The sequence below is a fragment of the Euphorbia lathyris genome, chromosome 2 (genome assembly GCF_963576675.1).
Source record: "Euphorbia lathyris chromosome 2, ddEupLath1.1, whole genome shotgun sequence".
Lineage (NCBI taxonomy): Eukaryota > Viridiplantae > Streptophyta > Magnoliopsida > Malpighiales > Euphorbiaceae > Euphorbia > Euphorbia lathyris.
Window position 1 is genome coordinate 70,808,265 of NC_088911.1, and position 72,089 is coordinate 70,880,353.

Genomic DNA, 72,089 nt, shown 5'->3' on the forward strand with positions numbered 1-72,089 from the left:
TCGATCGTGGCATCGTGGGTCCGGGAATAAGTCTTCTGACTGATTCCCGCAGTGCAGCTCACCGAGCTGGGCGAGCCAGCTCGACGCAAGTTGGCCTCCAGCTCGCCCGAGCTGGCATGGCCAGCTCGCCGAGCTGGTAGTGCCAGCTCACCGATCTGGCTCCAAAAAGGCCATTTCGACGAGCAGGAATGCCCAGAACGCCTTGCACGACTGCTGGATGTCCCGAAATGCAATTTTCGTCCGAACTCGTTCCTGTTTTAACCTGCACACGCACGTAAACTCCAAATAACATTAGTTCTGAGGCTAAATTGACCCGCCAATCACTCATTTTGAGTAAACACTCCGTTTGGTGCGACTTTTGTCGGACCAATTAACTATAAAAGATAATGGAAATTTAACTTACATGCTAATTTGGCCATATTTGCCTAAAATAATCAGAAAACGAGCCTAAACAACGAAAAGTAAATAGAACATATACAATTTCTAACTAACTCATACAAAAACATATAAATGCGAGAATTGCTCGCTTATTCATAAAATAACGACCGTACCCAATGATAGGGGTTTTTTACCCCTATCAACCATCGTCCTCAACTTCATCATCTATTAAAGGTATAGTTAATCTTGACCCTATAGCGATGTTAGAAGCACAATTTTCTGCACTTTCGCATAAAATTGACAAGTTTATGACACTGTGTGATGTTAATGGAAACCCCATCCAAGATGATATGGATTGTAGTGGTACGGATAAGGTAGAACATGTAAATTTTGTCCAATGATAGAATCAGATTAATAACCCGTATTCGAATACCTATAATCCCGGATGGAGAAATAACCCTAATTTTAGTTGGAAAGAGAATAACAATACTAGTGTCAATCAATGTAGAACTAATAATTATCAAAATCAATCAAGAGATTCTATTGGCACACTATCTTCTAAAATTGATAAGTTTATAGATGCTATTGGTGATAAGATGAACAATCATGATGACAGTTTTAAACGTATTCAAAATAAGTTTGATCAATTGTTTAAGAACCAATCGTCTAGCATCCATAATTTGGAAGTACAAATTGGACAAATTGCCAAGTCAATTCCATCCCGCAATACGGAAGAAAATCCTAAAGAGCAAGTTAATGCTATAACTTTTAGATCGGAAAAACATTATTTAGGTACGGAAATGCCCGAAAATGCTACTAACATTTTGCAGGAAAATGATTTGACGACAAAGTCCAAAGAAGTGAATGAAAATTCGAAGAGTTCGCCCAAAGAAGCTATGCAAGTGCATTTTCACCAAAACCTCCTTTTCCACAAAAAGTCTGAAACAAGGACTATGATAAACAACTTTTGACATTTTTAGATAAACTTAAAAATTTACATATTAATTTAACGTTTATGGATGCAATAACCCAAATTCCTAACTATGGTAAGTTTTTGAAAGATTTGATCTCTAAGAAAATAAGTTGGGAAGGTATTTCGTCCGTAGTTTTAACGGAAGATTGTAGTTCAATCGTGTCAAGTCATTTGCCGACTAAGTTGAAAGACCCAGGATGTTTTACCATTCCTTGTAAATTGGGAGATATTGAATTCCCAAGTTGTCTTTGCGACTTAGGTGCGAGCATTAACTTAATGCCATTGTCAATATTTAAAAAGTTAGGTCTAGAAGAAGATATTAAACGCACTAATATGGTTTTGCAATTAGCGGATCAAAACACTAAGAAGCCATATGGTATAATTGAAGATGTTTTAGTAAAGTAGATAAATTTATTTTTCCTACCGACTTTGTAATACTCGACTTTGCATATGGCGTTAATTGTCCACTTATTTTTGGTAGACCGTTTATGAATACGGGACGTGCATTAGTCGATGTGTCCGAATGAAAAGTAATTTTGAGAATAGGAGAAGACGAAATTGAGTTTAATATGAATAGAGCTATGAAATGGAAGAGTTCGTTTGTATGAAACTTGATTTGGTTAACGAATGTGTTAGTGATATTGCTAAAGAAGAAAATGTAATAGAAGCAATAATTGAAGAAGAAATGGAAGATAAGGCTCCAGAGCCTTTGATTCGTGATGATGGACCAATACCACCCTCAGTTTTAAGACCACTGAAATTAGAGTTAAAAGAATTGCCCAGCCATTTGAGATACGCTTTTCTAGGAGAAGGCGATACTCTACCTATTATTATCTCTAACAAACTGACTAATGAACAAGAAATAAGTTTAAAAGAAGTTGTTAGAAATAGGATACGAAGTATAGGTTGGCAAATTTCAGACCTTAAGGGAATGAATCCCAATATTGGAATGCATAGGATTCATTTAGAAGAAGGAAAACCTCCTAAAGCGGATAGGCAAAGACGCCTAAATCCGAATATGAAAGAAGTAGTTAAAAATGAAATCACAAAACTTTTGGATAACGGAATTATCTATCCCATTTCGGATAGTGAATGGGTTAGTCTGATCTATTGTGTACCACACAAAAGAGGTATGACTGTAGTAAAAAATGATGAAGGAGAGTTAATACCTACATGAACCACCACATGTTGGAGGGTTTGTATAGATTATAGGAACCTAAACACGGCAAGTAGGAAAGATCATTTTCCTATTCCTTTCATTGATCAAATAATCGAAATGATAGCCGGTCATGCATTTTATTGTTTCCTAGATGGGTATTCCGGATTCTTTCAAATTTATATTTACCCGGATGACCAAGATAAAACTACCTTCACATGTCCCTATGGAACTTTTTCTTATAGAAGAATGCCCTTTGGTCTATGTAATGCACCCGCAACGTTTCAACGTTGTATGACTGCCATTTTTAATGATTTCATTGAAGATATCATGGAAGTATTCATGGATGATTTTTCCGGATATGGAGATCCTTTTGATGCATGTTTACAAAACTTAGATAAAGTATTATCTAGATATGAAGAGACGAACCTAGTACTTAATTGGGAAAAATGTCATTTCATGGTAGATGAAGGAATAGTTTTAGGACATAAAATTTCTGAAAAAGGATTGGAAGTGGATAGAGCGAAAACTTTAGTAATTGAAAATTTACCCCCACCAACCACGGTTAAGGGAGTAAGGTCATTTTTAGGACACGCAGGTTTTTACATAAGGTTTATAAAGAACTTTTCTGTAATTATCAAACCACTTACTAATTTACTTATGAAAGATGCTCCTTTTGATTTTAACAAGGATTGTTTGCAAGCCTTTAATACATTGAAAACCGTTTTAGTCAGTGCACCCATAATTGCTAAACCCGATTGGGATTTACCTTTCGAAATTATGTGCGATGCAAGTGATTTAGCCGTAGGATGTGTATTAGGTCAAAGGAAAGATAAGAAACTTCATGTCATATATTATGCAAGTCATACTTTATCCAGTGCTCAATTAAATTATACAACAATCGAAAAGGAAATGCTAGCGGTAGTTTTTGCATGTGATAAGTTTAGATCATACTTATTAGGGTCTAAAGTCATCATTTACACCGATCATGCTGCTTTGAGGTATTTGTTTGCTAAAAAAGATGTAAAACCACATCTTATTAGGTGGGTCTTATTGTTGCAAGAGTTTGACATTGAAATTAAAGATAAAAAGAGAGTCGAGAATCTTTTCGCCGATCATCTATCAAGACTTGAAGATGAAAATGGTCCCATTGGTGAGACCGTGGGCATACGAGATGATTTGCCTGATGAACATCTCATGCAAGTAAAAAGTTTAATAGCACCATGGTATGCGGATATCGCTAATTACCTTGCTGCAAATATTATCCCTGATGGGTTGAATTTCCAGCAAAAGAAGAAATTCTTTTCAGATGTTAAAAAATACTTTTGGGAAGATCCATTCTTGTTCAAAACATGTGGTGATGGAATGCTTAGGAGATTTGTTAGTGAGTCAAAGTATAACTCTATTATGTTTGAATGTCATGCAAGCCCTTATGGAGGTCATAACGGTGTAAGTAAAACAGTTGCAAAGGTATTAGAATGTGGATTCTTTTGGCCTACTTTGTTTAAAGACGTTCGTCCATTTATTAACCGTTGTGAATAGTGTCAAAGAACAGGAAATTTAGGTAAGAAAGATGAAATTCCCCTTACGAGCATGTTGGAGGTTGAAATCTTCGATGTGTGGGGAATCGACTTTATGGGTCCTTTTCCTCCTTTTTTTCGCAACAATTACATTTTAGTGGCCGTAGACTATGTTTCAAAGTGGGTTGAAGCAATTGCAAGCCCGACTAATGATGCTAAGGTAGTTGTTAAGTTTTTAAATGAAATATTTTATCGATTTGGAGTTCCTAGAGCAATGATAAGCGATGGAGGTACTCATTTCATTAATAGAAGGTTTGAATCGCTTATGAAGAAATACGGAGTACATCACCGTGTATCTACTCCATACCATCCTCAAATGAATGGTCAAGTAGAAATCTCAAATAGAGAACTCAAATGGATATTAGAGAAAACAGTTTCATCTTCTAGGAGAAACTGGTCTCACAAACTTAACGGTGCACTATGGGCATACCGTACCACATTCAAAACACTTATAGGAATGACACCATATAGATTAGTCTATGGTAAAGCTTGTCATTCACCGGTACAATTAGAACATAAGGCGTTTTGGGCAATTAAAACCCTTAATTATGATTTACAAAGCGCAGGTAAAAAGCGTTTCTTCGACTTAAATGAATTAGATGAGTTACGTTACTTGTCCTATGAAAATGCTAAGGTGTATAAAGAGAAAGTGAAAAAATGGCATAATGCTAGAATTACGGTCAAAACTTTCAAAATAGGGGATGGAGTTTTACTTTTCAATTCTTTATTGAGGTTATTTCCAGGTAAGCTTAAGTTTAGATGGACGGGACCATATTTAGTTACTAATACATTTGATTATGGAGCTTTGGAATTAGAAAATTCTAAGGGAGAACGATTCAAGGTTAACGGTAATCTTTGTAAAATTTATTATGATGGAGCTCCAGTCCAGGTAATTGAATTTGTGGAAATTCTAAATACCCTTTGAGGTTTCTTAAGAGATTATTTTTAAGAATTTCGTTCTTAGTTCGTAGTTTTTAGTTTTTAGCTTTTAGCATTTCATTTTATTTTAGTTTAAGTTTATTTCATTAGAAATTAATAGTTAGATTAGAAAAAAAAAATTGATCATTGAAAAAGATATTAAGAAAATATGTTTTGTATCTTACTTAAAAATGTGTTTTTAAGTCTCAAATGAAATTTTATTAAAATCTCTACATGGATTTTTTAAAATCTCAACTGAGATTCTTATTTTTCAGCCTTTAGGAAGTTTCTGCTCGTGTAATCTCTACCGCGACTTGGGGAGGTTCGGCACGCCATTCTTTGCTCATTAGCAAAGTGTGTCGCGATCGAGATTCCAGGAATATCGATCTCGACACGGTCTTTTCCTGCGCTGGTGAAGTCATTTCTTCTCCTTCCTATTTTTCATATACATTAATTTGAATTTTTAAATTAAATTTTCACCAAAAGGTACCATTTGGCACCTTTTCAATTTTAAAAGTCATAATTTTTGGATTAGAAACCTACAAATTTAAGTTTTCTACAGAATTTGAATATCTTTTCATCTCATTTCAGAAATTCTGAATTCTCTGTTTTAAATTTCTTAAGTTTACAGACACCAAAAATTACCTTAAACATGACTTCTTCTCCAAAACAAATGAAGAAACGTAATTCCGCTCGCGAAAAACGTGTTGACATATCAGCACGTTATGGTGCGTGGTTCCCTATTTTTAATGAAGATAAGGGACGGAGATATTTGCACTTCCGCTACGTCATGTTCTGTGGCATGATGTACATGGACGAGTTCTTAAATAATGAACTCGGTATCAGCGGAGATATAAATCGTTACCTTAACAACTTAGGATGGGCTAAATTTTCATCCATGTGATTCCCAATTATGGGAAATTGGGAAGTGGAATTCTTTTCAACAGTTCGATTCGTCAACAAGCGGTGAGTTCGTCTCAGTTTCCGCAACAATGGAAAGGAATTTACATTCAGTTATCCCGAATTGCATGCATGGTTTGGATTTCCACCACGAGATACATCACAAAACCATCCTGGTAGAGATATGACGTCTAGAGATATCTGGAGGATGTTGACAGGATTCTGGAGATTTAATCCATGTCTTGCATTCAATAAGTCTTTTAATTCCAACTCCATATTATATCTCCATAAATATCTCTGGTACAGTTTATTTGGTCGTGTTTATGGTAGTATAGTCCATGACACGGATTTATATGTTTTAGGAGACGTACTTCAAGGAAGTATTGTGGATTCATCGAAGATTTTGATGGAAGGTTTGATATCTGCCTCATGTTCGAAGAACGAGAAGGTTGGGTATGGGAATATAGTCTGTAGAATTATTCTAGGTGCCAATGGCACAATTTCCATTCCTTAGAGCCAGAATGAACCGTTTCCCATCCTTGACTTCGAATTCTTAGAAAGCGAAGGACTTGTCAAACGAGAGTTTCGTCTTGGTCCGCGATTTCTTTATTCACAAGAAAGACAAGTAATAGTACAAGCAAAAATAAACCGGGCTCAAGCACGAAGAATTACCATCAATATGGATGTAGATTAAATTATTTTTTTATTATGCTAAGTATGTTTATGCATAATTATTTGTAAATAGGTTTTGATGTTTTTATAATTAATGTATATATGTTTCAGAATTAATGAAATATTCAATTCAATTATTTCTTATTAATTTTTAGTTTAAGGAAAGCCCTTAAGGCTAACCTTTAATTTAATTTTTCAGTTTTTCAGGGATTAAATATCATTAATGGAACATAAGAAATTAATTTATCAAAGTTGAAATTGTCAAAAAATGCAGATTTTTGTATACAGGTCAAAAATCTCGGTAGAGATTTTGAAAATCTCTAGAGGAACAGCGAACAGGCAATTCAGGAAGAAAATTTCTTCCTTGGAATTTGTCTGTCGCAACCGAAATTCCAGGAATCTCGATCGCGACACGCGAATTTCATTCCGAAAATTGACTGAATTCTGCACTCTTTTCCTATTCCAACTTATAATTACAAACCTTTTCTTCTTCCACATTCATTATCCATCAATCACATTTATATTCACCTCAACCTTTCACCAATTAAAACACTTTTTCTCTTCTCCAAAATAATCTTTTTTTCTTCCCCATATATTTTTCCCTATTCACCTTCTTCTCCAAACACAAACCCTAACTCAAACACTTCATTGTTCAAGTTTTTCTCTCATCTTTCTCTATTTTCTCACACCAAATTTCAAACACCATGCCTAGACAAAAGAGAGTTGCACACAAAACTCCAGAAACTTCAGCTAACAGATTACGGGCTCAGTATGGAGCGCCTTTTGATATCGAGACGGATGTGGAAGGACAACGGTATAGACACTTTTCCGGTTCCAATGCCTTTCTTGGATTTTCAAATGGTGAGTGATTTTTCCTTTTCCGAACGGATTAATGAATTTTTAAGCGTTCTTGGTTGGGAGCAATTTGGTAGTATGCGTTTCCCATATAGTGAGACGGATATTATCGAGCTTTTAGTGACTTTGGCCTATGATAAGAGAAATGGTAGAATTTCCTTTCGAAATTCGGGTAGGAGTTTTGATGTTGGGTATGAAGAAATGGGTAGTTAGTTTGGATTCCCTACTCAAAAAAATTATGCTAAGCCCAAAAAATTTCAAACCAACCCGGTTTGGCAATCTTTGACGGATTTGGATATTTTTTGTCCAAAAAACACTTCAAGTAAATTAATCAAGGATAATTGTGTTTTCTATTTTCACAAGTTTTTATCCTATTCGCTTTTTGGAAGAGTCGAAGGGTCAAAGGTCCAAAGTCGGGATTTGTTCGTGTTAGATTGTATTTTTAAGGGTTTGAGGATTGATAGTATTGGGATGATTTTCGACAATTTGCACCGAGCTTCTGTTTCCACCAATAGGCAAGTTCTTATGGGTAATTTAATTACCAGCATTATTTTGGGAGCAAAGGGTGATTTGGCAGATTTTCAAAACCTTCCTAATAATTATGGTTTTCCTCTATTGGATATTGCCGCACTTCAAAGGGCCAATTTAGTGCTTAAGCAAGGACCACCTATATTTAGGTCGTATGAGGCTAGAACTAGAAGTTTATTTGCTAGTTTGGATGGTGGTGCATCGAGTTCACATGGTTTAGGTACCCAAGCGGAGGAAGAGGAGGAAGATGAAGAAGAAGAGGAGGAAGAAGAGAATGTTGGCGGGCAAGAAGAGAGGCACGAAGAGGAGGCACCACGTGCGAACATCGGGCCTAATGCTGATGAGACGGTGGGTTGGCAACGTGTTTTAGACCAAGTGAATGCCAACAATCGCCAAATGAATTTGAGAATGGATGAAGTCGTTGCCGATAATCGCCAAATGAGTTCAAGGATAAACGTGGTGGATGCAAACATCAATAGTTTGAGGAGGAAGCACACATATACTAGACGTCGGTTATTGTCCTATTTCCGCCGTCAAGGAGTCGTGTTGACACTATCTCCACCGGGTTCACCTTCACGTTGATAGGTTTTATCTTTTCTCATTTCAAGTTTATTTCTATTTTATGCTTGTTTTGTTTCGTACAATTATATCACTTTTATTTCGGTTTATATTATTCGTACTCTATTTTATTTATGAAATTATCAATTTTAGCACCAATGAGGACATGGTCCAATTTAAGTGTGGGAGGCGATATTTCATTTACCTATTTTTTCGAGTACGAATGAATGTTTATTTAAGTACGAATGCATGTTTATATTATGCCTACATAAATAATTCATATATGATATATGCTAAATTTTTTAAAATTTTTAAATTTTATCATAATGATAAATAATAGCATATGCTTGGTTTAAGGTAATCAATATGGTAGAAATAGTTAATATTTCTATACAGGCAATCAAATATTGAATATTTTTACAAATCTCCGAAACGATTTTATAAAGAAAAACGTCTCGAGTGAATGTATATAAGTTATAAATTCTTTATTTCGATCTTTGCTTTTATATTATGCCAATGCATGGTAAATATAATTGTTATTTCTATTTTTCAGTTAGGTTAATAGGCATTAATCAAACTAACATTTTTAGCTTTTTGCTCGATTTGATTTCGTCTTACTTTAAAAACTCAATTGAAGTTTTTAGGGAAATTATAGCCATAATACATGTTAGAATGATTTTACGTTTGTATTTGTTTCTATTGTACAATGTGCTAAATTATTTGGAAAAATCCAAATAGGAGCTAAAATGGAGTAAAAACGAGAGAGAAATCAAGTTTAAAAGTAAAAGATGCGTACGAGATTCAGAGGCCACGCCGGAGACTAAGCAATCAACTCAAGAAAGAGAATCAAAGTCTCTGTCGTGACCGAGATTTCCATAATCTCGGTCGCAACACGTGTTTTTCTGCTTCAGAAACGCGAAGTTCAGCCACCTTCTCCCTTGCTCCAAAGCCGCGACATAGATTCCTAAAATCTGTACAGAAACATCAACTTATTCAGACACATTTTACATGTTTTAAATCCGAAATGACGCATCATTTCATCCGGATAGAGACGGCTCTTCACCTACAGACACGCCCCTTCAACACAACTCTTCAACAACTATAAATAAAGGATATATTTCAGCATTCAAGAGAGTTCGAGATTTTTAGTTTCAATTTTGTAAAAAGCATACTTGTTGTACAAGTTGTTCAAATAGTTAGATACAAGATATAGTTATTATAGTTTACGTTAGAGTTTTGTTCAAAGACAAGTTTACACTCTGTAGTGACCGAGTAGGTTCTATTCCGAGGATTCAGCGAGAGGAACTAGTGTAGGAGACACCCCAGGGTCTGACAAACCTACGAAGTTGAGGAAAGGATTGACAACTCGGAACTCAATTAGTTAAAATGCTATCCAAGCTTCTTCTTCTCTATTAACTTGTGACGTTTCAAATCAAACTAATGAATTATCTTTTCAATACAATTCTTTCTTTACTGTTGTTATTTTAAGTCTGATCTAGCGATATTCTTAAAGTAATTTATTTGGTGTTTTCATAAAAACCTTTTTAAACAAATCTTATATTTTCTATGAAAACTTTGTTGAACATTTAAGCAAATTCGGATTTATATTTGGTCATTGCGAGAGATCGATTAATCGGATATAAACACCGAATTTGATTAAGGTTTTCAGTCTTAGGCCGAAAGAAAAGATTGACTACAGTTCAAAGCCTATTAAATTGAATTAACTGATAAATTGTTACATCTTAATAATCAGATCAAAGTTATAAGTTGTTTTATTGATTAGTGTAAATAAGCTTTGAATACTACTTTAATCTAAACATAATTTGTCATGTTCGTGTCCTTATTTTTTTATTTATTATACCCCGAACCCTAAGTTATATTATATTCGTTCTAGGATTGGTCGATTAATTGGATGTTACGGGTATAGTTTAGAGGGTAATTGCATAGTTTTAGAAGTAATTATAAGTTTAGAGTGAATTTTAAAAGAAATTGGATTTTGAGGGACCAAAAATGACATTTTACAATTAATATATTGGGCTATATAAAGTATTATTTTCAGAATTTGGATCATTTTAGATCACAAGTGTAAGCTTCTACATCTTTATCCTCCATTCTCTCTCCACCTTCCACCACCCACCAAAACAGGGCAGCTCCACCGTTTTGGGTGTTGCTGGAGATCTAACCGTCCAAATCACCTCAAATTTTAACTGGAAACTCTAGACATGTAGAAGCAACTTTTGACTAGAGGGATTTGGATTTGGAGGTGTGTGTAGAGAATACGGGCTAGGCAGATTGTGAGGCAGATTTAGGGTTTTGTGGTGTTATTCTCAAATTTAGGCTAAGGTAAGTAACTATCAACTAGTTTTTGGTTTGCATATATAAATATATGTATATTGAGCTATAAATCTCCATGAATTTATCTCCTAAGGTTTTTCTTAGAAATGATTGAGTATTGGTTGTTGATTTGAGTTTGTGTTCAAGTTTGAAGGAAATGAGATCACAATGGTAATTTTGGACTATTTTAATTCATACCTCGATGTTGAATTGATTTTCTTAAGATTTTGATTATTATTTAGTTGAATTGATGTTGAATTGATTTTATTAAGGGATATTTAGTTCAATTGATGTTGAATTGGTTTTCTTAAGGGTTTAAGTGCTATTTGGGTTCAATTGATGTTGATTTGAACTTCTTTAAGGGTTTTAATGTTATTTTGGTTCAATTGGATTTCTTTAGGGGTTTAATTACTATTTTGGTTCAGTTAAGTTCAATTGATGTTGAATTGAATTTCTTTAAGGGTTTAGTGATATTTTGGTTCAATTGGTGTTAAATTGGATTTCTTCAGGGGTTCAATTGCTATTTTGGTTCAGTTAATGTTGGATTTTGATTTATGGATGATTGTAGAAAAGTTTGATCTATTTGATGAGAAAGTGTATACAATTGAAATTTGGTTGGATTTTGGGTAAAGTTTGTATCCATCAGGAGTAGTCCGGACGAGTGGTTTGATATTTGAAGACCATGTTCAGTGAGGAACATGGCCTGTGTACACAGTCTAAAGACCTAGTCGAGTATTGGCAGCGAAGTGTTGGGTAAGACCAATACGGGATTAGGCATGGTTAAAGAGACGTCTTGATTATGTTTGTGTGTTGTGGATTGATTTACGAGGGGATACTCAGTGATGGATACGATGTTAAATTTGATTCCAACTTTGGTTTTTAGTAAATGTTTATATAAAAATCATTACGTTTTGGTTAAGTTTGATTTGAGGTTATTGATTATAAATCTGTTTTAGTTGGATGTTGTTTATAAGTTAATAAGTTTAAGGTTTGTTTTGGGCTAAATGTTTTCACAAAGGTATACATATAGCTATTTTGAGTAAAAACTAGTTTCTATAGTTGATAGTTGCTTACTGAGATTTTTGTCTCATATTTTCAAATGTTTTAATGTTTTTAGGTGAAGAAGTACGAGGTATTGAGGGAAGTGTTCGGCACTAGGGCGAGGATTAGATATGGCCACGATTGTCCAAGTCGTCTTCTAGGGTATTGCATACCATTTTGTACATGTAGATATAGGTTTGTTTTGTGCTTGTGAATGTCTAGGCACCCGAGTTGCCAATTTTGAAAGGATAAAGAAGTTGTGGTATGTTATTTTGGTTTAAATGTCCAATTATGGTGTTAATTTGTGAGGTTAGGCAAATTAAAAGTTAACATGTTAGAATTGGAGTAATTTTCTAAGTTTCAAACTCATTTTGGTAAAACGCACGAGAAAAGGATTCGTAATTGGAAATTATAAGTGATTTTCGACCTTTTACAAATGTAAAAGTATATTATGAAAATGTTTTTAAGTTCAAATAAGATTTGTATTTCTTAACATTTGATTGTGAGATGTTACTTCCGACTCGTTCACGTCTGTGGTAATGTCTCACTATCATATACGATTCTATTTTGGATCGGGTTTGACATAATTTCTATAAATTGTAATCTAAACTATTAGCAAAATTAGAATCAGAATCCATATCATTTAAACCATTTAACGATTTTTTTATTAACCTCGAGAAAACGAATTTAATCAAAATTATAAGTTTTTATTTATCCAAACGTTCCATGTGGGATCGATATCTTTTTATTACTACAAGCGAAAGCCATGCACTTGAGGAAATCGCTCAACATAGATTCTGATGGTTTTTTCATATTTTCAAAAATTCATCTCTCTCTTAATATGACTTCGTTTGAGCTCCAAGAGTAGTCTCTAGCTTCATTTCGATCTGTACTTACAGGATTCCACATTGTATTATCCTAATTCTTTCATCTTGTGCTCCAAAAAAAATAGGACTTTGAGAGGTGTTGGGATGCTAAAAAATAGGAAGTGGTTTTTCAATTGTAAATAATCACTTTCCACTTTCCATAACTCTATTAGTACGAGTCCGTTTGGGATCCACAAATATTCTATAGCTTCGTTTTGATATGTAGATGCAGAATTCCATGAAGTTACAACAAGATCTTTTCGATCTGAACTCCGAAAAATAGGTTTTTGATGCTCATTGATAGATATTAGGTATTGATTTTGTAAATCATTGTTATTATCTATACTACATGTAATAGCGGAAGCAGAGAGTTTAGAAGAATTGCTCTAGAGGCTTTTAAGATGAGTTGGCACCCTAAGGTTAAAGAGAATAAATGAGTTAATGAGTTTTAATTATCTCTATATCATAAGTAATATATTAATACTTTATTTATTGTCAATTACTAACCCATTAATTAATTAAAATAATAAAGAAAAGTAAGAGTTACAGGAAGATGAAAAAACACAAAGCGAAGAAAATCGAAAAGTCACAAATAAATCTAGGGTAATTAATTTATTAGTGCCTATATTTTGACAAAACACACTGCTTAGTCCCTGTATTTTCAAAAACAGATGGTAAGGTCCCTAACCTTTTTCTCAGTGAACTGCTTAGTCCTTTCGTCTGTTTGTTAGATTTTTTACCGTTTATGAATTCGAAAATGACTAAATTACCCTTTACTATTTACCTTCAAATTTCAGAAGAGGAAATCCAATTTAGAAGAAGAAGCTATTTGTATGGAGAACAAGAAAAAGAACAGACTCAATGCTTACGAATTTGAACGATTAAGAAGAAAATCAAGAAGAAGAACACTCAAAGTTGATTTCAGATGCAGTAGAGTTTAAAGGAAAGGAAAATAAAGGAAAAGAAGAACGCAAGTCCAAATTGACTAACAAAATCTTCATGAGAGTCTAACGACAAGGACTAAACAGTTCACCGAGAAAAACGTTAGGGATTAAATAGTTCATCAAGAAAAAGGTTAGGGAATTTACCGTGTGTTTTTTAAAATATAGGGACTAAACAGTGTGTTTTGTCAAAATATGGGGACTAATAAATTAATTACCCATAAATCTATATATAAAGCATGATAGATAGTAATCCATCATTATATTCATTGGCCGCCGAAAATCAAAGTCATCTTCGACTTTTAATTTTGATTATTTATTAGTTTTTTTCTTTATACTCTCATAATTTTGTTCCTATTTCAAATAATATAATCTCATAATTTTGTTCTTATTTTTTAAGAGATTCAGATTTATTTAGGAGCGATTTCCATTGATAAACTGTATTAATGGCATTTTCTTTAAGAATTGGAAGAATTTAGACTTTGATATCTCCAATTGAAGAAATCTGATGGAAATATAAGAGGCAAGGACAAGTGAAATCAAGAAAAGTAAGGGTGTAAAAAATGACAGGAAATCGTTATGTTGCCGAAGGTAATTATTCGATTTTTTTTTCATATGTAGTAATTATTTTGTTTTCAATTCTGTTGTTACAAACCTCTCGATGTCCTATCTATTTTTCTTTTTTATTTTTTTGCTTAAATGACCAAAATAAAGATTTTGTATATTTGCATTCTTTTTTAGTATAGGTTGCTAAGTGTAATCGTTTCGATTGTTAACTCTAACTAAAATTTGGATTTTCAGCTTTATATTAACTCAATTGTTAGGTTTAATTATAGTTAGACGTCACATGGACATGTGAAATTGGGAAAACCAAAGGTGTCAAAAATTATAGAAAATCGTTATGTTTCCGAATGTAATTATTCGATTTTTTTCAAATGTAGTAGTTATTTTGTTCTCAATTATGTTGTTCTGCACCTCTCACTACCTTATCTATGTTTTCTTTTTTATCTGTGTTTTTTCAAAATGACTAAAATAAAGATTTTGTATATTTGCATTCTTTTTTAGTATAGTTTGATAGGTGTAATCGTTTCGATGGTTAACTCTATCTAAAATTGGATTTACAGCTTTATATGAACTCAATTGTTAGGTTTAATTGGAGTTAGATTAATTTTCAAATTCAGAACCTGGTGAAGTTTACTAATGTTTTTAATTTGGGTTTATCTAACTCATATGGATTGAATTTTTTTATTTTTATGTATTTTGGTACGAATAGATATAAAGTTTCACACAATAGTTGTTCATTGAAGTTGGAGACATATTGAAGAAAATAATTAAAGAGGTATTAAAACATTATACTTTCAATGAAGTTTATTTCAATTATAAATCATGTTTTTCATGACTACCATTCTAAGGCTCTGTTTGATAACCCCTTTCAGCACTTAAAATTAATACATTAAGTGCTTATTGGATTTAAGTTTGTTTGATAACACAACTTAAATATTTCAATTAAGTCATCGGATCACTTATTCTGATAAGTCAAAAGATTTAACTTAAAATTTTAAGTTGAACATTATTAACTAATATTTTTAAATTCAATACTTATTTTTAGTATTTATCAAATAATTATATCATTTAATACTTTCAGCATTTATAATATTCAGCACTTAAAATTCAATATTTATTTTTTCAGCACTTAATTTTAAGTTTTATCAAACGCCACCTAAGTTCATTTCTCAGTTTTTAACTCATGGATTCTATATTATTATTATTATTATTATTATTATTATTATCAAGAAGTCAAGTTTTTTTTTTGCCGAATCCTTTTGACAAAGAGATTGTAATCATCCAATACACTTGACAAGAAGTTTATTCTTGAACTAATTTGGATTATGTTGAATATGAACTAAAAATGAAGGTAAATAAAAATAATTTTTGATGCTCAAAATCCTAAAATGTACATTAATTATGGGATATTGATATAATTGTTTTTGCAACACTAGCTTTTATAGTTATTAACCATTATATTGTGGTTTGTACAAAATTGTTAGTATTTCAAGAGTTTTTATTCGTCATCTTTATGTAAAAAAATTATCTCTTGAACCAATGTATCAAGATGATATTTTTTGAAGGAAAACAAAAACAACTTCATACATTAGTAAATTAGTGGTTTAGTAATTAAGTTTTTACAACAGTTATAAGTGTACCATAAATTATAATAAATTAAACAATTTCGTACATTAGATAATTGTTGCAAAAAAGATGAATAAAAAAATTACAACTTGAATCAAATTTTAAAAAAAAAACTAGTAGAGAATAAAAGATCAAGAGTATTGGTGGGGTCTAAAGGAAGCTCTCAATGAAAAAAAAATAAGGGTTAATTACAAAAATAGGTCAAATGGGAGGCTCATTTACTCAACCTACTACATATCTAGACTGATTTTGTATGACTTTCCCATAATACCCTCAATATTTACGCGCATCTCGCCCCCTCCCGTCTGACTTCAAAGATTTCATATTATACGAAGCCTGCGAAGCAAATATTTGGGTTTACTTGATGAATTTAATTAGCATATGTGAAGCCTGCGAAGCTAATGTTTGGTTTACTTGATGAATTTAATTAGCATATGCGAAGCCTGCGAAGCTAAAATTTGGTTTACTTGATGAATTTAATTCGCATATGCGAAGCCTGGATGTGTTTTGTAGCTAATTCGTGAAGTGGTATATAACAAAAAATGGCAAACAACAACAGATTCTAACATTAAAATCATAACATTATCAAAATTTACAACAAGATTGCCACAGTAAACTCCTAACAAAGCACTTCAAAGTGAACCTAACTAATCCGGTACCAATTTTGAAGCGGATGAGTAATCTTGGTGTGCACCATGAGACACATCCATCCCAAAAGGTCTAGACTTCCTTCCTGTAGAGAAGTCCAGACCTTTTGGGATGAGAAATGGAAGTCCAGACCTTTTGGGATGGATGTGTCACATGGTGCACACCAAGATTGGCACAATCTCTCGTAACCAACCATTTTAGGAGTGAATGTGATCTTGAGGGAAATTTCTCCCTGTACAGGAAGGAAAGTTATCTCCCCTGCATCTGAGGACGCCGCCTTCTAGAAAGGGATGTTATGTAATCAACCACCTTCAGAAAAAATTAATCGTGTTAGGCAGGGAAAAAGATGATTTTGGCTTCGCGAAATGAGGATTAGTGAAGCATGTGAATGTAAATGTGCAGGAAAAGAGGTGATTTTACTTCGCTAATCGATGTTTTCGCGAGGTATGTGAGGTCTGAAACGTGACGATCTACATCGCATATCGATGCTTTCGCGAAGTCTACGAGGGAAATCATGAACTTTTCTACTCGCAGATTTCGCGAAGTAGATCCACACGTTTCAGGCACTTTCTCTTCGCGTGAAATCATCGATTCACGAAGTAGATCGTCATGTTTCAGGCTCTTTCTCTTCGCAAATCTTCACGAAATCATTGACTACGCGAAGTGTATTCATGAAAAAACGCAGAAAAAACAACAGATACTTACATTTTTCGCGTCTTCCACCCTTAAAAGCGACAATAACAATATGATAAACTGGGAAAAATGAAGGAAATAATGTAGAATAACCATTTCTTTGATGGTAACAAGAAGAAAGAAATCAAGTAACGAGCAAGAACAGGAAGATGAAGAACTATGGCTTCATTTTCTAGGATTACGAAGTTGCAAAATCAAGAGAGGAAAAAGAGAAATTCATTGTGATTTGGCGAAATGGTGCAGATTTCGTGCAATTTAAAGGAAGATAGGAAGATCAAAAGTCTTCAAATCATTAATGGAGGAGCAACTTTTTGCGTAACCAAGGAGAAGGGGGGAGCGGCGTTCGCGTAAGGGGGAAGGGGAAAGGTTAGGGGTATTATAGGAAAGTCACACAAAATCAGTCTAGATATGTAGTAGGTTGAGTAAATGGGTTAAATATGTAAATGGGCCTCTCATTTGACCTAGTTTTGTAATTTTCCCAAAAAATAAACATAAAACCAACCATAGAAAGACAAGTACAACTAATTTTAAAATGATGGGATATTAACACCATCAATTTGAAAACTATTTTTAATTTTAAATAAATGAGTTGTCATACCAAAAAGACAAAATTGTTTAATGTAGGTTTATTTAAACTATTGTAAACTACTTTAAAACGATATAAGTAAACAATTATATTATTTATAATGGAAACTCACTACTCTACTATTCTTTGATGCATGAATTTATAAATGTTATATCCGATGAAGCAAAATGTTATATGAAGCGAAATTTTGTTTGATTCATTAATGCTCAGTTATTTTAATAAAATAAAATATTTTATACATACTTTACTTTATAATCTGATTAATAAAGAATATATATTTTTAATACAATTACTACATATACATTAAACATAAATGAGGTTTAAATTTATGATAAAATATTAATATTATATGTAAATGATATATTTTTTTTTTTTGGTAAGAAAGGAAAGGAAAAAAACAAAACCAACAAAAAACCTACACCAGGATCAGTCTAGGAAGGCTGACTCCAATCCTATCCTCTAGGAGAGAAGGCAAAAGAAAAGAAGGAGGAACAGATAGGGTAGAAACACCTAACATTCTCCCATGCCCAGCAGCTGCTAAGCGATCCGCCACGCGGTTTTGCTCCCTAAAAATATAGGAGAAATTAAGATACTCAAAGGTAGGACGAAGCCTCAAAATAGCTTTGATGAGATTCTGGCTCTTCAGACAAACAGCCTGGCTATCTGAAATCCTGTTAATAGCCTCCAGATTATCAGATTCCACCGAGAGCTTTTTAACACCCATGCGAATGGCGAGTTTAATACCTGACAAGATACCCCAGAGCTCCGCAGAAAAGGAGGAGCCCGTCCCCAAGTTATGGGTAAACCCCGCCATCCAATTGCCACCAGCATCCCGAAGAACTCCTCCAGCAGCAATTCTGCCATTGCTAAGGCAGGAGCCATCAGTATTCAACTTAGCAAACCCTTCTCTAGGCTTACTCCAGCCAACTAGCAGGATCTCTTTATCCGGGGAGGGGCGAACAAGGGAATCTCTTTCAAAGCTTTTAGTAATAACAAAGAGCTTCTTCGAGAAGAAAAACAGTAAATCAGGAATAAGGACAGCCTTACCCGCAAATAATTCTTCATTCCTCCACTTCCAGATTTGGTGACAAGTAATAGCAAAGAGGATGGCACCGTGCTCCATGTTGGCCAGCAAGTTCCCCTTGGCTCCTTGAGAGAACCAGTCCCCTTCAGAAAAGGCCATGAAGGAAGGGAGGATGTGATGAGGGAGGATCCCTTCCCAGATCTTCTTACTATTTGGGCAATCCCTCAAGGCATGGCACAAGGTTTCCACATTGCCTCTGCATCTACTACAGGCACTAGACTCAGTCAAGTGCCTTCTGTGCCTATCCGCATTCGTAAGGAGCCTGTCTTTGATACCCAGCCAAAGAAAGCTCCTGATACGGTAAGGGATCTTGAGGGACCATATGGACTTCCAAATCTCCAAGGGAGGATCAGCCCTATTAGGGGTAAAAGCTTCATAGGCCGATTTACAAGAATAAGTACCATTATTCGTCAAGGCCCAACAATGTCTATCCTTATCCTCCTCTTGATTGCTAATCTTCACTCCTCTAATGTTAAGAAGGGTCTCCAGACTAAAGAAAGAGTCGAACTTTGACCAGATCCAGTCTCCCTCCGAGTCCACCACATCAGCAATTTTCCAGGAAAGGAGATCAGCCGACGGAGGGGCATTACACACATCAATCAGCGGTTTATCACCAATCCAGGTGTCATACCAGAAGCTAATAGATCTACCATTACCCACCTCCAGGCCAATCCCCGTACAGAATTCAGCAAACACGGCACTGAGCCCTTTCCAGAGGAAGGAACAGCTAACAACCCTCTCCTTCGGGCCACCAAAGATTCTATCTTTCCGATACTTCCCGCACAAGAGACGGACCCAAAGAGAGGAGGGGCATTGCCACATTCTCCAAAGAAGTTTCATTAACAGGACTTTATTATTGTCCTTTGCCTGCCTAATACCAAGACCCCCCTGTTTTTAGGCTGGCAAGCTTCCTTCCACGGGACCAGGTGAACCTTTCTCCCATCTCCAGACTCACCCCACAGGAAACGCCGATTTATCTTATCCAGGTCACTAAGGACAGGCTCAGAAAGCTTACAGGCCTGCATGATGTGGTTCGGAGCAGCGCAGTTAACTGATTGGATCAAGGTAAGGCGACCTGCAAGGGAAAGAGAATTAGCTTTCCAGCTAGCACACAAACCATTAGTTTTGTCCAAAATATCCTTGAAAGAGGCTTTGGAAACCCTGTCACTGTGAAGAGGAACCCCAAGATACTTCCCCAAAGAGTTCGTCAGAGGTATGCCAGAGAGCTCACTCAGTCTTCTGCACAAGCTATTGTCCATATTTTTGGAACAAAGCATACGGGACTTTTGGATGTTAACCTTCTGGCCAGAAGCCTCGCAAAAACAATCAAGGATATCCATAACTGTTTTAATTTGCTCCTCATTACCCTCAACGAAAAGCATGACGTCATCAGCAAAGAGTAAATGGGTAATAGGGGGGCAATGTCTGTTGATAGAAACAGGGTGGAGAGTCCCTTTGCACACCGCCTCTTGGATCAGGTGAGACAGTCTTTCCATGGCAATAACAAAGAGGAAGGGACTCATAGGATCTCCTTGACGAATTCCTCTGGAAGGAGAAAACTCATCCGACATGTCCCCATTGATCATGACCTGGAAAACAGGAGAGGAGATACACTTCTCAATCAAAATCCTCCAGTTCTCCGGGATGCCAGCTTTGGCTAAACTATCCAGAAGAAAGCTCCAGTTTAATCTATCATAGGCTTTCTCCAGATCCAGTTTGAGGGCCACAATCCCTTTCTTACCTTTCTTAATCTTCATAGAATGGACAACCTCCTGGGCAATAACAACGTTATCCATCAATTGTCTACCAGGAACAAAGCTCCCTTGGTTCTGGCTAATTATATCCGGAAGGATCTTCCGGATTCTATTAGCCACAATCTTAGTAATAGCTTTATACAAAACATTACAAAGACTGATGGGTCTCATCTGGAGGAAGGAGGAAGGCTTAACAACCTTAGGAATCAAGACAATGAGGGTTTTATTAACCGACCTGATATCGTTAGAGCCACCAAAAACACCTAACACAAAACTGTATATGCCCTCCTTAACAGTATCCCAGTGTTTATGATAGAAACTAACGGGGATACCATCAATCCCAGGAGCCTTAGTGGACCCTATGCTAGAGAAGGCCAGATCAATCTCTTTAAGGTCAATAGGATGGAAAGCATCTTTAATAGCCTCCTCCCCCAAACGAGGAAAGGAAATACCAGAGTGGCCACTCTCCAAGTCCACAGCTTCCTCTCTAAACAGGTCCTTGTAGAAATCAAGGGCTGAGCGACGAAAGTCTTCCTCCTCAAAAATCCACTCGCCACTAGCGTCCTTGATAGCATCAATCATATTCCTCTGTCTCCTAATGATCGTAGAGAGATGAAAAAACCTGGTATTCTGATCCCCGTCTTGAATCCAGGCCTTCCTAGACTTCTGGAACCAAAGAAGCTCTTCCTGTCTAAGCACAGCTTCCAACTCGTTCTGGAGAGCTCTAAGGTGACCATTTAAGCTATAGTCGAAACGAGCCTCCAAGCAACGCTGAACGCCTTCCATCCTCCTCAAGAGTTTATTCTTCCTCTTGATAATATGGCCAAAGATGTCTTTATTCCAAACAACCACCTTCCTTCTGAATTCCTCAGCAGCGAGGAGAACATCAGAGTGGGGATGCCAATTGGTTTTCACGAAATTCCTAAAGTCGGGATGAGAATCCCAAGCCACAAGATATCTAAAGGGTCTGTTACCTTTCAGCCGGTTACCTTTGACCAAATTAATGAGGATAGGGCAATGGTCAGAGTGACGGAAGGGGAGATTCAGCACCTTGACCTCAGGAAACCTACAGATAGCCGCAACATTAGCATACACCTTATCCAACCTCACAAACAAGCTATTTCTTTTCCAGGTAAATTTGTGGCCAGCAACACCCAGGTCTGAAAGCCCACACAGATCCATACTACGCTTGTGGTTAAGGCACCGGTTCATATAATGATTACCCCCTCCTCTCTGATCACTTAAAAGGGCAATATCATTAAAATCCCCAGCCACCAACCAAGCCTCCACCATGTTAGAGCTAATAGAATGAAGGATCTCCCACAACCTTGTACGATTAGAAAGAACAGGATCGGCATAAACAAAGGTAACAAAGAAATGTTTATTACCAGGGTAGCACACCTTACTATGAATGAACTGACAGTCCATACTAACAATATCAATATTAACAAGACCTGGCTTCCAAAAGAGCCAAATCCCCCCAGCCCGGCCAGTAGCCTCCGATCTGACACAATTCCAATTCTTAAACTTTCTAACCACCTCGTCTGCTTTGGCTCCACTGACCTTGGTCTCTAGAAGAACAAAACAGGAGGGGTTAAACTGTTTAATAAGATCATTAACATGAATGCGGGTTGCCTTGCTCGCCGCACCTCTAACATTCCAAATAAAGAAATCCATCAGAAAGGAAGACTACTAACACAAGCCCAAACCCTAGATCAGGTATTTATTCGGGGCTCCTGAGAGCCTAGAGGAAGTCCCAGAAGGTCCCCTTTTAGCCCAAGAGTCTAACCCATTAAGGTTCTTCTTAGGTTTCACTTTAAGTTTCTTCATGTTCATCTTACTCACTCCTATAGCTTTTCCAATAGGAGCATCCACAGGAGGATTCAGAGAAACAGCCTTACTACTCGACCCTTCCCCTGTAGAAAGGTGAGACTGGGAGCTCCCTTTATCCTTAGCATCAGAGACAAAGAGGGGATTAATAGATTTACCCCGACTAGAAACAGGCTCGACCGATTCCAGACCAGGCATGCTCAAATCAATCTGTTCATTGGAAGGGTCCGATTCCCGACCTTCCTCCAGGGACAAGACACCGAACCTAGACCCCGAGCCAAAAGCTGAGACCACACCAGCCTCACTCCTCTTCTTGATATCCGGGGGTCTGACCTTGATCTCAGGGGCAATCTGGAGCGTAGTCATCTTCCGACTAATATCTGACGGATGAATAGAACTAACATTAGCACTTGGCTTCCTTCTCACTAACCTCTTGGCCAGCATCCATGGCCCAAAACTCCTTTCTTCCCCCTGACTTTTCTCAGCTCCACCTATGATAGGTTGCATCAACTCCTCCGCCTCCTTCCTCTTCTTAGGACATCCCTCAAATGTATGGCCAAACATACCACATTCAAAACAGATATTATGTATACCTTCATATTCAATATGAAAAACCTTATTCTGAATACAGAATTGAGAAAGAAGAGGCTTAGCAAGATCAATATCAATACAGACCCTGGCAAACTTGCCTCTTACTGCCCCAATGGTAGTCTTATCGATATGGTGGACCTTACCAACCAGGCTACCAATCTTGTTCAGGAATCTATCACTATAGTATTCAAGAGGAATGCCTGGGAACCTAACCCAAGTAAGGATTCTGTTAACAGAGCAGTCATGGGGGTCAAAATTTGGGACCCAAGGTCTCAGAGCCAAAACATGATTGGAGATAATATACGGTCCACCATTGACCACCGCATTGTAATCCTCAGCCCTTGTGAATCTAATGACATAATAGTCATTATCAAGGTCAGTGATGGTAACCTTCCCTTTCTTAGCCCATTGAGCCTGAATCCTCTGGGCAAAGTAGTTGAAACTGATTCTTTTCCCCAAAACAGTGACAATTAATGCCAATTTCCACTTGGATCTCATGACCCGCTTGTCTTCTGAGGAAAGACGGATCCTAGGACACAAAGGGTTCTCAGGCTGACCATCCTCAGAATCGGAATCGGAGAGAAAATCCCCATCATCGTTCTCAAAAGTATCCTCCTCCATCATGGGTTCCTCCTCCACCACCCCTAACAACTTATCCCTCCAGGAAGGAGCTCCCCCATCCTTTTGATAACCTTGGGCATGCTGGCCCTGAGTAACCCGAGTGCCTGGGGATGAAACACCTTCCATAGTTTGTCCCGGAAGTAAAAGACTTAAGTCCCCCGGCACAAATGCCTGCGCGGCTTGCGCGGCCTGCGCTGCCTGCATGGCCTGCGCGGCAAGCACGGCCTGCGCAAGCTGCAAAGAATACCCTGCTTGCGCGGCCGGCACTCCCAGAGCACCAAGCGCAGGATGCGTCCCCCCCATCACAACGTTCTGCTCAACCCCACGGTCCACAGCCGAAAACATCGGACCTTCTCCTTCCCCAACGCCAGACGCGGCAGCCGCAGAACCCTCCCTTCCTTGATCCAGATCGGCCACCCCAACCACCGAAACAGGCACCGAATTAACCAGATCCGCCTCCCCACCATCAGCCCACTCCGATCTACTACGATCCCTGGACCGATCCCTCGGTCTTTCGTTACTCCGCCGTCTACCCCGAGGAGATCCTTCCGATCTCCCATCATCAGCCGCCCAAGCCTCCTCCTGTACCAGATCTGCACCCAGCCCGCGCCCCGCAACCGGACTCGCCAGATCCAACACCTGCCTTCCGCCCGCCTTCACCGACCAATCCACCCTTCCCTTCGCAGTCGCCTTCGTCATCGCCACAGAGAGAGAGAGAGAGAGAGAGAAGGAAAAAGACTCGTATTTGGAGGAGTCTATTTTATTAGATATAACTAATTGAGAGAGAGAGAAAAAAAAAATTGAGTTATAAAATTGATCCTGTGTTTTAGAGAGAGAAGAGAGATCTGAAAGAGAGGAGATAGATCTAAAAGAGAGAAAAAGATCTAAAAGAGAGAAATAGATCTGAGAGAGAGAATATAGATCTCAAAATTCTCCATCTTCATAAAAATTCTTCACCATGACAACAGATCTGAGAGAGAGAAGATAGATCTGAAAAAAAGAGAGAAAGATCTAAAAGAGAAGAGATAGATCTCAAAACTCTCAATCTTCATAAAAATTCTTCACCATGACAACAGATCTGAGAGATCTGAAAGAGAGGAGATAGATCTAAAAGAGAGAAAAAGATCTAAGAAGTAAAAATATACAAAATTATGAAAAAAAAATATATGTAAATGATATATAATTAAAAATATAATAATATTAAATTTTTGTACAAAAATTATATTGACCCGCATAATGCACGGACAATACTAATTATTATTATATATTCAATTGCCTAAATAATAAATTTAGTGTAAACAATTGCCTAAATCATAGCTTGTAATCTATTATATATAATTGAGAATTAATAGCTGTAATTTAAACTAGGGTTAATATACATATTTGCCCTTGTATTATTACAGAAAAACAGATATACCCTTATATCAAATAAACCCATAAAACTATCCCTAAATTTTTCATAAACCTGCAATTATACTCTAATCTAACAGATCTCTAATGTGGCATAAACGGTAAAAGTCTAAATGAGTAATTTATTATTTTTTTATTTTTTTATCCAATCAATATATTACACCTCACTCTTTCACCATCCTCTCTCTACCTCTCTCTCTCCCTCACATACATTCTTTAATCCATTTCTCTATTTTTCTTACAGTTCTTCCATGAAATAGTAAAGAGATTTCTCATCTTAGATCCCATAAATCCATTACTCATGACTCTCTTTACACACTCTACGCCATGGCCTTCTCTTCTTCCGCTTCCCCTTCTCGCGCCCACCACCACCGAGTTGCCATCGGTAGCTTCATCGAAGACTACAGCAACCGTCTCGACCATCCTTACCCTGCCACTAAGCTTATGTTCCACCCCGCCGCTTCCTCTTCACTCCGTAAGTCCTCCGACCTCCTTGCTTCTTCCAGCGACTTTCTTCATCTTTGGGAAGAAAACTCTGTCGAACCTATTTCTGTCCTGAATAATTGTAAGACAAGTGAATTTTATGCTCAGTTGACATCTTTTGATTGGAATGAAATTGAGCCCAATAAAATTGGGACTAGCAGTATTGATACAACTTTGCACTGTTTGGGATATTGAAAAAGGTGTGGTTGAAACTCGGTTAATTGCTCATGATAAAGAGGTTTATGATATTGCTTGGGGTGAAGCAAGGGTGTTTGCTTCAATTTCTGCAGATGGTTCGGTTAGAATTTTCGATTTGAGGGATAAAGAACATTCCACAATCATATACGAAAGCCTCCAACCTAATATGTCATTGCTTGGAACAAACTGAATCTAATACATGATTGTTCATAGAAATTTGGATTAAAGAACTAATGAGAGAGAGAGAGAGGGGTAAAGAGGGAGGATGGTGAAAGAGTGAGGTGATAAAATAAATAAATAAAAAATAAATTATTTATTTAGAACTTTACCGTTTATGACACATAACAGATCTGTTAGATTATGGTATAATTATAGGTTTATGGAAAATTTAAGGATAGTTTTATGAGTTTATTTGATATAAGGGCATATCTGTTTTTCCACAAAAACATATGGGCAAATATATGTATTAACCCTTTAAACTATTGTTTAAGTGAATATATAATAATAATAATTTTAAAAAATGAATATGAAAATATCTATCACTCCCTAATAGAAGCAGATTTCATTTTGTTTTTATTATATGAAAACTTGATCCTATATTTTTATACTAAACTTTTGATTTATTTTCATTATATAAACTTTATCCCATATTTACAAAAATGAGGTTTACCTTCTCTTCAAGAAAAAACCTAAAATCTAAATTAATCTAGACCGTACTTGTAATATCTGACGGTGAGAAAAAGAAAGCGAGATAAAGAAATTGGGTGTTTATTAGTATCAAATCAATAATCGATTGGAAGCAGTCATCTTCATCATGTGTCGGCCCCACATCAGCATCATTATAATGTTATTAGTTTTTTTTTTTGGTAGGCATTATAATGTTATTAGTTTAATTAAACTCCAAATAAAACATTCTCTCTCTATCTATCTCTCTCTCTCTCTAGTTCTCGCTTTGCTGGAGACCTTCGATCTCTGTTCTGTCCCTTCTCTCTCTATCTCGAGGTGAGAGTTGTTTCTTTTTGTTGGATTCTTCTGTTTGTTTCCTCACAAACTTGAAACTATTGTCTCAGCAATCTAATTTTTTGAAGATTTTACAAGCAGATCATTATAACACCTTACTTCCAATAAATATTCTGCTGCTACTCCCCGTCCGACCGGATCGTTGAGCTCTTTGAATTTTTTTCCCATTTCAAGGTTGATTGCTGTCATGTTGATAGATCTACTATGCTGCTACCTGCTTCCATGTTTGAGATTTTACAGTTTGTGTTATATTTTTTTTATTAGGTTTATGTTGCTCTCCTATTGGATCTTTACTTACACTTGCTGTTCCCTAGTATAGTTCTGATTTCAATTTAAAATTGCTGTTATGATTCTACTTTATGCTTTTTCCTTTTCTGGCTTTTCCCAATTTTGTGCATGGAGTAGCGATTTTCTTTAGGGAGATGGGTTATGTGTTATTCTGCCATGTCAGGAAATTTCTTAGAACTAGAAAGAATATGTTGATTGTGAAAACCTGCTTAGAGAACTAACTAATCACTGCCGGATATCATCTAGGGGCTTTCTAAGTGTGGCTAGGGTATTGATTTTTGGACTGAACGCATATAATAGAACACTAGTTTGGCTGGTGGAAGTTGTCATCATTGCTAGGAAACATTTCACATCTTCAGATTGAGGGTCATTATAAATCTATGAGTATTTTAACATGATAATTCAGCAGACTTACATTGACAGAAATTAAAAAAAAAAAAAAGTTAGTAATTCAAATTTGGTTGCTGAAAAGGAAGGAAATGGAACATTTATTTTCGTGGATGCAGTTATTTGCTAGGACATTTTGCTTTTTCAGTATGGCATTCTTATTGGATATATTTTATGTGAACAAGATTTCAAAATTTCAGTTATGGAGCTTGTTTTACCTGGTCCTAGGCATGTGTTTTGGAATTTTTGTTGGAATACCGTTGAGAGATGTTTAGTTGGCGTTGCAAAGAAACTTAGCCAAGTGCATAGTACGTGCACTATGTATGTTTGCCTAGGAATAGTATAGGATTTACCCCTTTCTCAATGCTAGAAGGTTTTTTATTATTATTATTATTATTATTATCCTTTGTTCTTTACTGATGACTTGATTCATCATCAAACTGAGATAATGCTTTCTTTCATGTCTTGAGCATTTAAATTTTCTTCTTTGGTGAAGAATATGCTTCATTAGATACTGACAATCATATCTTCATTTTATTTCTAAAGTCAGATATACTATCGGGTGATTCTTGTTTACAAGTCTTTGGACTTTGTTGTTGGAGCAGAAGTGGGAAATGGTTAACAGGTTCATTCTATTTAATGTTGGCATAGGATTGTATGTTCAAATATACTCCCTCCATTCTTTTTTATATGTCGTTTAAGGTTTTTCATCAAGACCAATGCAATATTAATGAGACTATTAAAATAACTAATGTACCCTTAATACTTTTCTCCTGGATCTCTACTTTCTATGCAAAATTTCTCTCTCTTATTAATTTTTATGACTTAATTAAGATAATTTGCATTAATAACTATATCTCTCTCTTACAATAAATAGGGGCAAATTAGAGAAAGTATTGTAAAAAGTGCATTGGTAATACAAAACGACATATAAAAATGAACAAATTCAAAAGTCCAAAACGTCATATAATAAAAAACGGAGGGAGTAATGAACTTGTGAACTCAAGAGAATATCTTAAGCTTTTCTCTGTTTACACAGGTATGGAGTGTTTTGATTTGCATAGCATATCATGTTGCAGTGCATAGAAGGAGTATTTACTTTTCTACTGAAGTGTTGTGATCTTGATATATACAAGCAATCAAGAGGTCTTGAAGATCCTGAACGTCTTGCTAGGGAGACTGTGTGTATGCCACCATCCCATTGTTTCTTATAACACTGTCAATCTGTAGCTTATTCAATTTTTGACTTGTTCTATCTGTATTTTTTTTTATTACATGCCGAGTGTTTGTAAATACATGAATATTACTGAATTCAGTTTATCTTACAAGTGTCTACTCATTGCTGTTGTCATTTTTACCAGTTGACATTTGCTATAATTGTCTTTAGCTCTTACTGTAATTCCATTGAGGATTTTGTTTTGCTTTTTTTCGTGGTGCAGTCAGTGTGAGTGAAATAGAAGCACTATATGAACTATTTAAGAAGATCAGTAGCGCCGTGATTGATGATGGCCTCATCAACAAGGTTGGTCTGTTATTTATGGCACCTTAAATTTTTACCTTGGCAACATACATGCTAGTTTTCCACTGTTTAGATTGAACTGAATTGCATGGCCATGTAATTGTTTTATTAATTTAATTATTTTGGTTAAATTTGCCTTGTGATTATTATTATTTTTTAGAAACTTTTTTTATTTTTGCATGGCAGGAGGAGTTTCAGCTGGCGTTGTTTAAGACAAACAAAAAAGAGAGCTTATTCGCCGACAGGGTACTTTTTGCTATGCATATTTAGTAGAATTATGGTTCCAATATTAGAGTGCCATAATCCATTTGTTAATCATCTTGCATTGGCTGTCTCCCCTTTATTGTTCATTGCCTACAGGTCTTTGACTTGTTTGATACAAAACATAATGGGATCCTAGGTTTTGAAGAGTTTGCCCGGGCCCTCTCTGTTTTTCATCCAAATGCTCCCATTGACGATAAGATTGAATGTAAGTTGTATAAGATAATTACTTTTCCAGATAGCAGTCCTTTAAATGCTTCTATTGGATATGGCTATGGTTGTTTTTATAATCAGTTTAGTGTTTGACAATGATTATAGACGTGCTACATTTTATCATAGCTCTAGAATGACCAAATTAGGTTTTGATTCTTCGTGCTTTATAATTTATTCATTTGATTTGATTTGATTTGATTTGATACCGCAGTTTCCTTTCAACTGTATGATCTCAAACAGCAAGGTTTCATTGAAAGGCAGGAGGTGAGTACACTCCTGCATTTTATAATCACACTGCTGTTTATTTAATTTTAACAATTCAGATTTATTTGAGTTTAGAAATTCAGTTTTATTCTACTTTTGTATAGGTAAAACAAATGGTTGTCGCTACTCTTGCTGAATCTGGTATGAACCTTTCGGATGATGTCATTGAAAGCATAATAGACAAGGTGCTTCCCTGGGCTAATTAATTTAATACAAACTTATTCTTTTACATTGAGTATGCTGTGGTTAGACAGATATTTTCTTAGGGATTTCAATGGTTATTTTTTATCGGTTGTGATATTGGAGTCTTGTTTCAGACCTTTGAGGAAGCTGATACAAAACATGACGGGAAGATTGACAAGGAAGAGTGGAGAAGCCTTGTTCTACGCCATCCATCTCTTCTGAAGAACATGACCCTTCAGTATCTCAAGTGAGTTGTAAATATCTTTATTAAGCTGTTTTTCTGTTTATTGTTCCCACCAAGTCGCTAACTATAGAAACCTATCTGAAATTTAGCGTGCAAGAAAAAGTTAATAGGCGTGTTTTGTTATGATGAGTAAAGTCACAAGTGACAAATCTGTGATTGTTTTGTTTTGAAAATGAGCAGGGACATTACTACTACATTCCCAAGCTTTGTGTTTCACTCACAAGTCGATGATACGTGACCTCTTGGAGTTAAATAAAAATATTTGTTGATTATGGTTTGTTGTTTCAGAGACAAAATTGTCCTTGCACGTTTAGAGGCCGGGATAGGGGGTATTGGTATTGGTATTGGTTGTTTCTTTGACAGTTTTTGGCTCTGTATATTTAAATTTCTATTTAACGACCGATTTTTTGGTTCATCTTTTGGTTACTAATGGTTTTATAGCTATTGCTGAATGAATGAATGTTAGATTCTATTTCCCTGTTCCTGAAATTGTTAGGAAAATATTGGAGTTTCTACACATAGAAGTCAAGGAAGAGGCTGCTATGTATGCTAGCCTATGAGCCCTTTCTTGGCACTGTAAACAACTCTTTTGACCCATGAATGCATGCCATTGCCAACTATTTCAAGTTACAATATCATATCCATTTTTAAAAATAAATAAATAAAGCAGAGGTGAAAATAACATGTTGCCAATTGTATTTTATTTGCAATTACAACTTTTTAAATGGTCTGATTTATTCGCACCGCCGGTGGTTGCAGTTTCATTTTTTATGTCTTAGAATTTCAGTTTGATTATGTTAAGGCCTGTTCTTTATCACTTAATTTCAGTAACAATCAGTTCAGCATTCAGTATTCAGTAATTTATCATTATTTATTATTATATTATTATTATTTATCTATAATTTATCATAATTTATTATTATATATTATTATTTATACTTTATCATTATCTATAAATTAGATAAAAGTCAAGAAATGATAGTTTATTAAAGTATATATCGTTTAATAAAAAAATTAAAGGGTTAATACACATATTTGTCCTTGTATTTTCGCGGAAAAACAGATTTGCCCTTAAATCAAATAAACCCACAAAACTATCCCTGAATTTTTCATAAACCTGCAATTATATCCTAATCTAACAGAGTTGCTAAACGGCGATGGCTCTAAATTTGTGTTTGTATGTAATTTATATTTTTAATTTAAATTAGAGTCATTTTTTATTTAATTTCATAGGCTTTTATCGAGCCAAGATTTTATCAAGCCGAGCTTTTATTTGATATTCAATTTAGTTTTATCTTTAATAATATATTTATTTATTATTGATATTATTAAATTTATTAGAACCATTATTATTATTATTATTATTATTATTATAAGTTTATTAATGTCTAATATTATCATTAAAATTATTTTAAAGTCTAATATCATTATTATTGTTAAGTTCGGTAGCATTCAGTTAAATTCAGTTCAGTATTCAGTTCAATTTAGTTCAGTTCAATTCAATTCAATTCAGTTTTTTTCAGCGATAAAGAACAGAGCCTTAGTCACGTAAAATTCAGTTCCATTTGTATATTTAATTTTAGAATTTGAATTCTACTTTTTTATTGGATAAAAAAATAATTCTCGATCTACAAATGGAACTGCTCGAGACGTGTCATATTGAATCAATCGTCAATTGATGTGAATAAGGAGATTACTTTATTTATTCTCTTCCAAATAATAGGCACATTATGATAAATTTCTAATCAGTGATATCCTTGAAGTAGATAATAGGATACATTGTACAAATACTCTTAACATTGGGTCAATATGAGACATCATTACAAATAATACATATAGTTTTGTATTTTGCTACAACTAGTTGATTCTATTTAATTGATTATGTTTTTGTAATTTTATAATAGAATTGAAGATTAATATTTTTAGATTCGATAAAATAATTGGATTTTTTTTTGTTCAGCTCCTACAGAATATAAGATAATTTTTTAATTTTTGTCTCATATGTTTGGGAAAACGAACTCCGCCTGTGAGGGTCACTTGGTGGCATTTACAACTGGTTCCAAGCCCGAACAAAGGAGGAGGGTTGCGGTAGGTTTGTGGTGGCCAGCGTAAAACTTAGCCACATATTATGACATGAACCATAATATGAATATCGTGGGGGCGTTCCCTACTCAGCGACGCGCTGCACTTCTTAGACCCGGGTGTAGTGAAAAATATGCAAGGGTTGCTAGGTCGTCGCCCCGAAGCGGCGCGCCACCCCAGGACCCGGGGTGGTGTCAAATATGCAAGGGTTGCGGGTAAATAAGCTAGTCCACGGTAATCGTAGGGGTAGGGGTAATAGGTTATGCTTTGGGACATGGAACATAGGCTCTTTGACAGGAAAATTAGCTGAAATTGTAGATGTTATGAAGATGAGAATAAATATAATGTGCCTACAGGAAACCAAGTGGGTTGGAGCCAAGGCTAGAGTGATAGCTCCTTGGGGTTATAAACTGTGGTACTCAGGAAAGGATAAGGGTAGAAATGGAGTAGGTATTCTTATTGATAGGGAGTATATTGATGATGTAGTAGTAGTGTCTAGGAAGAGCGATAGAATTATGAGTGTTAAGCTTGTGATAGGAGATGAGGTTATGAATGTCATAAGTGCATATGCGCTACAAATAGGATTAGATGTCTCTATAAGACAAGCTTTTTGGGAGGACTTGGAGGAAGTGGTGCAATAAGTTCCTAGCGATGAAAAGATGGTACTAGGTGGTGATCTCAATGGACACGTAGGTTCTAGGCGAGATGGGTTTGAGAGTGTTCATGGAGGGTGTGGTTTTGGAGATAAAAATGAAGCAGGAAATGATATCTTGGAATTCGAATCAGCCTATGACTTGAGTATCATGAACACATGGTTTATGAAAAGAAAATCTCACTTAGTGACTTATCGGAGCGGCGGTAATACGAGCCAAATTGACTTCTTCCTAGTAAGGAGTGCTTGGAGAAAGAGTTATATTGATTGTAAGGTGATCCCTGGTGAGAGTACGACAACCCAACATAGAGTAGTGGTGCTTGATTTTCAAAGTAGGAGATGTATGAGAAAACGAACACCACAAGTGGAGACTAAGATTAAGTGGTGGAAACTGCAAGGGGAGAATCAACAAAAATTTGTGGATGAGATGACCAAAAAAGATATTTGGACTTGTAATATGGATTTAGATATAGATTCGATATGGACTAAGATGGAGTATAGTATAAGGGAAGTATCGAAGGAAGTTCTAGGGGAATCTAAAGGTAGCATGCCACCAGGTAAGGACACATCTTGGTGGACAGAAGAAGTACGACAAGCAGTAAAGAGATGGAGTACGACAGAAGACCACCTGCCCAAATGCACTCTTGAATCTAAGTATGCAACGACTCCAAATAACGCGTAATTGCCTCAATGTCGTTCCAGACGATCTGTTTACTTAAGCGACACCTTCTAATGTTCCACTCCATTCAAATTAGTCTTGCACATTGGTGGGAAAAACGAGCAAGCATTGGAGGCCTCAGAGTGCCGACCATGACTAGCAAGGCACGGAAAAAAGACAAAGATTAGGTCATGAACTAAACCTTTCAATGGTCAAAAACCAACTTGGTTTCTTTGAGGAACATACGACTCATGAAAAAAAAATCCAGATTACGTGTGTGTGTTATTATATTGGTTATGCAATATTTGCAAACAAATTACAGTCATACATTTATACGCAACAGACGATGTATAAGTTTTTAAAAATAGTATTTGATTATCTATCATTAATTAATAATCAATTAATTAGAAAATATTTCTAATAATTATTTTTAATGACACATCTATTCAAAATATATTAAAAATACATTTGAATATTTTTTAAATAGAGACGGGTCTCGTTAAATTTAATTTTTCAGAATCTGAAAAAGTTTTGTTTTTCTGTAATTTAATTTTCATTTATATAATTTTCTAGATATTTTTTAAATAGTTTTTACATATTAAAAACAATTACAGGAACCTAATTAATTCGATATCAATTATTCTGTGCACCCAGAAATAAATTAGAAATTATAAAAAAATCATAAATATTATTTCAAGCATGTGGGAAAAAATTGACTCCGAGCAGAAGTCGGGAAACGCTGCACGCGCCACACGCGTCGCATGTGTGGGCGACGACTGGCGGCGCGTGCAGGCCACGCACCGCCTTCTGACGATCATGGAAGTTCGTACGTGGGGTTTGGGGTCTCTGAGCTCGATGGTGTGGTCGGTTTCGAATTTTGGCGACTAGAAATATGTGTTATAGAGCAAACAGGCCCTTAATTGACGCATATTAAACCGGTTAAAGTCACCAAGAAATTCCAGCAGCCCCCGAGGCGATTTCGGCAGACCAAAAACATCCCGAGACACATTAAAAACATAGATTTGAGACTTGACTCAACCAAGCATGCATTTATTCGATCAAACAAATTAATAGAATCACAAATCATGCATAAAGGCTTCCTAACAGATGGAACATGGAGCTAAACGGCTCTGATACCAATGTAGGCTTCAGTGGAGAAGCCTACTAGATTTCTCTAACCTCTAGGGGACGGATAATGAACTTGGATCTAATAATAAGTAAATTAATAGATTTAGGTTTACCTCTTGTAACGCAGATCCGTTTTATAGTAGTGGAAGTAATTGACCTTGGCTCTGTATCACTGATCTAGGAGGTTACCACACTAAAGGAGTAATCACCCTTGATTCACGAACTAATAACGAAACTCGAAGACAAAAGGAGAGAGAGGGGGGCGTATGAGAGAGAGAGAGAGAGTCTCTTTCTCTATTATCTTGTGTTAGTGTTTTAGTCTCCCTAGCTGTCTATTTATAGATAAGTTAAACCATGACCCTAACCCTAATCCTAATCAGATTGGGTTGCGGGCGAGCCATAATGCAAATGGACCAAGGCCCGTTTACTCCATTTATCCCTACAATTTATAAAGCCGTTATAATATAAAATTAAATTAAACAAAAATAAATTAACATGACAAATAACCAAAAGAAAATAAAAATAAACAGTAAATTGATTAGAAAAATTATCAAAATAACATAGAAAATAAAGGGTACATAAAATAACTTAGATAATATACCAATTAATATTTTGGTAAGTTTCAACCAATTGTTTTTGAAAATAAATCAAAATTCATTAAAATATATATATATATATATATATATATATATATATATATATAAAACAATGTTTAAGGAGGGGAGAGCAATTACCCACTAAACAATTATATTGAGAGTCGGACACGTAAATTAGGGTACAGACCTATACATAGATATTTGAGAGTATTGAAAAGCAACCAATAAGACCTACATAAAGCATACAGGATTTCAAAATAAGAATCAGACATAAAAAGAGCCTCCTGGACTTCGATAGTGATATTGTTGCAAAAACAACCTGGAATATACACCAAATCTCAGAGCTGGTTGACAAAACAAGTAACAATGAAATTATTTTTCAACCAAACTAGCGAACGAACTAATAGAAAGGTAAAAAAGCGAACAAACACCTTTTTCAGGATGATGGGATACCGGGGAATGCCTTCCTCTCCTAAACTGGATGATGGAATAAGAAATCTATCTATGCAGGAAGGTAGGTAAAGCCCATTCTATTTAGACTGATCAGAGGTTAGAGCAGCCTACTTTTCTAGAGGAAATGCCTTTTCTTTTATAGTCAAGAGCTGAGCGAGAGGAAGGCCTTGCTTTTTTTGGTCTTTTTTCAGAAAATGATATGTACAATATGGATGTAGGGAGAAGTGCAAGTAAAATTAGTTAATGATGATTCTAGCTTCAGCAATGAGCGGGACAAGACAACCAACCCGGGGGTTCGGGAATAAGACCCAGAGGGTAACTTGTCAAAGACATACGCTCAACTCAACCAGAAAGAGAAAGCTAAGGTGGATGCAATTATAAATAAATAAATCCAGTCTATATATTTTTCAATGGTGGAAACGAAATCAATCCACTATAAAGAAGAGCTTTTCTTGGAGCATTCACTGAAAAATGGATGAAAAGAACCTCGAATCTTTACTCCCCTGCTTATTCTTTTTTTGAATTAGAAAGAACGGGAGCACTTGTCTTGTTGCTAAATCATGGAGACAAGGAGAATAAAGAGAAAACTTAGAGTGACAATAGAAAAATCATATATGAAGGGGAAGGAAAACCACTGTGAGGACCACCATGAAAGGTGAAACCCAAAAAAAAAAAAAACTTACAAAGAAGCAGAGTGAGACTCTCTCTCACTCAAATCTCGCATATCATATGTTAAAAACTTTGGATCTTAAAACAATTTAACGATTTTTGTTTTGTTTTGTTTTTTTTTCCTTGCTTTATGCTTTCAAATAGTGTTTCTCAATTTCAATTTTCACATCATATATAGGATTCTTATGCACAATATCCTTTTGATGATTTAAAATGGTCAGCGGATGTCATTTCATTTCATAAAATATTTCCTTTCTCCAACCGAAAAACTGGGATTGTTAAAGAAAACGATGGAAGAGATTCATTAAAGTAGATATCAGGACAAACAATGAGGATGAAGATGGTAATTATAAAAATATCATTTTATAAACAAGCAGTTTTTTGTTAGGAAAAGTCAAGGCTAAATTGAGAAAATGTAAAAGAGTTCTGAGCTCAAAATCCTTAAGATAGTTGGTAGGGTAAATTTTAAGTTGGTTTGAAAAAAATGTTGCTCCATATTAAAGAGGCCTGGAGAGGGGAATATACATCTGGCTATTTGTTTCAAAAACTTGCACCAGCCAGCAGCCTATTCATCCACCAATCGATCAAAAGCTAGAAATGCAAATTCAGACAACATGTGAAAGACGAACATTATATAATAAACTAACTATTAAAGGCACTTCCAGAACTATTCAAAATATCTCATGACAAGATTTTAAAAAAAAAAACTAGTTAAAAGTACGGAAAAGATAATCAAATATAACCAAAAAAATAAAGGTAAAAGCCAGAGACTAGCAGATGGATCTTGATCCTGATCTTGTTAGTGGTGCTTAATCGACCTCCTCCATCTTGCTTCCCTCAGCATCAGCATCAGCCTCCTCCAAAGCAGGCATGTCAGCATCTCCTTCACCAGCATCCTCATCAATGCTCAATCCAAGTTTCAACATCCTGTGGATCCTGTTGCCAAAGGTGTTGGGATCATCCAGGCTGAATCCAGATGTCAGGAGAGCTGTCTCAAATAGCAGAAGCACAAGATCTTTCACTGATTTATCATTTTTGTCTGCATCAGCTCTCTTCCTCAGTTCATCCATTATAGGGTTCTCAGGGTTTATCTCCATTGTCTTCTTGCTAGACATGTACCCTGCCATGCTGTTATCCCTCAAAGCTTGAGCTCTCATTATCCTCTCCATGTTGGCTGTCCAACCATATTCACCTGTCACCAAACAGCATGGTGAATCCACAACACGATCTGATACCACAACCTTCTCCACCCTGTCTCCTAACACATCCTTTATAACCTTGCACAGCCCTTCAAATTGCTCCTTCAATTCTTCCTTTTTCTTCTTCTCATCTTCGCTCTCATCAATCTTCAAACCCTCTTTTGTTGCAGAGACAAGCTTCTTTCCCTCAAATTCCTTCAGCTGCCCTACAGCATACTCATCAATAGCATCTACCATGAAGAGCACTTCATACCCCTTCTTCTTCAGCTTCTCAAGGAACGGGGAGTTCTCCACAGCCTTCTTGCTCTCACCAGTGATGTAGTAAATATCATTCTGACCCTCCTTCATCCTTGTCACATAGTCCTTCAGGCTTGTCATCTCATCACCACTCTTCGTGGAGTGGTATCTCAGCAATTCTGCAAGCTTTGTCTTGTTCTGAGAGTCCTCATGGATACCAAGCTTCAGGTTCTTAGCAAATGACTCGTAGAATTTGTTGTAATCTTCCTTGTTCTCAGCAATCTCAAAGAAGAGCTCAATGCACTTCTTCACCAAGTTCTTGCGGATGACTTTAAGAATCTTGTTTTGTTGCAGCATTTCTCTTGATATGTTAAGAGGAAGGTCCTCAGAATCAACAATACCTTTGACAAACCCAAGGTACTCAGGAATGATTTCCTCACAGTTGTCCATGATAAAGACACGGCGGACATAAAGCTTGATGTTGTTTGGCTTCTTCCTTGTGTCGAAGAGATCAAAAGGAGCTCTTTTGGGGACAAAAAGAATAGCCTTGAACTCCAGTTGACCCTCAACAGAGAAGTGCTTCACATTCAAATGCTCCTCCCAGTCATTGGTAAGACTCTTGTAGAAAGCAGCATATTCTTCCTTTGTGATCTCCTCAGGCTTTCTCATCCATATGGGTTTCTGCTTGTTTAGCAAGGACCATTCATGGGACACTTCCTTGATCTTCTTTTTTTTTTTCTCTTCCTTCTCTTTTTCCTCATCGACTTCCTCAACCTTGCCTTCCTCATCCTTTTTCTCTTCTTCATCCTCATCATCTGAGATTTCCTTCTCAGTAGTCTTCTCAATCCAAAGAGAGATAGGGTAGCTAATGAACTCAGAGTGCTTCTTGATTAAATCCTTCAGGCGGCGCTCCTCAAGGTACTCAAGTTGGTCTTCTTTTAGGTGGAGAGTGATCTTTGTGCCCCTGCCAAGGGGTTCAGAGTCATCCCTGGTTACAGTAAATGAACCACCAGCCTGAGACTCCCACACATACTGCTCATCATCATTGTGCTTGGTGGTAACAATGACCTTCTCTGCAACCAAGTAAGCTGAATAGAAACCAACACCAAACTGTCCAATCATGCTGACATCAGCTCCAGCGGCCAGTGCCTCCATAAACTCTTTGGTACCAGACCTCGCAATGGTACCAAGATTGTTCACCAAATCTGCAAACATCAAGATATGCAAAAACATTATTACAGATCAAAATTTGAAAGGAAAAGGGGCTAATATTGAAAGACACTCACCAGCCTTTGTCATGCCAATACCACTGTCAATGATAGATAGTGTGTTGTTAGTCTTATCAGGAATAATGTGGATGAAGAGTTCAGGTTGAGCATCTAGTTTGCTTTTATCTGTCAAACTCTCAAATCTGATTTTGTCCAATGCCTAAGAAAGAAAAGGGGTAAATAATAATTAGAGATAGAAGATAGGCAGAAGGCTTAAGCAAAAATATTACAAAGAACTATAGATATATATATAACCCTAGAAAGTAATGACCCATAATCAAACATCCAGTTGATAATTATATCCTTTTTCACCAACAAATGTGCAACAACGAAAATCAACTGATATTCGGCTTCATAATTTAGGGTATGGGCACAATAAAAATCAAATAGTAACAAACAAATATGTTAATCATCGGAATACCAATTCAAATTTTGATACAACACACATCCTAAGAAATGTTCTTATTTCTTGCAGTAGAATAAAAATAAATTTTCTAAAGTATCTTTCACAATCTACCCATACCAAAAGCCAAACAATCCTATTTAGGAAAAAAAAACTACAACATAAAGCGATCAACAAACACTACACCTTGAATAGAACTTTATACTCGATCTTCAAAGGTCATATACCACGAGTTATCAAACTCAGTACTCGTCCTTAAAAAACCCTCAACAAAGTAAGCCACAGAAAGAACAAATAAACAAACTACAGAAATGAAAACAAAACTTTCAAAATTTAAAACCCTAACCGATTCAACATGAGCAAATAAAAGCAATCAAAATGAAAGGCGCAAAACCTAAAAATGATTTCTATAGATGTGCTAAATAAGATTATTAAAACCATACTAAACAAAGCAACGATCTAAAAAGAGAGAGAGGAGTAGTACATCGGAGGCATTGCTGATGAGCTCACGGAGAAAGATCTCCTTGTTGCTGTAGAAGGTGTTGATGATCAAACTCAACAACTGATTGATCTCAGCTTGGAAAGCGAACGTCTCCGTCTCCGACATTCTAAATGAATTCTATGGATTTACTGAAACCACAGATCTATAATTTGAATCAGAAGCGATGAACCAGAGAAAGGCGAGAAGAGTGAGGCTGCAGAAGGGCTGGATAAGGGGTTTATATATAGGACTTCACTAGGGTTTCTAGATCCTTCTATTTTCCTAAAGTAATAAGTTTGCTTTAAATTTCTTCGCAATTTGCAGGTATGATTGGGTCACCTTAAGGAGAACCAATGGACCGTGTTTTTTATTTATATTTGTTTTCTAAATTAAATGGAAAACGTACAGGCGTGGAAGAGATTTCAGCCCTGCTCCTGGGCCGGATTTTGTTGGGTTCTTTGATATTTTTCCAGCCCAATTTCATCCCATTCCGATTATATTGGGTATATGCCAGCATTATTTATTTTAGAGAAATTTACCTATAAATTAACTTTTAAAAAACTACTCTATCTACAAGACTATAATTATATCATATCAGTAATGATTTTAAATTATGTTAAATTAATAAAATCAATACTTTTAATATATTTTGAGGATTAGAGTTTCTAAATTAGCGATTTAGAATATATTTTTTAAGATTTAGAATTTATGAATTAAGATCTAAATTTTTTAAATTAATATGTAAAATCATATATTATTTGTGATATAAAAAATAATGGTATATTAAAAATTGAATTTGATAATATGATTTAGTTGTAATTTTATAGTTAATTTTGATATTCATGTAAAAAGCTCATTATTTTTTATCCTTTACTCTTTTTCAAATTAAGGCCCATTTGTTTGTTGGAAAATTTTGTGTTTGAAAACTAAAATATTTTTTAGTAAGAAGGAATGAAGTAAAATTTAGAAAAATATTTAAATATGAATAAAAATATTGTATTTTATAGGATTTTGTGAATCCCGGTTAAACTCGTTTGAACCTCGGTTGAACCTTTAATCCTTGACTATTTTTTTGGTTCTATGGTCGGTCCGATTTTGACAACCATACTCTTATTTTCCTCGTTTTCTTCATAAATGACTTAAAACTTTCTATTAAGTTATTTTTCTAAATAAATAAACACTGGAAAATCAGAAAAATATTTTTCTGCACAATCTTTTTTTATGCAAGTTGATCTCCCTTCTTAGATGTTAATTAAAATCGAACAACTTTCATTGTACAAGGATTCTTTTGTTGAAAATCAATTTCCCTTCCTAAAAATCCAATTACAATCTAACTTTTTACTAGACAAAAAAAACAACAAAACTAACAAAACCAAACTAGCCCGGAATCGGACGGAGAAACTAACAGCACCAACATCATCCTTCAAAAGTTGAACCACTAGAGAATGAGGGTGCTCCAAACTAACAAAACCAATACTAGACTCGTGACCACCAAGGAAATCCGTAATTTTATTTTGCTTCCGAAAAATATGTCAAATTTCCACCTTAAGAAAGATCCTAAGCAATCTCAATTATCGAGCACATTGTAGTTTTTAGCTAAATAAATACAAAAAAAAATATGCCATAAAGATCTGCTTCAAAGGAATTGCCAGTACCAATACGATGCGAGAAATTAAAAATCCACCCTCCCGAATTATTCTGAATCAGCCCCCAACAGTGATAGCTCCATTAACACATCTAGAGTCGTATGGGTTCAACTTGGTCCAATTACTCGATTTGGGCATAAACCAACCAACAAGTTATTATGTTCTTTGGAAAGCCTAAACAGCAACCTCACCTTTTTTAGTATATGGTCGCGTAAGTGAAATTTCATTTGCCATTTTTTTTGTTTTCCTCATACAATGACAGTCATTTATTACAGGTGTCATCTGATGAGCAAGTGAAATTTAACAAAACGTGTGTTTTGTTTGGATGATATGATTCTGTCATCGGAAGGCCACATATGAATCGATCGCGTTTTTAATTACACTTTCAGATGACAGAAATTTCAAATACTGTCGCGAAAAATATTCAGACGACACGAAAACAAATGTCTGTCATATATCTTGTGTCATGTGAAAGGGAAAATGCCATAGTGACAGGCTGGGCCGGTCCGTGATATTTTTATAAGTCCCAAGCTCGCCTAAAAAATAGACGGGCTTTAATGGGCCCGGGCCTAAAAATAATTTTCACTGTCCAAGCCCGGTCCAAGGGACACGGGCCTGGGCGGGCAATGCGGGTACCCGGGCCCATGGACAGGTCTAATCAGAAGCGATAACGATGTAGAATTTAGAAACCAACTATTTGATGAATTCTGTGAAACTATAGGCATTGATCATAATTTTTCTACTCTTAGAACTCTTCAACAAAATGGGGTAGTTGAGAGAAAGAACACAACTCTAGTTGAAATGGCCTCAATGCTGAGTGAAAATAAGCTTTCGAAGTACTTTCGGTGAGAAGTTGTTAACACATCGTGCTATATTCTCAATAGGGCTCTAGTTAGACCTATTCTGACGAAAACTCTCTATGAACTATGGAAAGGGAGAAAGCGTAAGATAAGATACTTCAGAGCTTTTGGTTGTAAATGTTTATTATCAAACACTAACGAAAATCTTGCAAAATTTGATTCTAATGATGATGAAGCCATTTTTCTTGGATACTCAACAAACAGTAAAGCATATAGAATTTTTAATAAAAGAACCTATATACTAGAAGAATCAATACATGTTGAATTCGATGAAACTAATCTTGTAGATAAGTCTAGCAACGACCCATAAAAAGAACCAGTCTCAGTATCTATTGAGAGCCACCAGGCTATTGAACTTAATCAAGTCGGAACTTCTGAAGGTAAATCCAAAACTGAAATTATCTTTGCTGACGAATCTCTCCCTATAGACATTGTTGAAACACCCACAACTGAAGACAATACTCTTCCAAGAGAATTAAGGATCCCTAGAGGCCACTCTGAAGGAAACATAATTGATTCTGTCCAAAACACTGTAAAAACCAGAAGACAGCTGATATTTCATTGATTTTCCTTCACCGGATTATATCCCTATAAGGTGCCGTTGTGTTCGGCCGGGGGCACTCCAATGCCAAAGTCAGTAATATTCTTAAGAGAATAATCAGTAATCACAAAAGTAGGGTTAGAATAATAATGTGTACCTGAGACACCTCACAAGGGATATTTATATGTAATTCTGTAACAATCATATTAATCCCCTTTATTGTCTTTAAATGTAATTCGGATGTTACATTAGTTATACTTTGATGGTTTCAGTATTTAATGGAGTTGTTTAGCATCATTAATCTTTGGAGGTTTCTCTTTGATTACGGCCTAGAGACCTTTGGGTGGATCCACCCCCAGAATCCTCCTTATGTTCATCTGGCGGATGTTGATCTCATTGTTTGAGGCGAATCTATGTCATTGGGCCCCTATGGTGTATGTCTTTAAGTCCGTTGTATGTCATATTATTTCCACTATAATTACGTTGGAACTAATTGAGAGGGATCAACATAGAGAAAGTGCCAGATAGAGGAAGAGCCAAAGAATACTTCTCAATCAGTACCACCCGCAAGAAACGGAGCAGGTTGACCGAAAATGATAGGGATTATAGAGTTTTAAGGAGTAACAGCTCGATCCATGAACCAAAGCTAGAAGAACATGAAGGGAGAACGTGGAGTGAGAACGTGGGTAGTTCAAGAACGTGGGCAATCTGCAATGAAGTAGAGCTCTTCGCGCAAATAGAGCTAACTAGAGAAACGTGGGTTAGTGGAGCAGGAACGTGGGCACAATGGTTACTAGCACTACAAAGCCACCATATTTAAAGAAGATAATAAGGGGGGAAAGCATCCAACTCAAACCAATTCAACAAAATGAAATCAAATCAAACCAAATCCTAATGGAATTCAAACAATTCTCACATTACGGACTCTAGTTATTCTGCAGCTTAGTTTGTTCATTCAAATTTAACTTTCAACTTGTAAGCTCTAGCTCTAGTCTTTCAGTATTTATCAACAAAGCCATTTCAATACAATCCAAATAATGTTTCTCTCTTTGTATTCTCTATTTTGCAACATCTTAGTGTAGTCATAATCAGTTTTCTAGATTCCACTACGAACTTTAAGCATTTTATATCCTTTAAGCTTTTTACAATTTCGTTTGATTAGAAGTTATATCTTAGCTCATAGCTATTTTTGTAGTTTTTTGACAAAGCTACTGGCACTTCAAAGGAAAAAAAGACATGATTTTGTTGGAAGGTCCACCAGAAAAGTACTAGATACCACCGTTGAGGGAAGAGTTGATAGCTCCCTATTTTATAGCATTTATAGGAGTAATTTAGATCGTTTTAACTTAGTTTCTGGTTAATTTTGATATTAGTTTGTTAGTTTTTAGTTAATTTCAGTATTTTCTGCTTCTTATGGCATTTTCAGTATTTTTAGGGGTTTTTAGGGACCATTGGAGAATTTTTGGACTGTCCATGGACCATTGGAGAACTTTTGGACGTATCAAGGACCGAAAGAGGAAAGAACCGGACAAGTGCCCCTTTTTAGGAAGCCTGTCTCGGCAAGACAACATCTGTCTCACCGAGACACTCCTTGTCTCGGCGAGACAAGGCAGGGGAAGACGTACCAGCGCCTTCCTCCTTAGTTAGGATGTGCGAAAAATACACAGGGACCCATCGAATTTCACCGAATTGTGCCTAATTTTCCCATATGCATCAGGGATTCTCCCTAAGGTCTATAAATAGGGAGTTATTCTTCTTTTTCAAAACCCTAACTGTTTTATTCTTATTTTCTTTTCCAGTTGCAATCAGTTTTATTTTCCTTCGAAGAAAAATCTGACGGGTGGACATCGACGTCATTATTCTGTAATCGAATCTGATAAACGAGTTTTAGATCTTCTCTTCCCCCATTTATCTCGTATTTATTATTGTACTAAAAGATGTCTTCCATCGTATTCATATTCCTTACTGCCATGATTAGTTTCCTTATGAACTAATCCCCATCCAATCTGGGATATGGATGAAATTGATTATGTGACTATGTATGCTTAGGGACATATGGTTTATGTGAATGCCTTTAATTGATCTTATTATGCATGCTTAATGCCTTGAAACTGACAGGAATAGGATTATTGCTAAATATGATTCGATGAAGATTATCTAGCCTGAATTACATATGCTTAATGTCTTGAACCTGACAGAAATAGGATTGTAGATAGACATGAAACCGATAGGAGAATGTCTAGTCTGAGATTGCATGATTTGACCTCACTAGGACACTAGGACTACGGCTTCATGGCTGGGCTACGACTTTAGTCATAATTGCCAGTAACGATAATGCTTTACATGTCTTGGGTTATATGCCTAACCAAGCCATTAGTTGAATGCATGTGAATAGGTCATATGAGCCCTGATCATGTTCATATTTCTTGTTAGGGTAATTACCGTCAATTATTAGCAAAACATAAACCTGAACCCCCTAAAAACATACATGGGATCTGATCAATGGTTTCCTCATCCTGGATTGTAACCCTCATTGACTCACAATCTGCTCTATGAATTGTTCATTTTGTTATTTTACCGTTTAATTAGTTTCTCAACAAACCCAATATACATTCAACTCACTAAACAGATGAATTAGCCTAATCGATTTACTAGTTGTGATGATAGTCCCTGTGTTCGATCTCGTGCTTAGCATATTTACTACTTGTTGCGATAGGATACACTTATCCTATTAACTGCTATATATTTTACAAGCATCAACGGAGTCCAGAAAGGCACTTCAAGTGGGGGGAGAAACCCTAGAGGGGTTAGAATTACTCAGCCCGTCCCACCAACCGTACATTTCCAAGCACATACCAGCATGCAAACCGGTCCCCAGTTTTATCTCCGGGAAGATGATATGCCTCAAGACTCAGGGGATAAGCTTCGAGGAGGGGGAGGCAGCCCACGTGGAGCCTCTTATGGTCCCTAGTTTAGCTCCCACTCGAACCAAGTAGGTAATCCTGCTATGAATATAGAGATAGTAAGGGACATGGTTCAAGAACTCTATGGCCCTGGGCTTAGACAGGTAGGGAGGCTAGAGTTCCACAAGCCATATCCAGTGGCTATAGACAGAGATAATCTTTATCTCCGGGGATATCGAATTCCTAACTTTACTCTTTTTTATGCAGAGGAAGGGCAATCTGCACTGGAGCATGTGGCTAGATTCACTATCCAATATGGGGAACTAGCTAATCTTTTTAATTTTGATTACTTTAAGTTGAGGTTGTTTCCTAATTCTCTCACGGGACTAGCTTTTACCTGGTTCTCATCTCTCCCACAGAATTCAATATTTACTTGGCAGGACATGGAGAGACAATTTCATACTCAGTTCTATCATGTAGAACCGGAGGTGTGTGTGGCAGAGCTATCCAGGATGTGCTAAAGGAGTGGAGAGATGGCTGACAATTACATCACACGATTCAAACGTCTTAGAAGTCGTTGTAGAGTCTTTCTCCCAGAATATAAATTTGTCAAAATGGCCCAGGGGGGTTAGACATTGAGCTCCGAAAGAAATTCCAGGGGATGGAATCCAGAGATTTCTATGAGCTAGCCCAGAAGGTATCAGAGTATGAAGACTTGCTAAGGGGGGAAATGATCGGAAAAGACCTCAATGGGATCCTATTGTCAGAAAACTAACAAACCAGAGGTATCAGTGACAGAACTATTAAGCAAGGGGGCAAAGGTGTGCCCAGATCATTTTCGACTAGTTAAAGAGGTAGATCCTAAGAAGAATGTTGTCCAATACACTTTCGATATGGATAAGACTGGGGAGATCTTCGAGTACTTGGTCAAAGAAAGCTTCATCATTTTTCCACCGAATTACAAGATACCAGGGAAAGATGAGCTAAAGGGGAACACTTATTGCAAATATCATGATGCATGGACACATTCCACCGGAGCTTGCTGGACTTTCCACAACCTCATCCAAGATCATTGAAAAGGGGATATTGAAATTCCCAAAGAAGAAAGAGCCCATGGTCATTGATGAAGATCCCTTCCTGCCAGCAACTTTGGTTAACATGGCTTCTTTTTATCTTAGACATGTTTTGAATAGCCGAAGGAGCAGGGCAAAATAGAAGCCAAGTAAGCCCCAACCAGTTCAAAGCAAGCACTGGGTGCGAATGAGAAGACTTGGTGTTCATGAGAGATTATAGTTCCCAAAAAGGAAGGCTAACTCTATAGAGAAAGAGCCACAACCTAAGTTTATGAGGAAGCAGCCTAAGTTTGTAGTGCCGTCGCCGATGAAGGTCGGTAAAGAGTGATAGATAGTGAGGCACAGAAAGTTCCCCAATCCAGCCACTAGAACTTAGAAGCGCATGCTGTTGATGAAAAAGCTGGTTGAGAAGTATAAGGTGGAGAAAGAGAAGAAGTTATGGAGGCCAAAAAAGGATAGGTGATATTGTAATCCCAATCAACACAATATCTTTTACCTTACTTGCAAATTTCCAAGGGGAGAGCAATAGGAAAGAGTACACGGTACAAGAGCCATAAGTGCAAGAAATGACAACAGAGTTTGAAGCTTGGGAGATACCCAAGGAAGTGCCCAGAATTAGTAGTGAGATCATAATCCAAGCTCCCGCGAATGGTGGTCCCAAAAAAGTAGTCTTTGAAAAATCCTCCATCCAGATGACCCAACACAACAAGCCCTTGTATATCAAAGCCCATCTCAATGGAAGACCTACTTATCGAGTATTGATAGACAATGGATAAACTATGAACATCATGCCATGGAAAATGGTGCAGGCCTTGGGGAAAACTAAGGCAGATCTTATTGATACAGAAGTCAAAGTGTCGGTGTTCAATGGAGAAGTCACCAAATGTCACGTCCGTGTCCAAAATAATATCTTTGGTTATATACGATGAATTTTTTGTAGTCGGGATAATAAATAAAGGTTCAATTTGGATACCGATTAATAGTGACGTTTAGACAAAGGAACAGTAAATGATATACAAATATCAATAATGAAAAATTAAATATCGGAACTGTTAACGACGCATTTAAATATCGAAATAAATTTACAATTTGAGCTAAATTAATAATTGGAGGTATTACAAATGTTAATTTGTTATTTAGACTTATAATTAATGGAGACTTAATTAGTATGCATCAGTATGAAGTGAAATAATACTTCCTAAATAATTAATATTGAACCAATTCTAAAGTTTCAGTGAATAAATTAAAAGGGTTTCAAATAATTAAATAATTTTATAATAACTACAAAATTTTAGGCCTCCGATGTTTGGATCCAAACATGCAGAGGTAAGGGGTAAGTGGTTCTAACTGGTTCAGATTCTACACTTTTATTTCCCTCTCGGTATTTTCGTGGGTTCCTGGTACTCGACATGGCTTCCTTTAATATTTTTGGGAATATGAACATTAAGGTTGAAATTTTGGTTCTGAAACTTTGACTTGAGTTTCTGATTTGCATTGTGAAACTTTGGCTTTGAGTTTATGATTTTTATTGTGAAACTTTGGCTTGATTAAGTTCACATGGAGAAATGACATTTTTACTTAAATGTCTGAATTTTGAGATTATCCTGAAGACAATGTTTTATTTTCTTTTATTTAACTTATTCTCTAATGTGGGGTTTCGGTGTTGAAGTTCGAAAGAAGGTATTTACATATAAATCATATAGTGATAATAGTATTTGTAACTTAATCAAATGATAATTTTTGTTTTGTAAATGTCAAAGTGCAAAAGAAAAACATTTAAGTATGGAATCTACAAAAGGTGATAACTGCAAATAAGATCCTCCTAAAGTGATAGAATTCAAAATAAGAGATCTGAACTAGCTGTAAGATGAACATTGTTATTAGTGTAAATTTCCATAAAAATAAAAGGAAAACAAAGAGCAGGTTCGTACAATTGCTCTGGTTTGGTTCGGGTTAAAATAGGGAGGAAGATGACCTCCTGGACGAATTGGACGTCTTTGCTGGGGTTTATTTAGGATTTAAGATGTTTTCTTTTTGGTTGGTTTTGTGTGATAAAAAGTTGTTATCTTATTCGGATAAAAATCATATTAATTATTTGGATTATTCCGTTTTGATTGAAATCGTATTAGACCTTAAGTCATTATGTTGTTCAAAATCCGATAGACATTTGAGTTGGATTAATCTAGTAATGATTCATTTAGTAAGAAAAGGAAATGATTTGGATTCGTTTAGTAATAATTTGTTTAGTAAAAATGATTTGTTAGATACTAAGAGTCGTAATAGACATTGAGTTGGATTGTTTGGATACAAATAACTTGTTTGGTAAAAATAATTCATTGGGGTAAAAAGAGTCTATTTTGGACGTTTCAGTTGGATTCGTTTAGTAGAAATGTGGTGTTGGTAAAAATTAATAAAAATTATTATTTGAGTAAACATAGCCACGTTAGACGTTTGAGGTTGATTCGTTCGGTAAAAATGGTTCGTTTAATAAAAACAGTTGTGTTAGATGTAAATTGGATCTTTTGGTATAAGAGTCGTTTTAGACATAGACATTTAAATGGAATCCTTTGGCAATGAGACATTTTGGACTTGAGTTGAGGCCGTATGGTAAAATGGGTTTGATTAAATAAAAAGCTATGGGACATGAATTGATTCCTCATTGTTTTGGATGTAAAAAGTCTGTTATCTTTAGTTTGCTGGTTTACTGGTTTTCATTAAGTCCTTGCAGGTGTTAAATGCATTAGAGGTCTGAATTTACCTTACAAAAATTGGTTCGTTACTACTTCTTGTGCATGTCTATTGACTCTTAAACAAGTTCAAGTGATGCATTTCAAAGTTCCCATAAGCATAGAATGATGCACTCCATTTATAAAATTAATGAAGTTCTTGCATATTAAGTTTCTACACAAGCAACTTTGTGACATTTCAAGAAAATTGTTGAAAGATAATTAGCGTACAACTAATTGTATCAAGTCCTTACTTGTTGCAAAATACTTAATTAATGATGAAGATGACATCATATATATATATATATATATATATATATATATATATATATATATATTGAAAGTTGGTAGAACTACGTGGCTTTGATTCTCGATTTAATTTCGGGATACGTAGGAAGCTTAATAGAATTATCAAGTCCAAGCCAAATAAATATGAAATTTTAGATAGTTTTGAAATAGGGTTTCGTATGATCTGTTAGGAAATTGGTTTAAGAGTATAATAAGTTATAAGATAATTTGATTGAATTAATCGTAATGATGGGTCGATTTCATACAAAATAAGTTAACTTTCTAGATTTATATGTTTGTTATATTGTCTTTCCTTCATACCCGATGTCGTTTATAATCGGGTGTGACACCAAATCCTTGGGCATTTTACCTCTTGAGGTAAAAGTAGGAACCAAGTTAGATCTATCTTCCTTCTTCGTGGTTAATTCCTCAGCCAACTACCAAGTTCTGTTGGGGAGATTGGATACACTCAAATTGGTGTGTACCATCTTCTCTCCATTAGTTTTTGTTATTTTGGAAAGGGAATGAGGTAGAGGTGGTCTGGGCAGATGATAAGCCATTCGTAGTAATGTCAGATGCAATTGATGCTAAATTCTACGGAAGGGAGATAGGTCCTATCAGATTTGTTGGACAGAGCAAGCTAGGGATGCCAAAAAGGATTTCTATGGGTCCGACCAAGGAATACGTAGTCTTTAGGCAAGAAAGAACTCTAGTAGGCCTAAGCACCAGTAGGCCACTAGATGATGCACCAATCATCGAAGAAGTCGATGATGATTAAGCCATCCTACGAGCAAAAGGCGGTATCTGCAGCCGCTAAGATAAAAGTGTATATACAAGAGTTACTTGAAAAGATGTTACATGTAGAACAACATAAATATGTCGGGACTAAAGTTATTTGGGAGCAAGAGAAAGAGCTTGAAGAAGGAGAGAAAGAAATCCAACTACATGAGCTCAAAGCCGCATCACAGAAGTTGGAAGGCAGTCCCCGGTAGGTAGAAGATCCTTTGGAGGAGGTAAACCTGGGAACAAAAGAAGAGCCCAAGGTTACATTCATCAGTGGGTTGTTGGAACCAGGGCTGAGGAAGAAAATCGTTGAGCTCTTACACGAGTTTAAGGATTGCTTTGCGTGGGACTACAAAGATATGCATGACTTGGGTAGGAGCTTGGTAAAACACAAGATTCTAATTAAACCTGAGTTCGAGCCCCACCGCCAGCCACCTAGAAGGATGCCAAAGGAAGTAGAGTTGAAGATCAAAGAGGAGATCGAGAGGCTGTTGAGTGCAGAGTTCATTCGCCCAACCAGATATGCCCAATGGTTATCAAACATAGTTCCCGCGGTGAAGAAGAACGACAAGCTCAGGGTGTATGCAGAGAGGCGAAACATGATGAAGTAGGAAAAACTTAAGGAGAAGCGGCTGCCTGCCCAAGACATCCGTCATCAATTTGGAGGATAATGATATGCCTCTTCTTAAACGCCAGAAATCCAGCACCTTGGTCATTCATGAGGGCGGTGCGGGCGGCTCTCAGAATCCTCTCAGCGGCGTTTAGAAACCGCCGATGATTCAACATTTCCATGTGAGTTTTCAACACTTTACCTTTCCTTTTTGTTGTGTTATTTCATGCTAACCTTTCCCTTGTCTTACAGACTAAGAAGCCTCGCTTGGGGCAGTATTGGGTTGGGGCGTATGGCCCAGATGTCACCCCAATGGACATCAGGCTTATGGATGATGTTCACGAGGCTTTGAGGGAGCATCCCAGGGTGGTGGAGGATTCAGTTAAATACTTTCCCATGAGCCAACTCAACATGGCCATGAAAAAGTCCTTTGCGGTATCTATCTTTTTCTTTTCAATTTTCCCAGCATGTATACTTGGTCTTTTGATACCTTTGGCTTTTTGGTGTAGACTTACAATCACCTTAGGGACGTGATGGATGCCCTATTTGAAGCCGCCACCTATGCTACGGACATTGTTAATTTGCGGGGTGAATTGGCGACGGAACAAGCGAATCACCAAGCTATCGCCTTCCTTGCCTAGGCTCAAGCGGATAAGAACAAGGCATTGATTGATGAGAAGGCCAGGTTAGAAGCTGAGAAGGCTGGCCTGGTCAAGAAGTTAGCAGACCAAGAGGTACTTCTGGGTCTTAAGGCGACTTATTTTGCTGAAAGGATTCAATTTTTAGATGGATGATTTATTACATTTATACTTTGTTAAATTTGTAATATTTTTTGTTTTATTTATTGAATTTTAACGGGTAAGGGTACCTAAATGGAACAGGTATGGGATGCAAAACATATACCCGTTAGGGTAATGAGACGGGTACGGGTAATTAAAAAAATAAACGGGTAAGAGTTTGGGATTGACAATACCCACGGGTACTCTACCCGTTGCCATCTCTATATAAGGCGTTGTTTGATAAAACTGAAAATTAAGTGCTGAAAAAATAAGTATTGAATTTTAAGTGCTGAATATTATAAGTGCTGAAAATATTGAATGATTTAATTTTTATAAAAATATTAGTTCATAATGTTTAACTTAAAATGTTAAGTTAAATATTTTGACTTATCAAAATAAGTGGTTTTTAACTTAATTAACTAATTTAAGTGGTAGAAAAACAACCGTTATCAAATGCATTTAAATTAAATAAGTGCTTAACATTTTAATTTAAGCAATTAAGTGGTTTATCAAACAATGGCTAAGTCCACAAACAACCTAATTTGTTACTATTTTATTCTTTTTAATGGAAAGTCAGCTTTTCAAGCAACTTTATTTGTTACTACTTTATCAATCTAATGTCATTAGTCTTATTATCCTAATAACATTTTAAACCTTTTTAGATAATTATGATTGTAAATTTGTCAATAAAATTTTATCAATGAACTTATATTTACTTACAAAAAGGTGAAATCACGCTAAGATGAAAGTAATGAAGATAACATTTGAAAGTTTGTAATATATAGACCCAAAGGAAAAGATAATAGGCCAAACAACTACTTCAATAGGTTGATGCATCATGGTGATGACAAAACTGCATATTATTGATGAAAATATGAATTCAGAGATCGCACAAACTAGTCCAACAATGTCAATAAATGTTCTTAAAGCTTGGTCTTTGGATAAAACCCAAGGTCTGGTTGTTTCTTTTCTTCGTTTAGTTTATATTACCAACAATTATATCTTAGAACATTCTATTATTATTATTACCATCAATTGGGTTTTAGACATTTCATACATACTGGCCAACAATTTGTATGTATTAAAAAATAGAACAAATAATTTTTAACAAAATTGAATATTGTTCGGTCATAACATGAACCGAACCGGACTAAACCAAGCTACAAATTAGCTTAGTTCGATCTTAAAAAAACAAATTTTATTCGATCCTATTCGGTCCGGTTCGATTGTTGGACCGAACGGGACCATGCTCACCCTATCTATAAATCTCTATTTCTCAATATGGTGATTTGTTATTTAGTTTTACCATGAAAGGAAAAAGAGATGTATTGGGTGTTGGATGCCAGCAAATAGAATCACATAGTTGCTAGTTGCTTTTGGAACTTGCATAGTGTGCTTGTTATGATATATATACCAGATTTGTTTCCTTTGGTTGGTGTAATTAAATTGCACATGTATATACTTCCTAACTCATTGTATTGGAGAATCTTGTGATTTATTTAATGCAGTAGGATTTTGGTTTGAAGGCCTTCCTACAGGGGATGACTAAAAAAAGTCAAGCTCTATTACTACTAAATATATTCTGAGAACTTGGATTACATTCTCTTGTTTTTTTTAAATCAATATATTACTTTAACTGCAATTTGCACAACTTGTGGTTTTTTATGAGCTTGAATATAAGGCCATTGTTTTTCTTTTGTCCTGCAATTCTTATTTGCCTAATTGTTGTATTGTCTGATGCGCGCGGCGCCTAGTGTAGAGCTTTTCCAATAACGACTAAATGTGTATTACGGTGAATGTGCTATGAATATGGATGTGATCTTTTAAATGTTCTAACTCCACTAGACACTACGACTACTTAGGGGCAAGTGTACCTCGTCGTATCAAGTAATAATCCGGTTAAGACCGAGTATCGAATCCACGGGATTTATAATTACAAATATTAGACGACTCGGTTTCGTATGTTATTTAAGCGGTGATTACTTTAGGGTAAAGTAAGACACAACTACACACTATCCCTAACTATTGGCGACACATATTTATGTAGCTAAAACCCTATGAAGTAGGATGAATAACGATAAGTTATAACCACGATAAACTTAGAACTAGCTAATCGGACTCAAAGCCGTCTCCTAGGTCGTGGAGGTGGAACTCTCGAGCTTGGTGACGAATGGTGGAGCGGAACTTCGATGGAATGCCGGAACAACCGAACAAGCTCTCGAGGTGGAGAGTTTAGCTACAAAAACTGAATCTATACTACAACAATAATCAAAACAAGTATAGTTTGCTCTCTAGTGTGTAATTATGTGTGTCAAATGAAGTCCAAGAGCTTTCTATTTATAAACATCAAGCAAGGGCAATGTTGTAACTTCACAAAGCACAAGTATGGAGCAACATTATTTGGTGCAGAAATCCCATGATACGCCCTGCGTGAGGTGGTCTACGCCCCGCGTAAGTGCCCATTCCGTCAGAAATCTCCTGCATGTGGACCAATTCCATGTCTTGTTGTCTCAAGCACGCCATGCGTAGCTAAAGTACGCCCCGCGTGTTTGAGTCTTTGAAGTTTTATTGCTTGAATTGGAGCTTTTACGCCATGCGTAGCTGAAGTACGCCCCGCGTAAAAGAGTCTCTGAGCTTTTATCATTGAAGAATTTGCCTGGTACGCTTCGCGTGTAGGATAATACGCCTCGCGTACGAAGACTTGACTCAAGGAGACATAGCAGTCTGACTTTCAGGATTAGGCCAATTATTTCCGACATGTGTTATACGCCCCGCGTAGGGTGGCATACGCCCCGCGTATGCTGAGTCAATTCCACATGGCGTCTGCGGATAAGGCAATTATTACTGACACCATGTTTCACGCCCCGCGTAAAGGATGATACGCCCCGCGTATTTGAGTAGATTTTTGCTCCTTGCTCGTACCTGAAATACAAATCTTGCGAGCCGAGTTAGCTTGACGTTTTTATTTCCTAAACTAATAAAAAACACGGAAAATTAACTGAAAGTATGAAATTTATTTTTATTTCTTTATTTTATCAAAACGCTTTATTTTTGCAATTAAACTTATTTATTTTATCCAAAATCAACCCGTAAATCACACTAAAAGATAAGGGTAAAATACCCCTATCATTGTCCTAATTGATTACAAGTGTGGTCACGAACTATATATGTTTAGGCCCTTTCCAAAACAAGTTGAAACCTCTCTCAATTAAAGCTTTCTGTATACGCTAGGATTAGAACTCGAGATCTAGCTTAAACGACTTGAAACCCTTAGCTACTCAAGCCAACCTTAATTGGTTTTATATGCTCAGTTTTAAGAGTTAAGAACGCAACATAAAATAAAATCAATTAAGAGAAATTGACTAGGAATAATTTATGGTCCAAATTATTCTAGTTATATATATTTGAATTAATGAATGGTTCATTAATATAAATTGATTAGACGTTGATCATATAATATAATTCAAAATGTATAATTTATCAAATTGACTATGACATAAAATTAAAATTGGATAATTAAAATGTAATTGGTTACATTTTTTATTCATGGGCCTCGTCTCCAATTGGTTTGTAATTTTCGAATACAACATGTTTTATTTCATTGTAATTTATTTAAGGGAAAAGTACAAAAATAAACTCCGTGGTGTTAGGTCATTTTCAAACATAAACTATGTGGTTTAAAAGTTGGCAAACATGTACTTTATTTTGAGGTTGATTCCGTTAGAAAAAACAGTCCAAATTGACTAACGGTGTTAAAAAAAAGTCAAAAGCCAAAGAGAAAAAAAGTTAATTTTGTCTTTATATTTATTTTATAAATTAACCATATTATTATCTAATTATCACAAACAAACTTCAAAACAAAAATAAAAATTCAAACTCACCATTTCTCTTCTCTCTTCCTCTTCAATCTCTCTCCTTCAAGTCTCTCTCTTCAAATAGTGAAAAAATTGAAATTATGGTCCACAAACCTAGAGTACTTCCTTATGGCATTTGTAACCTTTCACCTTGATTATCTATGTGAAAAGATGAGTAGTATAAATGGGAGAAGGGTTTTATTCCGATTTTTTAACATATGGACTTCACAACCGAATATTGAACTCCCGAACTTGGATGTGCTTGTCGTGCCACCATTTTGTACGTTCTTTGTAAAGTTTGGCATTTTCGTACGACCCTAAGCGAAGTTCATCAAGAGTATTGAGTTGGAGGAGGCGGTGTTCTCCTGTAGCCTGCATGTCAAAATTTAAAAATTTCAGCGCCCAATATGCTTTATGTTCTAATTCCACGGGCAAATGGCACGACTTTCCAAAAACTAGACGATAAGGGGACATCCCGATGGGCGTTTTAAACGTCGTGCGGTAAGCCTAAAGAGCATCATCGAGCTTCAAGCTCCAGTCTTTTCTAGAGGAGTTAACCGTTTTTTCTAAAATGCGTTTTAGCTCTCGGTTAGAAACCTCAACTTGCCCACTAGTTTGCGGGTGGTAGGGTGTAGAGACTCGGTGTGCAACCCCATACTTAAGTAAGAGTTGATCAAATTGTCGGCTGCAAAAGTGGGAACCCTCATTGCTAATGATAGTTCGAGGGGTCCCGAACCGAGTAAAAATGTTTTTCTTTATAAATTTCCCTACCGCCTTAGAGTCGTTTGAAGGTAAGGCAACGGCCTCTACCCATTTGGAGACATAGTCAACCGCTACAAGAATGTAAGCGTTGTTATGCGACTTAGGGAAAGGTCCCATGAAGTCTATCCCCCACACGTCAAAAAGTTCGCAAACTAGGATTCCTTGTTGGAGCATTTCATGTTTTCGGGAAATGTTCCCGCTCCTTTGACAAGCGTCACATGATTTGACGAAGTCTTGGGAATCTTTGGACAAAGTAGGCCAATAAAACCCACATTGTAAGACTTTTGCCATAGTCCGACTAGGGCCAAAGTGGCCCCCCGGCTCTTGGGTATGACACATATGTAGCACATGATTAACCTCTTCTTCCGGTATACACCTACGAATAATGTTATCGGCACATGACTTGAACAGATAGGGTTCTTCCCAAAAATAGTGCTTAGCATCGTGAAAGAATTTCTTACGCTGCTCATATGTAAGGTGCGGGGGAAGAACATTACCGGCTTTGTAGTTTGCCATATCGGTATACCAAGGTAAAGATGTTACCACGTAGAGTGCTTCGTCGGGAAAGGTCTCCTTAATCTCAATAGCTTCCGGAGATTCGCCTTGCTCGCCTTGTAAGCGAGAGAGATGGTCGGCCACAACATTCTCCACTCCTTTTTTTTATCTTTGATCTCGATGTCGAATTCTTGTAGGAGTAGGATCCACCGTATCAAGCGTGGTTTGGCGTCCTGCTTAGTCATCAAGTACTTGAGAGCTGCGTGGTCAATGTATACGATAATTTTGGATAACACAATATATGATCTAAATTTATCGAAAGCAAAAACAACGGCAAGCATCTCCTTTTCCGTGATGGAATAGTTTTGTTGGGCCTCATTGAGCGTTTTGCTCGCATAATAGATAGGGCGAACGAGTTTATCCACCCGTTGGCCCAAACAAGCACCTACAGCCAAATCACTCGCATCACACATTAGTTCAAAGGGGAGGTTCCAATCGGGTTTCACCATGATAGGTGCATTAACTAGTTTTTCCTTTAGCGTATTAAATGCAAGTAAACATTCGGGGGAAAAACTAAATTCCGCATCCCTTGCAAGGAGTTGGGTCAAGGGGGTTGCTATCTTAGAGAAATCCTTGATGAATCGTCTATAGAACCCCGCATGACACAAGAAACTCCGAATTCCCTTAACGTTGATTGGTGGAGGTAGTTTTTCAATTACCTCAATCTTGGCCGGATCGACCTCGATCCCCTCCCCGGACACCTTGTGTCCCAAAACAATGCAATCTTGAACCATAAATTGACATTTTTCCCAACTGAGCGCAAGGTTAGTGTCTTCACAACGTTGGAGGACTTTATCAAGCTTACCTAAACAAATCTCAAAGGACGACCCAAAAACAGAAAAATCGTCCATGAAGACTTCCATGAAATCCTCAATCATTTCGGAGAATATAGCCGTCATGCACCTTTGAAAGGTGGCGGGGGCGTTATAAAGCCCAAATGGCATCCGTATATATGCAAATGTCCCATACGGACAAGTGAATGTCGTCTTTTCTTGATCCGAAGGATCGACGGGAATTTGCATATAACCGGATAAGCCATCGAGGGTGCAAAAGAATTTATGACCCGCCATTCTTTCCAACATTTGGTCAATGAACGGTAAGGAAAAATGATATTTTCGGGTGGCTTCGTTAAGTTTTCTATAATCAATGCATACTCGCCACTCGGTTACTTTCCATGTGGGGATTAATTCCCCCTGATCATTTTCCGTCACCGTTGTGCCCCCCTTTTTGGGAACACATTGGACCGGGCTAACCCATGGACTATCGGAGATAGGAAAGATTATACCTGCGTCGAGGAGTTTGATTACCTCGGCCTTCACTACCTCTTTCATATTGGGGTTAAGCCGTCATTGCGGCTGCACGGAGGGCTTGACTTTATCCTCCATAAAGATGCGGTGTGTGCAAATGGTGGGGCTGATCCCTTTTATGTCGTGAATGGTCCACCCAAATGCGCCTTTGTGTTTTTGTAACACCGCAATTAATGCTTCCTCCATTTCCGCTGTCAAAAGCGAAGAAATAACAACCGGTAAGAAATTAGGAGGTTGTAAAAATACGTATTTTAAATTAGGAGGCAAGGGTTTAAGTTCCAAAGTTGGAGGTTCCTCAAGAGAGGTCTTCGGCTTTGCTTTGCTATCCCGGGCTAAACCCTTGAACCGGCTCATTGCCAACAGACATTGTTCTATTTCGGAGGAGTATTCAAACGGCTTGTTCAATGGCTCCTCATCCAAATGCTCAATACCATCTATTTCCGAAGAGGTTCCCGCAGAAGACCTATCACAAAATTCCTCAACAAAAAGATCAATAGAGTCTACAGAATTTAAAAAATTACAATCCGCCATGGTATTAGACGGAAATTTCATGGAGTTATACACGTTAAATTCTACCTCTTCGTCTTGCAACCGTAGGATGAGCTTACCTTCATGGACATTAATGAGAGTCCTACCTGTTGCAAGGAATGGTCGTCCTAGGAGGATCGGTACCGAATCGTCTTCCACCATATCGAGCACTACAAAATCGGCGGGGAAAATGAACTTGTCCACTTTCACTAAGACATCCTCCACAATTCCTTTTGGCCGGGCAATGGATCTATCGGCCAGCTGGAGCGTCATATTGGTAGGCTTAGGTTCTCCCAAGCCGAGCTTCCTGAAAACAGATAAAGGCATTAGATTGATACTAGCACCCAAATCAAATAAAGCTCTCCTAAACTCAACATTACCAATCGTGCAATGGATAGAAAAACTACCCAAATCTTTGAGTTTAGGTGGGAGTTTGTTTGTTATAATCGCGGAGCATTCCTCCGTGAGCACTACCGTCTCATTATAATCCAACTTCCTCTTTTTGGCGAGGATTTCTTTAAGAAACTTCGCATATGTGGGCATTTGTTCCAATGCTTCCGCAAGTGGAATGTTAATGTGAAGTTTCTTAAAAAATTTCAAAAACTTACCGTATTGGTGGTCCAATTTTTCCTTTTTAAGTCGTTGTGGAAAAGGGAGCTTCGGTACGTAAGCTCCAATTGGATCACACACATTTTTATTCCTATCCAAGGAAGTCGCGGGTTTTGGATCCGAACCGGGGTTGCTTACCACTTCCGGTTCATTACTTACCTGTGGAGCGGGTGGAGTCGCCTTTGGAACCGGTGGTTCCAAACCCTTACCACTACGGAGAGTTATTGCTTGTGCGGTCTCCCAATCTTTTGGTCTCGGGTTTTGCTCGACGTTAATCGGAGGAGACCCATGTTGTCTCCCTTGTCGTTGGCGACTTAATTGGGCCACTTGCTGTCCCAAGTCCCTGCAAAATGCTTCGTTGTTAGCAAGACGGGAATGTATTTCTTTAAGGAGATCAATTACCATTGCGTCTTGTGCATTGCTAGGAAGTTGTGATTTTTGCCCTTCTTGGACATGAGGAAATTGGCCCAACCCTTGTTCCACAAATTTACCATGGGGTTCGGATGGGGACTTCAACACATTCCGTTTATTATCATAAGATGGAGCGTGTTGAAGCCTCCATCCGTTATTATTATTGTTATGGTGGTGATAAGCATGCATGTTAGGATAGGAGTTATAATGAGAATTATACCTTTGTTGTCCCCCTACATAACTTACGCTTTCGGTGTCACCGGCAAAAGGGCTTCCGGCTTGACAATCCTTACCTTGGTGGCCACCACCACAATGAGAGCACACTAGGACTTGTGCTGAATTCTGGAGGCTCATCTGCGCCATTAAAGCGTCCAGCTTCTTATTCATTTCAATCATGAAGATTGTGGGAGCCTCGTCTTCTACAGCAAAGGTTTGATGTTGCGAGGGTTCGGCAAGCCGATCTTCTTGCCATTGGACGCTTTTCCTAGCTAATTCGTGAATGAGCTCATATGCCCCGCTTGTCGATTTGCGAAACAAATCCCCACCTGCGGCAGAATCAACGGTTGCACGATTAGTAGGTGTTAAACCATGATAAAAAGTACTTACTAGATCATGCTTAGGGATATCGTGATGGGGACAGCTTCGGAGCAACTTTCGAAACCTAGCCCAAGCTGAATGGAGGGCCTCGTATCCAAGTTGCCGAAAGGAAGTGATATCTTTTCTCAACTTAACCGTGTTAGAGGGCGGGAAGTAGTAAGATAGGAACTCCTTCTCAAGTTCCTTCCAAGAGGTGATCGATCTCGCCTCTAACGAGTGCAACCATTCCAATGCCTGCCCTGTCAAAGAGAAAGGAAATAGTTTTAGTTGGACGGCCTCAACCGGAACACCATTTTGCCGTGAAGTTTCGGCACACATAAGAAATTTATCAAGGTGTTCGTTAGGGTTTTCATGGGGTTCCCCTCCGAATTGACCGAGTTGTTGGATTAATTGGATCATGCTAGTCTTTATTTCAAATGTGTCGGCCGGAATGGTGGGGGCAACGATTCCATAGAGGATTTGAGGGCGATGTGGAGCAAGAATCTCCAACATCGAACGCGTGTCGTTGCCTTCACCATTACGGTCGTTATTCACGGGTTGTTCCGCCCCTCTTTGGTTGAACTCGGGCTGGTTAGCTTCATTATTGAGATTTGCCATTCTTTCTCTACGTAACCTACAAAGAGTACGTTCAATTTCGAGATCAATAGGTACGAGAGAATCACTTTTAGATCGGGTGTTCATAAAGTAAAACAAGTATGAACGAATTATCAACAAGAAAGAATAATGTTAGTAAAAGTGTATATAAACAATTTATACAAAAAGAATGCTTAAACTAACAATGAAACGTTTTTGTCTAATATTGTAGGAGATTATAAATCCCCGGCAACGGCGCCAAAAACTTGATGCGCACGGCGCCTAGTGTAGAGCTTTTCCAATAACGACTAAATGTGTATTGCGGTGAATGTGCTATGAATATGGATGCGATCTTTTAAATGTTCTAACTCCACTAGACACTACGACTACTTAGGGGCAAGTGTACCCCGTCGTATCAAGTAATAATCCGGTTAAGACCGGGTATCGAATCCACGAGATTTATAATTACAAATATTAGATGACTCGGTTTCGTATGTTATTTAAGCGGTGATTACTTTGGGGTAAAGTAAGACACAACTACACACTATCCCTAACTATTGGCGACACATATTTATGTAGCTAAAACCCTATGAAGTAGGATGAATAACGATAAGTTATAACCACGACAAATAATGACTCTAAATGTATACGAATAATAGTTTACTCTTGCAAAGATGACTAAGTGTAGTAGGACCGACCCGTGAAGCACTTAGACTACGTGATTCCTAGTCAAGGCGTGTCTAATGCGGGGGAATTAGAAACTAGGGCCCGTAAGTTCCGTGGCTTGTCAATTCCTACGGTTTCCGGTTTGTCACTTCCGGTAAGGCAACACCTATATAACTCCCTAAGGATAGCCCGAATGGCGTCGGAAATCGCGTTCTCTGATAGCTCCCATTTGTATAGGGTTTTTAGGCCCCTTTTAGTTTCCTTTTGCTTTATTTCCTTTCAGTTTTATTATCGTTTTGTTGTCTTTTAGTTAGAATTAGTAATTTCTGTTATTTATGGCATTTTCTGTGTTTTCAGGTGTTTTTAGGCCTATTTGAGCATTCCCGAACCAGACCGAGCCTTTTGGAGCAATTCTGGACAATTCAGGGACCGTCGGAGCACTTTTGGGACTCGCCAGGGACCATTAGAGCATATTTCGGAAGCACAGGAACCAAAACGGATAAAAACCAGAGTTTTGCCCCATTTTGGCACTTGTCTCGACGAGACACAAAAGCGTCTCGGCGAGACAAGGCCTGTCTCGACGAGACACATAAGTGTCTCGACGAGACACTTCCTGTCTCGACGAGACGAGGCGGGAGAGGCACAAAAACGCCTCTCCCTTGCTGGAATGTCGAACTATTATGCCCAAAAAGCCCCTGTTAATATAGAAAACGACCTTTGTACCCCCGGAGACACTAGGGTTTCGCCCTATCTCTATAAATAGGGAGCTCCTCTCAGTTATTCGGGGACGGATTCCTTAAGAGCCGTCGTAATGTAGAATTTTTAGCTTTTATTTCCTTGCTTTCTAGATTAGGTTTACTTTCAGTTTTGTCTTTCCTTTTAAGAACGATTGATGGGGGAAGCGCTTGATCTTCTATTTTGTAATTGGAATCGACAAACGGGTTCTAGATTTCTTCTCTCTTTCCCTTTTGTCTCTTACATTTATATTCAATTAAAGCTCTTTTCCATTACTCCTATTGCTATGATTGGTTTGTCTATGAACTGATCCCCATCCAATTTGGGATGGGGATGAAATTGATTGTATGAATATGTATGATTAGGGATTTAGGACCTTTGATTGATCAGTTTATGCATGCTTAATGCCTAGATATTGTTAGGAACAGGATTTATGCTAGAATGAACATTGATAATGATCAACTAGCATGTTTATGTATATAATATGCTTAATGCATGTGACCCTGACATTAAATAGGATTATAGATAGATGAGAACCTGACCACGGAATTGTCTATGCTGAATCTGTGTAAACTTGACCTCGCTAGAGACCACTAGGAGTGCGGCTTCGTGGCTGGGCTACGGCTTTAGCCTTAGTTGCCAATGAACCTAATGCTTTGCATGACCTAGGGTATATGCCTAATCAAGCCGTCACCCAAATGCATGTGAATAGGAAGGACAATACTGATCACATTAGTCTTTCACTTAGGGAAATTACCGTCAAATCACTGGTAAAACATAATTCTGAACTCCCTAAACCCATACATAGGATTTAATCAAAGGATTCCTCAGCCTAGATTGTCCACCTTCTACCCTGTCAATTGTTCGCTTTATCTTATTATTGCTTTCAATTTAGTTATTTAGTTATTCCAAACCCAAACCTTTATCCAAACTCTCTAAACAATTAAATCATTCTAGGTAGATTTGCTAGTTATAACGAATAGTCTTTGTGGTTCGATCTCATGCTTAGCACTTTATTACTTGTTGCGATAGGATACACTTGTCCTATTAACTGCTATATACTTTACGACCATCATTCTCCTACACAATAATCAATTACAAATATCAAAACAAGTAATAAACATTAACACGTAAAGGGAAATAGAGATTATGAATCATAAATTATAAATATGGAAAGTGAATAGATGAAATACAACCAAGCCTAGTACATAGGAAGAGTACAAGCTAATTAGCGGGTAAAAAGGGAGAATCCGCCCTTGGAACTAGCTAACCGGACTCAAAGCCGTCTCCTAGGTCGTGGAGGTGGAACTCTCGAGCTTGGTGACGAATGGTGGAGCGAAACTTCGATGGAATGCCGGAACAACCGAACAAGCTCTTGAGGTGGAGAGTTTAGCTACAAAAACTGAATCTATACTACAACAATAATCAAAACAAGTATAGTTTGCTCTCTAGTGTGTAATTAGGTGTGTCAAATGAAGTCCAAGAGCTTCCTATTTATAAACATCAAGCAAGGGCAATGTTGTAACTTCACAAAGCACAAGTATGGAGCAACATTATTTGGTGCAGAAATCCCATGATACGCCCTGCGTGAGGTGGTCTACGCCCCGCGTAAGTGCCCATTCCGTCAGAAATCTCCTGCATGTGGACCAATTCCATGTCTTGTTGTCTCAAGCACGCCATGCGTAGCTAAAGTACGCCCCGCGTGTTTGAGTCTCTGAAGTTTTATTGCTTGAATTAGAGCTTTTACGCCGTGCGTAGCTGAAGTACGCCCCGCGTAAAAGAGTCTCTGAGCTTTTATCATTGAAGAATTTGCCTGGTATGCTTCGCGTGTAGGATAATACGCCTCGCGTACGAAGAGTTGACTCAAGGAGACATTGCAGTCTGACTTTCACGATTAGGCCAATTATTTCCGACATGTGTTATACGCCCCGCGTAGGGTGGCATACGCCCCGCGTATGCTGAGTCAATTCCACAGGGCGTCTGCGGATAAGGCAATTATTGCTGACACCATGTTTCACGCCCCGCGTAAAGGATGATACGCCCCGCGTATTTGAGTAGATTTTTGCTCCTTGCTCGTACCTGAAATACAAATCTTGCGAGCCGAGTTAGCTTGACGTTTTTATTTCCTAAACTAATAAAAAACACGGAAAATTAACTGAAAGTATGAAATTTATTTTTATTTCTTTATTTTATCAAAACGCTTTATTTTTGTAATTAAACTTATTTATTTTATCCAAAATCAACCCGTAAATCACACTAAAAGATAGAGGTAAAATACCCCTATCATTGTCCTAATTGATTACAAGTGTGGTCACGAACTATATATGTTTAGGCCCTTTCCAAAACAAGTTGAAACCTCTCTCAATTAAAGCTTTCTGTATACGCTAGGATTAGAACTCGAGATCTAGCTTAAACGACTTGAAACCCTTTGATAACTTGTGGAAAAATCCTTGATCGGAGCACTTCCCTGTGAGGCGCCGTTGGGATCGGCCGGGGACACTCCGATGCCAAAGTCAGTAATATTTCTGAGAATAAACTGTAAGCACAAAAGTAGAGAATCAGTAAGTGTACCTTTGATCCTAGGAAGCTGCGGTATCTATATAGGTTTTTGTAACCTTCAGCATTAATGGGGAAGCAGGTGAAGAGTCATGTCATTACTCATCTTTAATTGCTATCAATTCTCCATTAATCCCAGCATTTAGCATCGAAACCCTCAGAGTTGAGGTATTCAAACAGTCAAGTCTTTATTCCCCTTTAATGGCTATTAATTGCCATTTAATTGTATTTATTCCCATTCATGGATGGTAATAAAGGCGCCTTTTCGTATTCTGTGATCCGTCAAGGCATATGTACGATCTCCTTAAGAGCTATGGCGGGTCTCCACTACTCGCTCTCATCGGGCGTATCTCGTTATGGCGTATCTCGCCATGGTCCACGTGATGTGGCATAATGCTAGAAACTCCTTCCTTTTCTTCGTTATTTATATATTCACCCCTGCATTAATCCTGCAATGATTGTCATTAATTCCATATTAATCATGCATAAATATCTCTTTTAGAAGGAATAATGGTTTGCCATTATTTCTATTTATTTTCCCTTATTCCTTAATCAAGAATAATTTGGGTTGTTATCAGAAGCCCCCCCTAAAGGTATAAAAAGCTCTTTAGGGCTGTTTAAATGGTGTTTCATTTTTCTATCTTGGAGGAAAGTGGACCCGCCCTAGATGGGGGATCACATATGGATATGATACGCTTTTAGGGGATTTTGCTTCTTCGTGAATAGGTGGCCAACCGTATCCATTGTTAGCCTCTAGGGGCTTCTTGGGAGTTTATATTTCCTTTAGAAAGGAATAACCTGCCCTTTATGGGACCATTTGTTCCTACCGCATAGGATTATGATTTGCCTTAGGGACTTCTTTTCTTTAGTTCTGCCATATTGAGGAGAATGACCCGCCCTTAGGGATCAGTAAGAATGATCATCCATTTAGGGACTTTTGTGCATTTTGTGGGGTGTTTTGACACTCTAGGCACTTGCCTTTTTAGCATTTTCTCATTTTCCAAAGTGTTTTTACTTTGCATTTGTGAAGATGAGACTTCATTGCTTTTGATGAAGACGAGGCTTCATTGCTTTTGATGAAGACGAGGCTTTATTGCTTGGATGAAGACGAGGCTTCATTGTTTTGATGAAGACGAGGCTTCATTGCTTGGATGAAGACGAGGCTTCATTGCTTTGATGAAGACGAGGCTTTATTATTTGGAGATGAAGACGAGGCTTCATTACTTGGATGAAGACGAGGCTTCATTATTTGGAGATGAAGATGAGGCTAAATTACTTGGATGAAGACGTGAATTCATTACTTTGATGAAGACAAGGCTTCGTTGTTGGATGAACCCTTTTCTTTCCAGAACTATTTTTACTAATGCATTATATCTTTTAGCAAGTAACTTTTTAGAATCTGGTTTAGGATTTCTCCGATTGTTTAGGGTAGGTGGCCAGCCGTACCCCAATGTGTGAACCTTTGTGAAGGTTAGAAGCTTTTATTCCTGGTGAGGAAGTTAAGCTGCCTTAGGCGATCGATTTGCTTCCTATCTTTGAGGTGAATCGATCCGCCGCCAGGTCTTGAGACTCTTCTTTGGGAAGAGTATTTGAGAGTGTAAAGTTCTCACGTCTGAGAAATGTTTTAACTCTGTCTCTAACGACGATCAATTGTTTCCTATCTTTGAGGTAGATCGACCCGCCGCTGAGATTATTATCCGATTGTTTGTAAAACTTAAGTACAATTGTTTTAATCCTTATGGTCGCCATTTACTTTTACGTTTGCGTAAGTAAATATATAAGTTTGTAGGATTTAATATGGAGTAGGTGGCCAGCCATACTCCGTTGTGCGAACCTTTGTGAAGGTTTGAAGCTGTTCTATTCCTTCTAGAGGAAGTAAAGCTGCCTAGGGGATCAACTTGCTACCTATCTTTGAGGTGAAACGATCCGCCTGTAGGACTTGTGAACCCTTCTTTGGGAAGGGAGTGAGAGAGTGTAAAGTCCTTGCGTCCAAGGAATGTTTTAACTCTTTCTCGAATGGTGATCATCTAAAGATGGATCCGCCCATGAAAGTGTTCTCCTATCTTTGAGGAGAAAGTTGAGGGTGTAATGATCTCATGTTTGAGACGATTTTAACCCGCTTTTGATGGTGGTCAATCCTTTTCCTGTCTTTGAGGAGAGAGTTGAGCTCATTCGAAAGCTCTTGAGGGTCTGTGCTTCTTATCTTTATGGAAAGGGGATCCGCCCGTGATGGGATCAATTGTCCTATCTTTGAGGTAATTGATCCACCTGTGGAACTTTTCATTCGCCAGCCACTGGGCGTATATCAGCACTAAAAGCTAGGCAAATGAATATAAGAAGTATGGCGAGAAAGAATAAATTATAAAATATAGGATACTATAACAGTTTAATGCACATATAAGAATATGTAAAAATACTGATTTTTAGGCCCATGGTTCTGTCTTTTCTGAGCAACTAGAACTGCATCCTCAATGATGTTTAACTTATGAGTAATCACATATGGGCTTACTCCTGTGGGGATCTCATTCTCCTATGTAAATACGCTTTCAGACTCAATGAGAACTTTTTTAACATCCTCTTTGATCTCAAGTTTTAATCCTTTGGCGATCCGCACCCGCTTTCCATCAGCAATAAGGAGCGTTTCTGTGTCGCCCAAAGCTGTAGTGACAAGTTAATATTTCTCACCTTCGTCCTCTTTGGATTGTGGGCGGATTGATAGTGACGCCGAGTATAAGTCTCTTTAGCCACCTTTTGGTTCCCGCTAATCATTACTCCTCCTTTGCTGGTGGGAATGTACATTGTCAGATGACGGATGGAAATTAGGGCTGCAACCTCTGGCCCTTGGTCTGGATAGTGTGACCCGTCACTCCAATGATGTCAACAATGGTTGTTTCTATTTGGATCGGATCAACCTTTAGTTTGGCGAATGCACCTCTGGTGATGACATTCCAAGAACTGCACGTATCCACCATTACTCGCTTCATTTTATCTCCCATCCTTGAATTGCCATTGTTACTACCAATGCATCTGCATGTGGAGAGATTACTGGACCTGTTTCTGCAAAAGGAGCAATGGAGGGATGTTTTATCCAGAGCGGATATTTTTGCTTTTTCCACGGGTGGCTGATACACTGGTCCATCTGCTATGACATTAATGACACTTTTGAATTTATTTTTGGGATCTGTCTTCTGCTTGTCATCTTGTTATTTGTTATTCTGGACAAAGCTATCTAGTTTGCCAGTTCCCAACAAGCTTCAGTGTGGTGGCCAACCTGTAGTACGCTTTGGCGTTTCTTCCAACGGTTACATGCTCCCCTCCTTTGGGTTCGGGATATGTAATGTCCCGCTTATATTGAATCTTTTCTTTTATATTGTGGCAAGTTGGAAGCTTTAAACATTCTGTCCGCTTCGTACCCCAGGATCCGTGCTGTGAATGGCGAATTCATGTTAACTTGATGGCGTACCTTTCTGCATTGTTCTCTTGTCTATATAGAGCGGTATGCCCTCATCTTTCAATCTCATCATCCATGTGTTCAATGTTGAATCGTGATGGTAAATCCGGCTCTTGATCTTGATATCGATCATGTTGAGGTTATGCTTGGAGTTATGGTTTAACGCAGATGGATGTTGTCACAACCGTGGGAGCCATTTTATCTAGCTTCGAATATCTTGTCTCCGCATCCTTCAACATTTTGCTAAAATAATAGATGGAGAACTGCTGACCTTCTTCTTCTTGAATAACCACGGTGCATATAGCTTTATCCATGACAGATTGATACAAATGCAGGTCTCCCCTTCAGATTGGTCTGCTCATCAAGGGTGGTTCTGCTAGGAATTGTTTTATACCTTGATATGCTTGTTGACAATCTTTCTAGTATGATGATCCGCCCGTTCAACCTCTAGATCTTTCTCACCCATTGTGGGGTTTTCATTTAGGCGCTCTTTTCACATTTTTCCTCGCATGGCTTTTATTTAGGCGCTCTTTTCACCTTTTTCCTCACAAGGCTTTTATTTTATCTGGATTTGCTCTAACTCCTTTTTGGCCAATGACATAGTCAAGGAATTTTTCTGAAGTGACTCTGCATATACACTTCTTTGGATTGAGCTTTATTTTTCATATCAGTGTTTGCACTGGTTGTAGTATTAGCAACTCCCTTGTACCTGTGGGTTAGCACTGAAAGAACTCCAGAAGTGGGACATACTCTTTCCATTATTAAAGATTGTGGTAAGTCATAAAAGCTATATTCACTTACATTGGGGATCAATTACTTGATCCATGGAACATACTTCATAGCAAAAGAATGTTTGCATTTGCCTTGTTGGCAAATATCATGTATGATGCAATTCTCTTTATGGAATTTTTAATTCATCTTGGAATCAACTTAATAATTCCTTCGCGTTGGTCCCTGACTCTAGAATGAACTTAGTCAAAGGATAAAACCGAGTAAATATTATATGTCAAACAAATTCATAATAGAATTTTAATCGTGCTTGTTTTAATAATAATATCACGTATAACGATCATAACCATAAAGATTGCTACTGCACATGAATATCATAATGAATTCTTAATAAATAACCATAATGAGAATGGTTTAAGAATAATGTCCTTTTGTATTTCAATGCGCATTAATATCCAAGATAGCATATTTATTTTAAACGTCATAAAAGTTATGGCATTCTATATTGGGTAAGATATCTTACATAGTTGCTATTTACTTGCAATTAATATTGTGCATCCATACATTAATGGCATTCAGAGATCATTAAAGCCTCATTTGAATGAGGTGTAATTAAAGAAAGGTAAGTGATGATTTAATAATATAGTTATATATAAAATTACTCTACTCTTATATCATTTCATTTGTACGAATAAAATAAAAGAGAAAGGGTAATTTTGGAAGAAAAATACATGTACCATGATTCTCCTCCAATTTGGAGTGTAAGGAAAATTACTCAAAATTCACTCTCACCTACCTTCACATACAATCCTCCAATCTTTAAGGAATTCTCATGTATATCCTAAGAATTTTGCATAAATTAATGTTCTGATCCGAAACCGACACTTGCACTATTTTGTAGTTAGCTCAGGACATGAAAGTTTTGTTTATCCCATCTGGTAATTCATCAGCCCATAATGGCCTTAATAGTTAGGGACAGTTACAGGATAATTACAAATAGACTCAATATTTTCAAGTCTCTTGTGTTGGTAACAGAAATTCTAACAATGTCAAATAAACAGTTTTTATATGAATAGACACATCCTTGTAAAAAAGGGAATGAAATAACTGTTTGACAAAACAATATTCAAAAATATGAATTTCTGATATTAAAAGTACTATATAGGAGAAAAGCCATATATAGATGGTGAATTGTACAAGGAAAAACCAAATATGATTTTTTTGTAATTTCTTATAATAGTTATATGCATGTTCATCCAAAAGACCGACCAGATCTAAATAATTTGTAATTACATGAGCCCTTTTATGATATTTTAATATCAAATGACAAAATCACATTGAATGGATGATTTTTTTTGTAAATCCCAAGATTACGGGTCTTATACATGCGTTTGTACTAATTCAATGATAATATCATATTACACTTGTCATGCATAAAAATATGAGGGCATAGTAAGCATGCAAGATTTAATGAAAGATTTGTGTCTATGACTTCATCTTTCACAGTTTATTAGATTTATCATAATAACATGTAATGATATTCATAGCACTTTATAAGAGTGAGAGATCTCAATTTTCTTTAATTAAAAATGGAATAAGAAAGGGGAGGAAACTTATCTTTTTCATCATAAAGTTCCAGATTTAATGTAGAAAACTCTTTCCCACCAATATATGGAGAACTGTATCTTTGGATAGATTTGTTGTACTGATTGAGCCAAGGTTTGAGATTGTGATTTCTATTCCGTTGACTCCATTGTTTTGTTCTTTGTGAAACTCTATACAATCAAGATTTTGTGATCTTCTGTTTGTTAGAGATCCACGATCACCGCACCAATTGATAACTTGTGGAAAAATCCTTGATCGGAGCACTTCCCTGTGAGGCGCCATTGGGATCGGCCGGGGACACTCTGATGCCAAAGTCAGTAATATTTCTGAGAATAAACTGTAAGCACAAAAGTAGAGAATCAGTAAGTGTACCTTTGATCCTAGGAAGCTGCGGTATTTATATAGGTTTTTGTAACCTTCAGCATTAATGGGGAAGCATGTGAAGAGTCATGTCATTACTCATCTTTAATTGCTATCAATTCTCCATTAATCCCAGCATTTAGCATCGAAACCCTCAGAGTTGAGGTATTCGAACAGTCAAGTCTTTATTCCCCTTTAATGGCTATTAATTGCCATTTAATTGTATTTATTCCCATTCATGGATGGTAATAAAGGCACATTTTCGTATTCTTTGATCCGTCAAGGCGTATGTACGCTCTCCTTAAGAGCTATGGCGGGTCTCCACTACTCGCTCTCATCGGGCGTATCTCGTTATGGCGTATCTCACCATGGTCCACGTGATGTGGTATAATGCTAGAAACTCCTTCCTTTTCTTCGTTATTTATATATTCACCCCTGCATTAATCCTGCAATGATTGTCATTAATTCCATATTAATCATGCATAAATATCTCTTTTAGAAGGAATAATGGTTTGCCATTATTTCTATTTATTTTCCCTTATTCCTTAATCAAGAATAATTTGGGTTGTTATCACCCTTAACTACTCAA

The 72,089-nt window shown here is 37.0% G+C and overlaps 2 protein-coding genes and 1 pseudogene across 7 annotated transcripts; 2 read left to right on the top strand and 1 right to left on the bottom strand.

Annotated features, from left to right (window-relative positions):
* Positions 1 to 25,194: 25,194 nt before the first annotated feature.
* Positions 25,195 to 25,978, top strand: LOC136217110 (protein TRANSPARENT TESTA GLABRA 1-like; annotated as a pseudogene).
* A 686-nt stretch (positions 25,979 to 26,664) lies between these two features.
* LOC136218564 (calcineurin B-like protein 3) lies at positions 26,665 to 30,582 on the top strand. Of its 6 annotated transcripts, none has more exons than XM_066005522.1 (11): positions 26,665 to 26,790; positions 26,890 to 26,982; positions 28,030 to 28,108; positions 28,523 to 28,668; positions 28,923 to 29,005; positions 29,189 to 29,248; positions 29,363 to 29,471; positions 29,688 to 29,740; positions 29,845 to 29,925; positions 30,058 to 30,170; positions 30,348 to 30,582. In XM_066005522.1, exons 4-11 carry the CDS (start codon positions 28,554 to 28,556, stop codon positions 30,403 to 30,405), a joined length of 672 nt encoding a protein of 223 aa, XP_065861594.1. In that variant the 5' UTR covers positions 26,665 to 26,790; positions 26,890 to 26,982; positions 28,030 to 28,108; positions 28,523 to 28,553; the 3' UTR covers positions 30,406 to 30,582. The 6 variants fall into 6 exon arrangements, with proteins under 6 accessions (XP_065861594.1, XP_065861596.1, XP_065861598.1 ...); XM_066005524.1 differs by having other exon boundaries at positions 28,034 to 28,108; XM_066005523.1 differs by having other exon boundaries at positions 26,678 to 26,790; positions 26,877 to 26,982.
* Positions 30,583 to 37,022: 6,440 nt separating this feature from the next.
* LOC136218565 (heat shock cognate protein 80) lies at positions 37,023 to 40,214 on the bottom strand. Its single transcript, XM_066005528.1, has 3 exons — positions 39,997 to 40,214; positions 39,128 to 39,269; positions 37,023 to 39,046 (listed from the first exon to the last, which is right to left on the bottom strand). The coding sequence occupies exons 1-3, from the start codon at positions 40,117 to 40,119 to the stop codon at positions 37,215 to 37,217; spliced, it is 2,097 nt and encodes a 698-aa protein (XP_065861600.1). The 5' UTR covers positions 40,120 to 40,214; the 3' UTR covers positions 37,023 to 37,214.
* Positions 40,215 to 72,089: the final 31,875 nt, after the last annotated feature.

What these genes read in the sequence shown, in the direction of transcription:
- LOC136218564 (XM_066005522.1), top strand. Translation starts at nt 28,554, where the DNA reads ATGTTGCAGTGCATAGAAGGAGTATTTACTTTTCTACTGAAGTGTTGT. An exon ending in TCTTGCTAGGGAGACTGTGT is followed by an intron (nt 28,669 to 28,922) that starts GTATGCCACCAT and finishes TTCGTGGTGCAG; the next exon opens with TCAGTGTGAGTGAAATAGAA. An exon ending in ATGACCCTTCAGTATCTCAA is followed by an intron (nt 30,171 to 30,347) that starts GTGAGTTGTAAA and finishes GAAAATGAGCAG; the next exon opens with GGACATTACTACTACATTCC.
- LOC136218565 (XM_066005528.1), bottom strand. Translation starts at nt 40,119, where the DNA reads ATGTCGGAGACGGAGACGTTCGCTTTCCAAGCTGAGATCAATCAGTTG. An exon ending in TCATCAGCAATGCCTCCGAT is followed by an intron (nt 39,270 to 39,996) that starts GTACTACTCCTC and finishes TTTCTTTCTTAG; the next exon opens with GCATTGGACAAAATCAGATT. An exon ending in TATTGGCATGACAAAGGCTG is followed by an intron (nt 39,047 to 39,127) that starts GTGAGTGTCTTT and finishes TGATGTTTGCAG; the next exon opens with ATTTGGTGAACAATCTTGGT.